The sequence below is a fragment of the Mya arenaria genome, chromosome 11 (assembly GCF_026914265.1).
Source record: "Mya arenaria isolate MELC-2E11 chromosome 11, ASM2691426v1".
In the NCBI taxonomy this organism is placed as follows: domain Eukaryota; kingdom Metazoa; phylum Mollusca; class Bivalvia; order Myida; family Myidae; genus Mya; species Mya arenaria.
The window spans coordinates 19633300-19705388 of record NC_069132.1 but is presented as its reverse complement, the minus strand read 5'-3'; the positions used below and the strand labels follow the sequence as shown (position 1 = coordinate 19705388).

Sequence of the window (72089 nt, the reverse complement as noted above, 5' to 3'; positions counted from 1 at the left end):
ACGATTAAATGCCATTTAGTAGTATGTCACGATTAAAGGCCATTTTAGTGGTATGTCAAGATTAAAGGCCATTTAGTAGTATGTCATGATTAAAGGCCATTTAGTGGTATGTCAAGATTAAAGGTCAATTGGTAATATTTCACTATTAAAGGCCATTTAGTGGTATGTCAAGATTAAAAGCCAATTGGTAATATTTCATTATTAAAGGCCATTTAGTAGTATGTCTCGATTAAAGGCCATTTAGTAGTATGTCACGATTAAAGGCCATTTAGTAGTATGTCACGATTAAAGGCCATTTAGTAGTATGTCACGATTAAAGGCCATTTAGTAGTATGTCATGATTAAAGGTCATTTAGTGGTATGTCAAGATTAAAGGCCAATTGGTAATTTTTCACCTTTAAAGGCCATTTAGTAGTATGTCATGATTAAATGCCATTTAGTGGTAGTCAAGATTAAAGGCCAATTGGTAATATTTCACTATTAAAGGCCATTTAGTAGTATGTCACGATTAAAGGCCATTTAGTAGTATGTCATGATTAAAGGCCATTTAGTGGTATGTCAAGGTTAAAGGCCAATTGGTAATATTTCACTATTAAATGCCATTTAGTAGTATGTCACTATTAAAGGGCATTTAGTAGTATTCCACTATTAAAGGCCATTAAGTAGTATGTCACGATTAAAGGCCATTTAATAGTTTGTCACGATTAAAGGCCATTTAGTAGTTTGTCATGATTAAAGGCCATTTAGTAGTATGTCACGATTAAAGGCCATTTAGTAGTATGTCACGATTAAAGGCCATTTAGTAGTATGTCACGATTAAAAGCCATTTAGTAGTATATCAAGATTAAAGGCCAATTGGTAATATTTCACTATTAAAGGCCATTAAGTAGTATGTCACGATTAAAGGCCATTTAGTAGTATGTCATGATTAAATGCCATTTAGTGGTATGTCAAGATTAAAGGCCAATTGGTAATATGTTATGATTTCGCGTTACCCCCTAAGAGTTGTATCCTTAGCAGTATCATGTACTGCAACACATATACAAATCAATATTGTTCACCTCATCAAATATGCAGTTCCATCTCAACCGGTGTAACTATCAAATTCAAGCATTCCTTTTTAGCAAATGCAAAGTGTGAATTCCATCACGAAACGCTAAATTATATACAAATCTTACATGAGTGCATTGCGAAATAGTTTGATTAAACATAATACAACCGAACGCTGTATCCTGCTTGGCTGTTAGGTATGTGTTATTTACACACTGCCATATCACGTAAACTCGATTGTAGTATACTATACGTAAACTACTTCGTGTAGATTCATTGCCCAAATAGCCGCATAGAGTGGCCTGAGTTATAAAACAAAATGTACTTGACTTGGCTTGGCTTGACTTGGCTCACATGAAGGACTTGGTATGCAATGTACTAAGACTTTCGCACATGAAGAAACATGTGAATAAATAGCACAGTCTGCTTTTATGAGATGATTAGCGCGTGCTTTTTAAACTTAGAAACAAAATACACTGCTTCAGAATAAATACAACACGAACATCCTGAATGTCATGAAAGGAAACATGTGCCAATTTAGTACATAAAAAAACACATTCTAGACGACAAAAAGTGGTCGACTCGCCGTGGCAAAACAAAAGATTGGGGAACAGTTAAAAACCTCTACCCGTTTGTCCCCTGAGTGACAGGACTGCCATACCACTAGATGTCGGACACTAGATGTCGGACCTCAGGACTGCCATACCACTACATGTCGGACCTCAGGACTGCCATACCACTAGATGTCGGAACTCAGGACTGCCATACCACTAGATGTCGGAACTCATGACTGCCATACCGTCGGAACTCATGACTGCCCTACCACTGGATGTCGGACCTCAGGACTGCCATACCACTAGATGTCGGAACTCATGACTGCCATACCGTCGGAACTCATGACTGCCCTACCACTGGATGTCGGACCTCAGGACTGCCATACCACTAGTTGTCGGACCTCAGGACTGCCATACCACTAGATGTCGGACCTCAGGACTGCCATACCACTAGATGTCGGACCTCAGGACTGCCATATCACTAGATGTCGGACCTCAGGACTGCCATACCACTAGATGTCGGACCTCAGGACTGCCATACCACTAGATGTCGGAACTCATGACTGCCATACCACTAGATGTCGGAACTCATGACTGCCATACCGTCGGAACTCATGACTGCCCTACCACTGGATGTCGGACCTCAGGACTGCCCTACCACTGGATGTCGGACCTCAGGACTGCCATACCACTAGATGTCGGACCTCAGGACTGCCATACCACTAGATGTCGGACCTCAGGACTGCCATACCACTAGATGTCGGACCTCATCTCCATGAGCACATTAACAGCATTGTATTCCCATGCTTTAAAAAACATGAAATAGAAAAAAAACAGCATAAAACCATGATTGTGAACATGAATATAATGTCGCCGAAGAGAGTGACTTTCTGAGGTAAGCCATCCATATCTAAGATGTAATGAAGTGTTAGAGCATTTTAAATATTTACATGGAGATTATTATTTCTATGTTAAGTTTAAACTGATTAACCATTATATTATTTTTGCATGGGTTACATTTTTGAATATCACCAAAATGACGCTACTAGTCTGATATGATATATCAAAGGGAGGTAATAAAACACAATTTACCATGCTTGTATAGCAATTTTAATAAATTGTTTCTTATATAATCTGATGTCTATACATAAAAAGCTCTCGGTGAAAACTATTCAAACTTTTTAATAACACTGTGTTAAATAAAATAAAACTTTAACATTGATTTCTATTAATGACGGATGGATTACACTAGATCTCACTCGGCATATGTGAAATGGGTCACCAGCTTCCACGAATTTGTGACATGATTCGAGACGATACACGTGGAATAACTGAAAGTATTCTATCAAAGCGAACAATGTAATGAAAACGTTTAGAATAAATAATATCTGATGAGATAAGATCGAAGAGATTATATAAATTATATAGCAAATATGTGTATATAATAACTGTTAAAATGGCGGGAAAGTTTGTTTTAATGATAATTTAGATTGTTAGAAGTATTGAACACCCATTTTATCACTGACGCCTTGTTTAGAAAGAATGAAAGAGTGCATCGTTTTATCAATTGTATGAGGTATGAAATGACCAATGACAATAAAGTATAAATTTACAAACGTACCGAATTGACTTTAGATTTAAAATGACATTAGGTTGACAACAACTAATATTTCATTTTCCAATAAGGCCATACCAATTCGTTTTAATGTTTAGCGGCAACCCTAATTACGAACACATATCTAGCTATCCTGAAAAACGAGTCCCTGTAAAAAACGAAAACTAAATGAGTGACATCCTATGTAGCATGTATACACTGGCGTGAGTCTCCTTAGTCCATTCCGGACCATTTTCAGTTGTAGGATAGATCTTCACCACAAAAAGAGTAAAACATAGAACATAGAACATAATTTTATTTGACGTATACCCACCAGGCACAAACTCATTGAATATAAATACATTTATATAACCAGGCCCCGATTTCTCTAAACTTCTTAAGTCCCTTATAACAGGATTAAGCTAAGCTCACTATTCTTGGTTTACAATAAATTGCGTAATATTAACTTCTTTAAGAGTTTTTATACTTTGTATAGAAATTATCATTACGAAAATCACATTAAACCTTTTTTTATTTATCAAGATTCAATTTAAGTATGTGTTTTAGCTAATTGGAATAAGCTACTTAAGCCTTTTAAGCTAAATAAGTTTCGAGAAATTGGGGCCTGAATTCAACATGTCACATAAGATAGATACAAACATGCAATGTCGTAGATATGAAGAATTTGTCATAAGTGAAAAAATATATGCAAAATTAAAATATGAGGATGAGCTGATACAAACTAATCACTATATGTAATGGCAGTTATATGTTTAAGAGATTCTTTTATACATTTGGATAATTTAAATACAGTATTTTTGTTTTTCCTGACTTTAGCAGTTATATAAACTTATGCCTGTTTGGTGTGACAGTAAAAATTTTCTTAAGGTAAATTTCTTTCCATCTGATATCATTATAACAAGGACATATCAATATAAAATCATTGGAATAACAAAAAAAAATCACGTTTACTTCTTGGAATGTTGTTATTTGCATATATACCGGTGTAGATTCTTAATGAATTTGCAGACACTCGTAATCTAGTAATATAACATCGAACTAGACCGACATCCCCTGTATATATAACGATACATTAGAATTGTACAGTCTTGGTTCAAAGTTGCTAATACGGATATTGTTATAAACAAGGAAATATCAAATATATCTGTTAAAGACATTCAAAATGGTAAACGCAATTGGGTTACTGATGTTAAATATATTCTAAGCAAGCAAGGGTATGCATATGTTTTTGATAATCCAGTGTTGTGTAACGTCAACACAATTGTCAATTTATTCAGAGAAAGATTTATTGATACATTTAAGAAAACGTGGGGTAATGAAGCTAGAAGAAGTGTTCTAAACCTGTATCATGATATCAAAAGTACATTAGACTTTCAATAATACGGACCGCTGACTAACGATACAAAATGAGTATAAATATATGGGAATCTCACAGAATGCATCAGTTTCTGACATAAATTGCCAAGAACACTCGTACAAAGTATGAAGCATGCAATTTGGTACTGTAATTGGAATTATAGTAAAAAGAAATTAAAAATATTCGGCAAGATCGTTGATCATATGAAATGTGTTGTTTTTTTCGATCAGGAAGACCAAAACCTATCCGCCCACGGACGCTAAACATAGAAACGATTTGGTATGGCCTAACAGTGGTTACCGTTCATGAACGGTGTCCAGAATTAATGTTAGTAGTGATATGTGAAACATTGTAAACGTCCACTACCAACAGCTTGAGCTACACAGTGAAAACAATCACCATATACGTGTACAGAAAGAACATGAAAAAGAGAGATAAGTGCAATAATGTCACCCCCCCCCCCCCCCCCCAGCCCCCTCTAGCAACGGTTTAAGCGGTTTTCTTTTTTCAAGAACAATTTTTAAATTTAGTATCGTTTGATCCTGAACAACAAGAAAATAAATAAAAGTCGATTTCACTGGGAAATCTGATTTGTAAAGAGCCAATCAACTGTCAATACTAAACATACAAAAATAATTGGGGAAAATTAAAACGTCTCTCTCTTGTTTTCTGCTCTTTTTGTGAAATTATTGCTAATTGCACTTCAGCATATCTAAATACAGTCTTATTATTGTTATTTATTTATTTATTTGTTAAACTGAAACTGTCTTGTGTGTATTTTGTTACATGCATATGTATTTTAAACTCAGCACTTTTTAATTATCTGGTTTTATTTTTAGGTGACCTTGACTCATTAAAGATAAAAAAAATCCTCTATGATAATTTTAGAATGTATTTATCATGATTTAGATTTTTTAGAATTTTCCTTGTTTTGTATTGATTCCATGTATATAAGCTTTATTAATAAACCAGATTCTTATAGAATTTGAGAGAAAGATCTTGAGGATTTTGTGGTATGTTCTGGAACATTCTTATTTGGCATATAAGGCCACACACCACTGATCATTGGTCTTAGTAAAAATAAAATTGGATTAAAGTGTCACGAGTGCTAGGATATTTCTATCATCTTTGGATTAATTAAATTATGCTGTGTGGATTGCGTTTTGTGTTGGATTTAAAATTGTGTTCATATAGTGTGCTCAATATCTCTGTGAAAGATCAGTGAAGAATTCCTTTGGACATTGGACTTTATTCTTTATTATATGTAGTTAAATTTTAGCCGTACTTATTTGAAATAACTTTTGTAAAACTGTTAGTAAATTCATGTTGTTGTTGTTGTTAAAAGCTTGTTCCTGGTTTCACTTTGTCTGTTGCATCTCATGGTCGTAACAATTTTGCTTGTTTGTACATATATCCTGTGCCATCTAACTCGATCAAAGTAGGTTTTGGGCTGCGGTTTTCCATTGCATTATTAATACTATTCAAAATACTGTTCTCACATTACTACTACCGAGATGGACCAGCGATGCGCCCAGTGCCCCAGCAGACAATTCCTGCACGGAAACCACGAGGATCGGGTTCTACCATCGCCTGTCCGCCCAGAGACTAGTTTAATCGTATGTCACATTAACAATGGACGGCCGTTTCATTTACATTTGTTTGCGTGTGGGGAACTTATTGCTGCTTCAGTGGCCTCCTAGAGTTTCCAGATGGTTGCAAAGGTCTGAAAATGATACTGCTTTGTAGCCATTAAACACTGAATAACTTAATGATGAAATTTAAAAGAACTTGACCTGTAGCAAATGCCATTTATATTTACATACAGAATTTTAAGAAATGTTTGAATGGAATGCAACACACATCACATATTTTCTATATCGAATAATGGTTTTCATTGTCTAAAGCAACCGTGACGCTCCGCTTTGTTTATTAAATAAATCAGTGGTTACAACAGGCCTAGCAGTACGAAATTCAACTATTAGCTCGTTTTAAGACACAAGAATCAATGCCCAGCTTCTACTCAACGAGACAACCAATGAGACACACTATTAGAAACCAAACTAGGCTCATAACAAAAGACATAATGAGACACAAAAAGAGACACCAACGAGACACCTAACGAGGCCCAAACGAGACACACAAATAGACAGGCAACGAGACCTCCAAAGAGAAACACAACGAGGCCCCAAAAAGACGTTTAAGGAGGCACATCGACACTTAACGAGACACAGACTGAAACACACAACGAAACACCCAAAGAGACATACATGTACAACGAGACAAAGACCGAGACACGCTACATTACAACAAGAAAGACATAGAGTCACTCAAAGAAACACCCAAAGAGACATACAACTGATCACGGAAAGAGAAATACGACAAGAAACCCAAAGACACACAACAAAACACACAGCGAGACATACGACGAGACACAGACCTAGACACATAACGTTTCACCAAAAAAGATTATGGTAACACAGAGACACACAACAAAACACCCAAAGACACATTTATTTAGACACCCAGACAGAGATACATAACGTGACACAGACCGAGACACACAATGTGACACCAAGAGCGACACACAACAAAACACAAATAGAGACAAACAACAAAACACCAACAGAGACAAACAACGAGACCCCAACAGAAACACTCAACGAGCCACCCGAAAAGACAAACAACGAGGCCCCCCAAAGAGACACACAACAGGATCCCTCAAAAATACACAAAACGAAACACCCAAAGACACATGCAATGAGACTCCCATAAAGACACACAACGAGACACCAAAAGAGACACACAATGAAACACAAAATGAGACACACAACGAAACGCCAACAGAGACAAACAGAGACAAACAACGAGACCCTCACAGAAACACACAACGAGACACACAGAGAGACACAGATTTAGACACTCAAAGAGACACACGACGTAACACCCGAAAGACACGCATATTTAGACACCCAAAGAGATACACAACGTGACACAGACCGAGACACACAACGTTACACCAAGGGAGACACTCAAAGGGACACCCAAAGAGACACACCCCGAGCCAACCACCGAAACACGAAACGAGACACCCAATGAGACATACAATAAGACACAGACCATGACACCCACTGAAACACCAACCAATAACACAACGAGACACCCATAGAGACATACAATAAGACACAGACAGAGACACCCACAGACACACTAACCAATAACACAACGAGATACCCATTGAGACATACAATAAGACACAGACAGAGACACTGAACAGGACTCCCAAAGAGGCACATACCGAGACTCACAACGAGACACCCATCGAAACACCCACCGGAACACCCATCAATAACACAACGAGATACCCATAGAGACACACAATAAGACACAGATCGGGACACCCACCGGAACACCCACCAATAACACAACGAGACACCCATAGAGACACACAATAAGACACAGATCGGGACACCCACCGGAACACCCACCAATAACACAACGAGACACCCAATGAGACAAACAATAAGACACAGACAGAGACACAGACCGTGACACCCACCGAAACACCAACCAATAACACAACGAGACACCCAATGAGACATACAATAAGACACAGACAGAGACAGAGACCGTGACACCCACTGAAACACCCACCAATAACACAACGAGACACCCATAGAGACACACAATAAGACACCCACCGAAACGCCCACCACTAACACATCGAGACACCCACTGAAACACCCACCAATAACACAACGAGACACCCATAGAGACACACAATAAGACACCCACCGAAACACCCACCACTAACACATCAAGACACCCACTGAAACACCAACCAATAACACAACGAGACACCCATAGAGACATACAATAAGACACAGACAGAGACACCCACCGAAACACCCACCAAGAACACAACAAGACACCCATAGAGACATACAATAAGACACAGACAGAGACACCCACCGAAACACCCACCAAGAACAAACGAGACAACTATAGAGACATACAATAAGACGCAGACAGAGACACCCACCGAAAGAGACACTGAACGGGACTCCCAAAGAGGCACAAACCGAGACTCACAACGAAACACAAAAAGAGACCCACAGCGAAACACAAAAAGAGACACACAACGAAACACAAAAAGAAACACACAACGAAACACAAAAAGAGACACACAACGAAACACAAAAAGAAACACACAACGAAACACAAAAAGATACACACAACGAGACACCAACAGAGTCAAACAACGAGACCCCGACAGAGACACCCAAAGAGCACCCCCCCCCCCCGAGACACACATCGAAACACCCAAAGAGCCCCCCCCCCCCCCCCGGAGACACACATCAAAAGACCGATACTCTAAACGCCAATGCGTGTTTTATTTTTATATTGTCATCATAGATATTATTTTACTGATGATTTACCAGAAACACACTTCAATGTGATATAACATGAGTTTCTTCAAACTACAATACAGTGTTACATGTTAGCTAGGCGTTTCCAGAATTTGCAAAAACTAGAGTGAACCCATTGTTCCTGTGCCACAGCAAAGCTTTACAGCTGATGTTGTTTGTGCAGAATAGAGATCACATTACAGTTACAATGCATGCCTATTAATGCAACACTAATTAAACAAACTGAATAATCGAGTTAGAAATACGAGAAATTACAACTTGTTACCAATAGATTATGATCAAAGTTCAGCCGTTCGAAAAATCTGAAAGTTCTTTCTCGGGTTGGAAAATTGCATCAAATTCGACTGAATAATGAGTTTTTTTGTTCGTGCATTAAAATCGCATTATGTATTATATCTGCTTAAACCAATGAAAACGATTATCGAACAAATGAGGACATTTTGTATCTATTTAACACCAAAAGCCATTACTGAGTGACACACTAATGACAAATATGGCATCCTGATTTCAGATTTAAAGAGCTGAACCAGGTCTCAAATGTTGCGACGAACATTTAATATCTCTGTGTTTAATAGCTTTTTACACGGAACTATGCAATGAAAGTATTCAATATCAGTTTTGAAATGGATATTTGTACCAAAACAGATAAAAGGAAAGAAGATAAGTTTTATGATAACTGATTCGACTACCAAACGTCATGTCGTAGATCAATTCATTGCATTATTTGTCATAACGTTTAAAGTAATTAAGATATATTGCAACATTGCTTAACATTGCATAAACTTAAGCAGCCACTAACTTTGATAGCATGTAGTAGTGCTTCTAAAACTTAACTTTGAATGAATTACTTTTTATTTTAATTTATTTGTAATATATTTCATTCGTAAATACTGTATTCATATATATACGATTAAATGTATAAACCCACTGCTGGGGTGCAAATCACGGTGCTTTGTTTTTCTTCAAAGTCTTTCTAAACATTCGATGATGCCATGTTTTAGTGTGTTCTTATCTCGCTATTGACTTCACGTAGGCCCTTCGCCGTACATCAGTCATAGAGCTGACGGGCAACGGTGCTTCATTCGCCGCGCTATCAACATTGATAGGACTATCAAAACCGTCAATGAGAGGGTCAAACGAAAACATGACACATACATCATCGCCAGAGACTTTTCACCTCTTTCTTATAAATCAATACGCTGTGAGAACCGTAGAAAGGTGTGTGTGAAGTTCCAGTAGATAACGGAGAACCTGTTATCAAATTAAAGTTCACTTTAAGAACACAGAGCTCGACAAAGATACACTATCGTTTAAACTAGCCGCGCATCACTTGATTATTATTGCTGTATTAGTGAAAAATAGAATGAAAATTGAACCAGAAGCATGGGGAGGTTCGTTGGGTGGTCGAAGACAAAAGGCATTCTTGCTTTTATTAATTCTAATCTTAGCAGATTGAAAGTTATGTAGCATTATGAGAGATGCTTCATTGCGTTATCTGTCAAAAAGACGGTTTTCAGAATTCAAATTATGTTTTCTTTTCTCGAAAATAATTTCACGAAATTATCTTTACGCTAATATTACTTTTAGTTAACCGATTCGTTTCAATACAGCATCTATTCTGTGCTTTCACTAATTGATTTAGTATTTTTATCTTTGAAATTAAGATGAATAGAGGCAGCTTTGATTGGCACGAGCTTCAATATCTGGATTTGCAAAACTGATCCATGGAGGAAACGTGCAACATGTTCCTGTTGTGGCTTTGTTTGAAAGAGAATTGTTCGGTGTAGGTGGTTCTTGTGCAATGTTGATGTTTTTTGAAGAAAAAATAACAGTAGTATGTCGTAAGATAGTTTGTAACATGTGGGTAAGGATTTCAATTATATACAGCTTAATTATATTAGCACAGTCAGTCGTATGTCGCCACATTCCACAACCTGTTGAAGATTCCCTTCGATTATCAGGTTACTCGACAAAGTAGTTCTTTGAATTCCTCCGCGGCCAACGAATACAGCTACAAAGACATTGCTCGACCTTTTCGCCGGTCAGGTGTTGACGGTTCTGTCAATACCGACATTAACTTACCGATTAGTTCTGTTTTTGATTTCATGCTCGTGTGGGCATGTATACATTTGAACCGTCTGAGGACAATATAGTAGGTATACACTCCTACGCACAGGGTACAGAAGGTAGAAAATTCAGCTCTCTATATGCTTATCATTTAATGCTCACCATGAACCAATTTCTGACCACTGTGCGCAAGAGTGTATATGGGTATTCGACAATTGTTGTAGCTTAACGATGCTTCCGTACAAGACTCCACTCTTAAATCCAAGGCTGTATTTCAAAACAAACAAAAGACAACTAAATCTCTTTAAGATCAATAAGAAATAACGGCTGCCATACAGGTTTGAATCTTGCTTTTTTAGTGTGCAATGCAACTCAAGTGGTACTATTTTAACTCACGGTAGACAACTGTTATGTAGTCGTTTAGATTCTGATAAATGCATGTAAACGAAATAAGTTATTAAAGCCTAAATGTGAATTGAAATATAAATTATATTTTTGTCAGGGTTTTTGTAATATTAAGAGAAAGTGGATGTTCGAATCCAACGCTTTTTAAATTTTACAAAAATGTTAAGATTTTCGTTAATATAATTAACAAAATACCATTATAAATGCTGTCGTGACAAGCAATTGTTTTGTATGTAAACACTAATATACATGTCAGAAAAAATGTTCATGACACTATCAAATTGGTATCATTGTTGTCTGTAAAAAGTACGGTATAAAAGTGTGCTGCAGGGGACCAATCAAACGTTCTGGAATTTGATTTTTTTTTATATTGCTCTGTATACTAGAAATATTGATCCCTTACATGTAGAAATTTGAAATTAATATCTAGAAATGTATTAATAAACGACCTTCAGTTGCATTACATACTGAATGTCACGGCCTTGTCGTTTAAACTAACAAGGACTTTGACTTAACGCATAAGAAATCATTCATTTTATAACATATTCATAACAACAACATGAAATGGCTGGTGAAGTTATTTTTTATCAACATTTAAATCATTCTGTAAAATTACACTTTATCAAACAATTTATCATACAGATACTATAATATCGTATTTCTCTCAAAACAATAAGATTATAATAGTATTAAGACAGTGAAGAATTACAAAATCAGGCATGTCAATACCAGTTTGTGTTTGAGTGCGTCTCCATTTTCCTCGAATGCCTTCTTGGTAACGGATTGTTTTACCAGAGAGCTCTTTCGGCCTTCGCCTCCCCTGCCAAGACTTATTAAATATCAAAACTAATAAAACACAATCGGTTATGAATGGGCGTCGCGAGAATAGAGTTGTAAATAAAAGAATAAATGTGGTATTCAACCAATTTTGCCTCGTCTCTTGCAAAATTGGCCCCTGGGCGTGTATAAAATTGCCGAGCCGACGACACTCTGCCTGCGCATGTCAGTAAAGAGGGTTTGAAACCACGGCAGAATATATCGGATATGACAGAGAGGAGGCTAAAATGAAACGTAGTCACTTCCAGGCATATTATTAACGCTGAGGAAAACCAGAACTGGTTGTTTTAGTAAGGAATGCAATAAATATTTGGGGGTTTATGTCCCATAAATGCACTATTACATGTAATTTCCAGTATTTTGGCTGTTAAACTAGATAGACTCAAAGTCTATCATTCTCACGTTTCTTTAAAGTAAAATTCACCATTGCTTTCTTTATTTTGTTTGGAGTTTCTTTCAGACATTTAATGACTCAAAGTGGCCTGTTGGTGACTCAGATTACATCTACATGTAAGTTGCTGGGTACAAGGACGTTCGGCACAGGAACTGAACAGACTTGCAGATTTGTGGTCCTCCTATAGAGATGTCTGTTTGAAAAATGGATAAATAATCTTTTTGACAGTTTGAATAATCTCATCCGAAGTTGATCTTAATTTTCATTCTATGTGACTTAGATAAACACATTTTATATATCAAATACTCATCAAGAGAGATAACCATACCAGTATGTGTTTTCCTTCCATCGTGGTCTTCCATTTATCACATAACTATAACTGTTTCAGATAGAATGTTTATACAATAGGAAATAAAAAGTAACAAACAGAAACTTGAAAAATAACATGTAGGTCTGTTCCTTTTTTGTACTACAAGGAACACCTTTCCTGTGAAATAAGGTAAAACAATTTATAAGCGGTGTCTGCCCATGGACGTATACTTATCACTATGGTTTGATGATAATTGGGTTTTTAAAAAAACGGCGGGTTGAACAACCCCGCACCCTACGCCACGCACCCAACACCCCGAAAACACCCCCACTGTCTCCACCCCGCACCCAACACCCCGCACCCTACATCCCGTTCCCAACACCCCGCTACCAAAGCCCCGTACTAAACAACACCGCGCACCCAAAATCCGAAACCCGCACCTCGCACCTTGATGTTGTTTGACCATTCGCAGTTTGAAACACTTTGGTTCAGGGGCTTGTGAACATATATAAAGAGTTGAGCGTTTGCTTTTCGTTTCTACTTTTAAAGAGGACCAAACAAATACCACTCCTGTGAAGTTCGGTTGAATTCGGTCAATTCGGTCATTGGAGACATAAAACAAATTCAAACATAAAATATTTACTGCTAAACCAAGTCGTGCTGTAATCCAATATAAATGTAGATAAAAGTAAAAACAAAGCACTTATGCTATAAAATGCAAACACACCAAGTTCATGTCTTTACACCAAAAGTATGCGAATACCAACACACAATGAAAGATTATGTAACAACATCAAAAAGCATTTCATTACAATATTTAGTTGAACATAACCGTAATTCATAAGCTGCGTTAAGCAGCTAGTAATCATAAACGTATATGAAAACTGCATAAACTTCACACTCACATACATAAATACAGCCTGGGATGGGTGAGTGTTCTCTTGAAGAACTCGCTGCATCGCTGCATCGAAAATAAATATTAACAATAAATATTTACACCTCAACTTCCATTCTTTAAATGAACGTCATTTCGGCAATTGCGTTCATCAATCGATGAACGCAACATCTTCGGATATGTTCGGATCACAATTCATTGCATAACAATATACACGAAAAATATTTATCTTGTTATTGTTTGTATTGTGTCAGAAGGTCCCGTAAAATATAAATTAACATTTTAGAAAGTGTTAGTTTTTTGAATTTTAAATGTATAGTTGCCATAACTGAATTGTACGTTTAAAAGTGATTTCAAGTGGTTGATCTTTTCCCGCGATATTATGACGTCATTTGAAAGAAATGCTCTGGGTCGTTCTATTTACAGAATGGGTAGGAATGGGTTACTGAATTTTTATTTTTAATGAAATTAAGTTTTTTTAACAATTCTTGAATGAAATAATGAACTATTGGTGTAAACATAAGTAATGAATTGTGGGCTTGATGTCATTATCGGGGATATGAATGTAATTGGGCTGATCAAAGTACTCGTCGAGTCCTTCGGACTCCACACACTTTGACCAGCCCAATTGCGTTCATACCCCGATAATGACACCAAGCCCGCAATTCATTCCTTAAATAACCGTTTCAATTATTACAACATTTACACACCATCACGCTTCTTTTGATGATCCTGTATCCTTTCAATTGCATTTATATTCCGATGATCATAACATCGAAGGCCTCTCTGATTCAAACACGCCGCATGTTATTGATCAAATGACGTTTTATCGCGGTAAATTGTATGTGACGTCGATCTATCATGTGTAAATTGCACGCGCGTAAGCCGGTAACGAACCTTGGGATATTCAAGCAGGTCTAAATTCACCGCAAATGCCCACCCGGTGTAAAGAAAAAACATCATTTAATCCTAAAATTAAATTGCTGTAACATCTACCTGTTGGGGAACAATGATGGTCAACGCTTGTGAAAGTATGGCCCGCAATACTATATAACAATTCATAATGATCACCTCACCAATTATGAAGTCAATGCATGAAAAAAACGGCGTACAAACGGACAGTCTGGTTGTCCCATATGGCCAAACTTTGTTGACGTATATCTTCCAAATGTCAGAACAAAGAGCACGTCGGTATTCTCCGTTAACACCCCTCAAGACAGCAGATGACATTACAGTGTTTCCCCTAGAAGGCCAGCATTGGTGTCGGAATTCAACGGCTGGTAGCTATCCTTAATTCGATCTCCCTTCCTGAAATGCATCCATAATGAATTGTTCTTATAACACTGCGGACTGTCCAAGTTCTTACTTTTCACATATAGTAACAGCTTTAACTTCGTATAAATAATTATACTTATGAGTGTCACTGTGCTTTTGCTTATCATTCATTTTTTGTATTTTTTTCTAAATAAGAAGGTACAAAAACGACTATTAGAAGAAAAAAGAAATCACACGACAGCATATTCTAATTAGTCCGATTGGCCAGCCTGCCAGCCAAGCACTATCGTACAAAGGGACTGATCACCAACTAGAATATAAATTATGTTACTGTTTTGAAGTTGACTTTATGCTTGCTGCTTTTTCATGTTATTTAAGTTCAACACCACAAGCACAATCGGTCTGATGTACTAGAGCATGGCAGCACAAACACAAAGGGTCTGGTGTACTAGTTGCAGCACAAGCACAAACGGTCTGATGTACTAGTGACAACACAAACACAAAGGGTCTGGTGTACTAGTTGCAGCACTAGCACAAACGGTCTGATGTACTAGTGACAACACAAACACAAAGGGTCTGGTGTACTAGTTGCAGCACAAGCACAAACGGTCTGATGTACTAGTGACAACACAAACACAAAGGGTCTGGTGTACTAGTTGCAGCACAAGCACAAACGGTCTGATGTACTAGTGACAACACAAACACAAAGGGTCTGGTGTACTAGTTGCAGCACTAGCACAAACGGTCTGATGTACTAGTGACAACACAAACACAAAGGGTCTGGTGTACTAGTTGCAGCACAAGCACAAACGGTCTGATGTACTAGTGACAACACAAACACAAAGGGTCTGGTGTACTAGTTGCAGCACAAGCACAAACGGTCTGATGTACTAGTGACAACACAAACACAAAGGGTCTGGTGTACTAGTTGCAGCACAAGCACAAACGGTCTGATGTACTAGTGACAACACAAACACAAAGGGTCTGGTGTACTAGTTGCAGCACAAGCACAAACGGTCTGATGTACTAGTGACAACACAATCACAAAGGGTCTGGTGTACTAGTTGCAGCACAAGCACAAACGGTCTGATGTACTAGTGACAACACAAACACAAAGGGTCTGGTGTACTAGTTGCAGCACAAGCACAAACGGTCTGATGTACTAGTGACAACACAAACACAAAGGGTCTGGTATACTAGTTGCAGCACAAGCACAAACGGTCTGATGTACTAGTGACAACACAAACACAAAGGGTCTGGTATACTAGTTGCAGCACAAGCACAAACGGTCTGATGTACTAGTGACAACACAAACACAAAGGGTCTGGTGTACTAGTTGCAGCACTAGCACAAACGGTCTGATGTACTAGTGACAACACAAACACAAAGGGTCTGGTGTACTAGTTGCAGCACAAGCACAAACGGTCTGATGTACTAGTGACAACACAAACACAAAGGGTCTGGTGTACTAGTTGCAGCACAAGCACAAACGGTCTGATGTACTAGTGACAACACAAACACAAAGGGTCTGGTGTACTAGTTGCAGCACAAGCACAAACGGTCTGATGTACTAGTGACAACACAAACACAAAGGGTCTGGTATACTAGTTGCAGCACAAGCACAAACGGTCTGATGTACTAGTGACAACACAAACACAAAGGGTCTGGTGTACTAGTTGCAGCACTAGCACAAACGGTCTGATGTACTAGAGCATGACAGCACAAAATGTCCGGTGTACTAGAGCATGGCAGCACAAGAATAAACGGTCTGATGTTCTAGAACATGACAGCACAAGCACAAACGGTCTGATGTACTGGTGGCAGGACACGCACAAAATGTCCGGTGTACTACAGCATGGCAGCACTAGCACAAACGGTCTGATGTACTAATGGCAGCACAAGGAAAGGCTGGACTAGACCATGCTTGTCCTTTTATTAAACAATAAATAGTACGAACAATTCTAAACTCAACTCCAAATTGAATAATTTAAGGAAAAGGCCTTAATCAAAGGGCTATTACGAAAACGGTTATTTTTTGTCTGAAAAGAACGACAATATTTCCATATTCCCCTGGAGAGTACAGCTTAACCGGGAGATACATCTAGACGCGATTCACAAGATGAATATACCTTCAGACAATATTCGAAACGGTATTTGTGAAAAAATTATCGTTTTTAAGAAAACGTTACTATAAAACAGTGGCATCACGGAATACACTTCTAAAAATAAGAGGAGAAAAGTGTTAGCACATATCGTCAGCAAAATTGAATCCTGAAGAGGAAGACGCGATATCGACAAACAAGAAATATTCCTAAAAAAATCGGCGAGGATAGAATGATGTTTGCAGTTTGTTAACTAGACACGATAAAATCACAACATGACTTAGTTATACAATTTGAACTAAAAGTACAAGCCTGGTCGTTGAATATTCAAACGAAGACTTTGTCTAAAGTAAGGCCCAAGAGACATTTAACAAAAGAGACAAAACGCCACAAAACCACATGCAGACTTCACATGCATCATTCAGTCATTTCTTAACACCGTTAGAATTCATTTTACTCAATTACAGAATATTAATATGTTTTAAAATTATGTGTGTTTTCAATCGATTTAAAAAAGTGCACTTTCTCATAGATTATGATAATGAGAATACTTGGTTAATAATCCGAAGAAAAATGACTCTAGTGCAAAAACTGTACTTTTGTATAATTGATTATGTTTAAGTTATTACTCAAGTATATATACATGTTTTGCTCTAGAAATATTTATCTGTATAACATTAAGCAATCATGTTTATAAACACAATATATAACATCAATAATAGTAAAACATTTATCCTTTTGAATGGCATGGGGTTGTGTGGCAAATAGTTGCATTTTCGTGATATTGCGGTCAGAAAAAAATGATTGACCGAAAATGTATTGTTTAAACATTGAAGAAGCAGTTATGTATATTGTATAACAGTGATGATCATCTAAATTGTCAGACCGGCACTAATACTTTTATCATCAAAAAGACATTGGTAATTAATTAAATAAGGGTCATAAAACAAAGCTAGTTCAGTTATGGAACACATGCGCGATACTAGAAAACAGAATAATACAAGGTGTAACCAAACACTGGGAGAGACACGCATTTGCTTCGATCTGGAATATTATCATACTGTTATTTTAAGTGTAATTCTATATTGATAATATATTTATTCAATACTTATGTAGTTCTAGTATTTTGGATTTTATCGCGATGAGGCTGATAAATGACATACCATAGAAGTGCGTTGGTCATGTTTCGTGCTAATGGTCACCGGGTCCGATTGTGGAGTACGATGCATGTATCGAAAGATTCGTCCGCTTAAGGAATTCCATTTGTCTGAGGAGAACGGAGCGGGTTACTAAAAACTATTAAAAGAATTCAGTTTAGACGCGGGTACAAAAAATACTTCTATTTATACATTTATGTTAGAAAATTCTTGACAACAATTTAAAAACCATAAAGGCTTTAAAATGAACATTGGCACGCATGTTGTCAGAGAGATTAATGCCGATTGGTACCTTCTGGTAGTGACCCCAAACATTGTTTGTTTTAATGCATTTTTTGTTTTCAAGTAGATGCTGGCTCCTATGAAGGTTTTATCTCCCTGTGTTATTTTGCCTAATGTGTGTCTCTCTGTGTTATTGTGCCAAATATGCGTCTCCTTGTGTTATTTTGCCTAATGTGCGTCTTCCTGTGTTATTGTGCCTAATATGTGTCTCCCTGTGTTATTGTGCCTAATGTGTGTGTCTCTGTGTTATTTTTTCTAAAGTATGTCTCTCTGTGTGATTGTGCCTAATGTGCCTAATGTGTATCTTCCTGTGTTATTTTGCCTAATATGTGTCTCTCTGTGCTATTGTGCCTTATGTGGGACTCCCTGTGTCATTGTACCTAATGTGCGTCTCCCTATGTTATTGTGCCTAATGTGCGTCTTCCTGTGTTATTATGCCTAATGAGTGTCTCCCTGTGTTATTGTGCCTAATGTGTGTGTCTCTGTGTTATTGTGCCTGATGTGTGTCTTCCTGTGTTATTGTGCCTAATGAGTGTCTCCCTGTGTTATTGTGCCTAATGTGTGTGTCTCTGTGTTATTGTGCCTGATGTGTGTCTCTGTGTTATTGTGCCTGATGTGTGTCTTCTTGTGTTATTGTGCCTAATGAGTGTCTCCCTGTGTTATTGTGCCTAATGTGTGTGTCTCTGTGTTATTGTGCCTTATGTGCGTCTCCCTGTGTTATTGTGCCTAATGTGTGTATCTCCGTGTTATTGTGCCTAATGTGCGTCTCCCTGTGTTATTGTGCCTAATGTGTGTCTCTCTGTGCTATTGTGCCTAATGGGTGTGTCTCTGTGTTATTGTGCCTGATGTGTGTCTATCCGTGTTATTGTGCCTAATGTGTGTCTCTCTGTGTCATTGTGCCTAATGTGTGTATCCCTGTGTTATTGTGCATAATGTGCGTCTCTCTGTGTTATTCTGCCTAATGTGTATCTCTCTTAGTCATTGTGCCTAATGTGTGTCTCCCTATGTTATTGTGCCTAATGTGTGTTTCTCTTTGTTATTTTGCCTAATGTGTGTCTCTCTGTGTTATTGTGCCTAATGTGCGTCTCCCTGTGTTATTTTGTTAATTGTGTGTCTCTCTGTGTTATTGTACCTGATGTAAGTCTCCCTATGTTATTGTGCCTAATGTGCGTCTCCCTGTGCGATTGTGCCTAATGTGTGTATCTCTGTGTTCTTGTGCTTAATGTGTGTTTCTGTGTGTGATTGTACCTAATGTGCGTCTCCCTGTGTTATTGTGCCTAATGTGCGTCTCCCTGTGTTTTTGTGCCTAATGTGTGTTTCTCCGTGTTATTGTGCCTAATGTTGTTTTTTCTGAGTGATTGTACTTAATGTGCGTCTCCCTGTGTTATTGTGCCTAATGTTTGTTTTTTTCCGTGTTATTGTGCCTAATGTGCGTCTCTCTGTTTGATTGTGCCTTATGTGCGTCTCCCTGTGTTATTGTGCCTAATGTGTGTTTCTCAGTGTTATTGTTCCTAATGTGCGTCTCCCTGTGTTATTTTGCCTTATGTGTGTCTTCCTGTGTTACTGTGTCTAATGTGCGTCTCCAAGTGTTATTGTGCCTAATGTGCGTCTCCAAGTGTGATTGTGCCTAATGTGTGTCTCCATGTGTTATTGTACCTAATGTGCGGCTCCCTATGTTAATGTGCCTAATGTGCGTCTCCCTGTGTTATTGTGCCGTATGTGTGTCTCCCTGTGCTATTGTGCCTAATGTGCGTCTCTCTGTGTTATTGTGCCAAATGTGTGTATCTCTTTGTGATTGAGCCTAATGTGCGTCTCTCCGTGTTATTGTGCCTAATGTGTGTCTCTCCGTGCTATTGTGCCTAATGTGTGTATCTCTGTGTTATTGTGCCTGATGTGTGTCTGTCCGTGTAATTGTGCCTAATGTGTGTCTCTCTGTGTTATTGTGCCTGATGTGTGTCTCTCCGTGTAATTGTGCCTTATGTGCGTCTGTCCGAGCTAGTGTGCCTAATGTGCGTTTCCCAGTGTTATTGTGCCTAATGTGCGTCTCCATGTGTTATTGTACCTAATGTGCGTCTCCCTATGTTAGTGTGCCTAATGTGCGTCTCCCTGTGTTATTGTGCCGTATGTGTGTCTCCCTGTGCTATTGTGCCTAATGTGCGTCTTTCTGTGCTATTGTGCCTAATGTGTGTATCTCTTTGTGATTGGGCCTAATGTGCGTCTCTCCGTGTTATTGTGCCTAATGTGTGTCTCTCCGTGCTATTGTGCCTAAGTTGTGTCTCTCTGTGTTATTGTGTCTGATGTGTGTCTCTCCGCGTAATTGTGCCTAATGTGTGTATCTCTTTGTGATTGAGCCTAATGTGCGTCTCTCCGTGTTATTGTGCCTAATGTGTGTCTCTCCGTGCTATTGTGCCTAATGTGTGTCTCTCTGTGTTATTGTGTCTGATGTGTGTCTCTCCGTGTAATTGTGCCTAATGTGTGTATCTCTTTGTGATTGAGCCTAATGTGCGTCTCTCTGTGTTATTGTGCCTAATGTGTGTCTCTCTGTGCTATTGTGCCTAATGTGTGTCTCTCTGTGTTATTGTTCCTAATGTGTGTCTCTCCGTGTATTTGTGCCTAATGTGTGTCTGTCCGAGCTATTGTGCCTAATGTGTGTCTCTCCGTGTTATTGTGCCTAATGTGTGTCTCTCTGTGTTATTGTGCCTGATGTGTGTCTCTCGGTGTTATTGTGCCTGATGTGTGTCTCTCTGTGTAATTGTGCCTAATGTGCGTCTCTCTGTGTAATTGTGCCTAATGTGTGTCTCTTTGTTTTATTGTGCCTGATGTGCGTCTCTCCGTGTAATTGTGCCTGTTGTGTGTCTGTCCGAGCTATTGTGCCTAATGTGCGTTTCCCAGTGTTATTGTGCCTAATGTGCGTCTCCAAGTGTGATTGTGCCTAATGTGTGTCTCCATGTGTTATTGTACCTAATGTGCGTCTCCCTGTGTTATTGTGTCGTATGTGTTTCTCCCTGTGCTATTGTGCCTAATGTGCGTCTCCCTGTGTTATTGTGCCTAATGTGTGTATCTCTTTGTGATTGAGCCTAATGTGCGTCTCTCCGTGTTATTGTGCCTAATGTGTGTCTCTCCTTGTTATTGAGCCTAATGTGCGTCTATCTGTGTTATTACGCAAATGTGCGTCTCTCCGTGCTAGTGCGCCGTATGTGTGTCTCTCTGTGTTATTGTGCCGTATGTGTGTCTCTCCGTGTTGTTTAGCCTAATGTGCGTTTCCCAGTGTTTTTGTGCCAAATGTGCTTCTCTCCGTGCGATTGTGCCTTATGTGTGTCTCTCCGTGTTATTGTACCTAATGTGCGTCTCTCTGTGCTATTGTGCCCAATGTGCGTTTCCCAGTGTTATTGTGCCTAATGTGCGTCTCTCTGTGCTATTGTGCTTAATGTGCGTCTCCTTGTGTTATTGTGCCTGTTGTGTGTATCTCTATGTTATTGTGCCTAATGTGCGTCTCTCAGTGTTATTGTGCCTAATTTGCGTCTCTCTGTGCTATTGTGCCTAATGTGCATCTTTCTGTGCTAGTGTGCCTAATGTGTGTCTCTCTGAGCTATTGTGCCTAATGTGCGTCTCTCTGTGTTATTGTGTCTAATGTGCGTCTCTCAGTGTTATTGTGTCTAATGTGCGTCTCTCTGTGTTATTGTGCCTAATGTGCGTCTCTCTGTGTTATTGTGTCTAATGTGCGTCTCTCAGTGTTATTGTGCCTAATGTGCGTCTCTCTGTGTTATTGTGCCTAATGTGCGTCTCTCTGTGTTATTGTGTCTAATGTGCGTCTCTCTGTGTTATTGTGTCTAATGTGCGTCTCTCAGTGTTATTGTGTCTAATGTGCGTCTCTCTGTGTTATTGTGTCTAATGTGCGTCTCTCTGTGTTATTGTGTCTAATGTGCGTCTCTCTGTGTTATTGTGTCTAATGTGCGTCTCTCTGTGTTATTGTGCCTAATGTGCGTCTCCCTGTGTTATTGTGCCTTATGTGCGTCTTCCCTGTGTTATTTTTTTAATCTGTGTCTCTTTTTTGTTATTTTGCCTTATGTGTGTCTCCCACATTGAAAAAACGCGCATTAGTTGTTCTCATATTATAAAATATTCAGTATATATAAATAAAACGATTTAGACCATTCGATGTTTGGTTCCGTGGATTTACCGCGCCTTTTTACTCGAAAATGTAATTGAAATATTTATGAATTTTCACCAAGAACCGGATTTTTTGTAGTGATTAGTTTTTTTAAATTATTTTTTGAAAACTGCAATATTATCGATTATTACTTTCCTGCGCAGTCTTTTAGTATGTTGGAAAGAAAGGTAACCGATACGTGGTGGTTTATACTGTATATCAACCGGTTTAGCATTGGTGTAAAAAAATCAAAAAATATCGCGGCTTCCGGTAAACATGTTCTGTAATTTTCAGCCTGCGATGGCAATCCTGAGGTGAAATGTTGTTCCCTCCCTGAAAAGAAACCTTTACTTCGAAGAAATGTTTCAAAAGGCAACAGTTCTTAACAACAAAGGCCTATCATTTTAATGTTACATGTGTGTCATGATGATATAAGCACAAGTTGCCGCTTGTTAAAGTTTTTTCTATTTGTATAGTCTTCTTACTAGAATTTGACCCGATGATGTAGGAGACAGCTTAATTCCACGGGAATATGTTTGGTCTGAAATGATGTTTCAAAGTCATTTTTTCACAAAACAAAATACGGACAAAAATAATACTTGCGAACAAATATCCTGTCATAGATAACTTTGTAAAGGAACCGTCTCTTGTTGTGACACACCAATAAATGAATAAGCCTACTTACAACAGTATCTGGGATTAAAAAACAACCCCCATAATAGTATCTAAGTATGAACATATTGAAGTACTGTACATGCACATGCCATTGCATTTACAGTAACATTTAAAACAAAATTAAAACATTTTTTTATATGGACTGCTGAATGTGTAAAAACGTGCTAACGATTCAAAAAAAAAATTTAAATAAAAAATCAATCGTAATTCATGTCTACAGTTGCAAATAATGTTAATGTGATTCAGGTAGGAACGCTGTCACAACCCATTTCCTTAAAGCAGAGTTATTATGTATAATGAATGATCACCATACTTAGAATATGTTATAATTATCTTGGAAATTAGGTATATCCATGTCTGTGCTAACCGAAATGGATGAATAAATAATACAAGGAATGGTAAATAGTACACATTGGAGTATGTTTCCATAGTGCAATAGAGATGAAGTTCAAGATCATGTGATAAAGTTGGTTAAAGGGATATTGAATAATCTTTCCTCTTTATAGTGAGTATAAGAAATAATATTTTTCGCTCTTCGCTCGTTCCGTGTTTTATGGAAAATGTTAAAATTGTATTTTTATTTTATTTTTTTCTTTGGAAAAATCCGAGATACAAAATATTAATTTGGTGTGGCCTAAGTCAAATCTCAATCTCAGTATAAAGTCATTTTACCACATAGCATCAAAAGTTTTAAAACTCGTATATGTTTCCACACTTTTAAGAAGCGCATTCTCTCATAAACTTTGTTGATTCAGAAAAACTTTGGGTCAAGCTTTCAAAGAAAAAAGGATCTACAGCATAAAACATAATTGAGTACAATTAAATGCTTTTTGGAAATAACTGAGGAAAATGTTTCGCTCTAGAATAAGTTTTCTTTGAAATATTGTCAAAAGGTTTTTATCAACACATTCTATGAGGAAATGTTCTTTTAAAATACAAAAACAAGAATTTGCATTATACTATGCTTTTATGCGTTAAAGTGAGTTGAGACTGAAATTGAGATTTGACCTGAGTAATTTTGTGATATTGGGGCCTGATGATTTAATTTCTTCTTAAGCTCGATGCAGAAAATGATACTCATGATCTAAAATACAAATTTCTGAAACTCGGAATCGTCTGAATGGTAAATAAATCACACAGCTCATTATAATACATTAAGAGCATGAAAATCACGAAAGCAGGGTTGGAATCGTGTTATAATGGGCCCGGTATTCGCAGGCTGCGGTAGACCAGGGGCAATGTAGGGAGGTAAAATTCTTCAAAAACCTGAAAGTGAGACTCACTGACAGCCCTGATGGTTCTTACATATGTCAGAAAAGTAAATCAGTGCATCCAAAATATAAGTTCATTAGTGAAATAGGAATCAAGCCTGTACCGAGACATGAAGTGATTGTCGGTGCATCTCGCGGGTGCGAGTGGAGAGGTCTAGATAACATATCAAAACAGCGAGAACACCGCTACCGAGGAAGATGCAACCCAACACCGGCCGCGGAGATAGCGCACGCTTCCTGGAACCGTGTGAGGTAGCGGTAATCACAAGCCATCACGTGCTCCTGGTCGCCTGGAGACATGGGAGGCTCGCGCCCACCTTGGATTTCATCCCTAATTGCTGGGTAGGGAGCAATACCACTAGATCTCTGATCATGCAGCATGTACAATGATGGAGGAAAACACAAAACCGTAACTCACTTGTAAACACTTCTCTAATTTTGGAAACTTTAGCCGAATAATAGAGAAATTCTGGACGTGACTTCGTACGGTGGTCTTTGCTTGTCTTCAAACAATTATGTTTAGGATTATTGCATGATAACCATTTGGTTTGTTTTTAAAGTAAAGGCCAACAAAATAAGCAATTTGTGTCGTACGCAGTGAAGGTTACTGGTTTGGACTTATCAGAACTACCTATTCATATTTGGAAACGTGCAATCAATCAAATCAATATAAAACAGGTTCAACATACCCGCATATTTTTTTTGGTATTCAAATATCGCGTTATTTTCCTGTTGTAGGTTGACCACACCAGGGTACATACATTTTTCCGATACGTTTTCTTCTTTTCGAATTTTAAACATAAATTGCTTATTTATAGAAATAAATATGAGAACAAAAAAACAACAACTATTATTTCCAAAACTACAACAAAGTACACAAGATTGAAAACGGCGAAAAATAAAACGTATCATTTTAAACCTATTTTGGAAAATCTGATGGGCGAATCTTCGAGATGTTTCCCAGTGTCTCAGAGAGTGCTCAGATCAAATTTACCGAAGTGCGACTGAAGCAGGCTTCCTAATTATAATAGGCACACATTGAGAACGTTTAGCCCCATTTACTTCTCGGATAAAAAAAAATAGATTTCAATTTATTCTGATCTCAACAATTCGAGTATGATTATTGATTGCATGTAGACCATTTCCTGTAAATATGATATTCATTGCTCACTAAAATACGGAGTAAAAAGTGTCCCTGGTATATTCTCACACCGGTCCGAAATATTAAAATAGTTTTAAGTATAAAATATTATTTTTCTTTTTAATTGGACGGTAATTTTTCTTCAGCTTTTGTTTGTGAAACCTCTGAAAAAACAACAACATATATTTAACAGAAATCACAATTTTAGAGGCCTTCGAAACCTTTCCATCGTGGGTTTAAGGCCATAAAAGTATACTACTATTCAACGACAGTGAGAGCTTCAGTCTTGGATTGGCGAATTTTCCTTTCGGTAACAGTAACATGTTAGAATATTGAAATGTTCATTTCTTACAAATTCAATTCAATTTAATATCTTTATTTCCTCCTTAAAGGAGATATGCAATATATATATATATACACACAACTTAATATGAATCACGTATTGTAAAGCATACCTTAACAATAATAGTGTGACTATGTACACATTCTATGTATCTCAAAGTACATGATTAAACAAATAAATAAATAAAAGAATACTCGATCAAATATGACAAGATTCACAAAAATTTACCAGCGCGCATAAGACGTGTCGATGCAACAGCCTCAACATAGCTGTCTAAGAATTTTGTTAGGCCTAAAAAGCTCTTTGATTCCGCTAACATATCCAAAAATAGGGTCAGTAGGTAGGCATTTTTTCTATTTTTCTATTAAGGAACCGGGATTCAGTACCAAACCGAAGATTTATCACATTTGTCAAATTTTAATATATTCACTTATAAATGACGGCAAAACAGTGAAGGGTCTGGAGGGAAAATACGGTCGGTCGGATTAGTGAAAACAAACAAAACATTTTTACGCCTTGATACCAAAAATGGGCATGAAATAGTGGCAAATAAATTATAAAGATAAATCAAGTAAAAAGAAACAATGGCATACAAAAATAATAAACTATGCATAAAGTGCATTTCTGTCTAATGTAACTTGTTAAAAATGTTTAAGTAGATCTAGATCAAAACAATTATTTAAACATTAAATTTATTATTAAAACATTCTTAAATGATATTTTTTTTTTAAATATTTTTCCTCAAAATTCTCGACGCTCATTACTTAAAATCCTTTTCTTTAGTTGCCTTAAATTCGAAGGGTTTTGTATTTCATTCCATCGATCTAATATCTGGATGACTAATTTTGAAACTCATACAACATTTATTGTGGCAAGAAATCCCTCCATTTCAGGGTATTCTTTAGCGCCTGGGTGCCAAATAAAACCAACATCACATGATGAGCGAAATAGGAAAAGTAACTTTACTCTAAATTGATCAATGAGAGTTGGCAAAAGTCGGGGTTTCAAGCAATGAACTCGATAAATGATACGAAAAACGATCTGATGAAACTTCCGAAAAAGAAATCAAAATGTCAATTTAACAAGCACTGGCCATTGTTAATTACCATTACCAAACAAAGATCCCCATGTCTAAATAGCAGAAAGCGGTCCATGGACTTGCAGACTGATCAGGAAAATGCAGAAAGGCAGAGACGATCATCAATAACGCAGAGGCTTGTTTTCCCATCGCAGCCAATCGCATCGGACGAGACAGAAGCGGTGGAGCGCGATCAGCTAACAGCGAACGAGCGAGAGAGTATCGTTCAATACCAACAAAGATATTCACTTAAAGGGGTGGAGCCTAGTATAATGTTATGAAAACTTATCCACGAAAACAATCGAAGTGTCTATTATTTAGAAAACTTAAACGCTGGTTTTATTTGTATTTTCTCTCTAAAGACCGGTTCAGGATTCACCTCGAAGAAAATAGATCTTATACGGATTGGGATCGGGTGACAGTAGTTGGAGGTTTTGGCTAAACACGCCGCTAGACCGGGTTGACAGGACACTGGAATCTTACACCGATCAACATGGACCCGTACCACTATGCGGGTAAGTGAGACGTCGTATCAAAACTAACTACCTGTAACTTATGTATCATATACTAACATTCTAGTTTTACAGTATGTCCGTTTTTCCGGACTTGATATGTACACTGTGTTGATTTAACTATTGATACTTCCACTGGGACTATGTGTTTCTAAGATTTGTTTTTGACTTGGATTTGTTGCCCCTTGCTTGTCAAGATGATGTCAGACATTGCCGGCCTGATTGCGTTCCAACATCCCGGTAATAACTCTCTTTCCCCGCTATTTAGAGATGTACTCAAATGTAAAACTCAAATTTGTAATTTGCCATCGGACTTATTCCAATAATGATCGGATTTTATGATTGGATTGACATAAAATTTGAATTCAAATTATATAAATAAAACATTTATTTCGTAACCTACCACACACCGTAACAATTTATATCTGAGATAAAAATCAGTCCTCGGCGACACAATATTATCATTAAAATAAATCATTTCAAATAAATTCGAAATTGCGATATGTGCGTACATTACAATCATTTACCAGGTGCGCAACGTTACTTTCCGACCGAAACAAATCATTTACAGTAATTCCAGTTATCACCGGATTTCATTAAATATTATAAGGGCTTATCAGTAAAACAATGTTTCGATTGTAGTTGTATTCTCATTATTATTTCTTATATGTATTTAATCGTGTATGGTTTATTTAGTTTTGAAATGATACACATTGTGTTTTGCCACAAACGAATACAAGTATTGTTTCTAAAATGCAAATTATTTTGTTTTCTTATACTTTTTTTGAGTCAGAGCTCCGTGTTCTCAACCAATTTTAGTTTAAAAATCAAACAAAAACGAGTTTTAAAAAAGCATTTGTTTTTGTATTACTTGTTTCAAAGACTATGTTATAGTATCACGACTAAACATATTATCACAAGAATTATCGCAATTTTTACCAGCATAATTATTTTTGCAAACATGTTTTTCTTATGAACAGTGACCCATTTTTTACTTGAATATTTGAAATAATAATAACTAAGATATGATAAGTAATTTTCCAATTTTAATGTTTTGTTTTTCAAAGTAATTTTACAATCTAAAACTTTAACAGTGTATTTCAAGTTCGGTCAAAGATCTTTTACATTGACTAATTTTAATAAAGAAATATTAATCCACCTCTTTATACCGTGTCTGCATGTAGTAATATTGAGTTTTCAAATGCTTTGATTAATAAATGTTTTGAAAAAAATGCGGCGTACAGAAACTAATATTTGGCTTAAATCATGAGTGTTCTCATATTATGGATGTATTTCGGTCCGTTAATAAACAGCCATTACTGGCCGGTCATAAATCTGTAACTAGACCCCTAACAAGCCGGAAAGGCGATTTTGGCCCGCGACATTATACAAATATGGAATTCATAGCGTCCAAGAACAATATGGAAACACAAAGCTCGTTTGCTTCATCATAATAGCTCATTTCTCCTGAAGGAACTGTTGGTCGCAGAAACTAAATCAGCAACATGTCCAGGCAAAGTCAAAAATAAGAATTTCTCGAGATGCATTCGCAGCTGTAACTTTTTATATATGAGAGTACACAAGAAGTTCTTACAAAACTGATCTTTTTATGTATATAATTATTTATAAAAAATCCCCATGTCTTTTTTATTTACTATCACTGGCCGATACAGTTATTTTTGTCGCGGCACAACGTGAAAGAACTGATATTTGACACATTATTGAGCTGGAAATAGACCACATCCCTATTTTGTTGCAATTTAAAACAATTAATTTAATATTTTTTCTGTAGTTTGTATTTTCACTCGCAGCAATAACAATAATAACCTTCAAACGGAACATATATTGGAAGTCTGTAATGTGGCTTTTGAAATATATGTTAATACATGGCCCATAATGAGAACTACTATAAGTAGTTATTTCGTTTTTATACACATATTCATATATTATTGTTTGTAAAACAATATCGTTACGATAAAGAACGGTGACATCTCCCAAATATTCATTACATAACATAACAACTGCAGGACATCGTCTCATGGTATGAGCGCATTGAAATTCAAATGCATTTTGGGTATTAGTTCACGTTTGGAGTATTTGTTGTTGTTGTTGTTTTCATTGAGAATGCTTTGATAGAACATAAGGCAAAAGTATATACAAAACTATAAGGTCATCTCCGCAAATTTATATTGTTATATTTATATTCACAATGTATCAATTATAAACAAAATAAATAAAACTATCCTAGGAAACCTCTTTTAATCTTCCTCCAAAAGGAATGGTTAACTAAATATTTGGGGATAAATGCTACTGGGAGGAGCTGAAGCCGGACCAGGCGGCAGGAGCCGAGTTAGCGTTCCGTACCCGGCAATTACAGATGTTGATGTCAGGACAATTTTATCGCAGATATGTTCAGGGGGGTGACGTTAATCCCAATATGAAGTGACGTCCGGCCGGTATCTTTATTGTATCAAACTTGCAAATATGCAATTACATGAGGGGAATCGAGAACATCGCGCCATAAACATGGAGGGCATCAAATTGTCTGGAAATATTTGTTTTAATCTTAAGACGGTGTGTGCCTTTAATAGAGGCCAGCGGTTGCTACCGTTGACATTCTACACATGCCCATAATGTTGTCCTTTTTCGAGCGGTTGGTTACACATAGGAATAGATTAATTTAAAAAAAATAACAATATAGTTTTATTTGTAATGAAGAACTGGCGCCGTTTTATTGGTTCCTTATTTTTGCATTAAAGCTTTACACATTTCAACGGCGAAATTCTGTGTAAACCTTTGTTATGATTTTTAAGATGAATAATAACTTAAAAACTACAGGAGCAAGCAGCACGCTGCACGTATTTACACATGGAAATAATCATGAAGTACATGTAGCAAGATTTTAATATCCCAATGGGTTTCAAAACACATAACAAGCGAGGTTGAATATTCACATTCAAGAAGTTCGTCAATTTGCATAAGAATTTGCATACGCGGTGCTATCAATCTCTTTTTCTGGATATCAAAGGTGAAATGTTACAATCAATTTATTGTAGCCTATAATTTTAGAAACTAAACACCAAAACCTATTAATGTTTCGCAGGGTTGGAATTGCAAAACTGAAATATGTTGTAATGGTTGTTGTTGTCCATTATGTTGCTTCCAATGATTCAACGCCATCACGAGCTCTCGTATTTCGACTATGTTAACAAATATTTTTTTGTTTTAAAAAAATGTTTTTACAGCAATGCTCACATGCAATATAATAAACACATGACCAAAAGTAGTCTTGCTGTCTTATCAAGAGTTCAACAGTTTTATACACAAAACCGTCTTCAACATCATGCTGACAGAATGACACTGAATATTATCATTTTTTTAATTGAACACAATTAATTTAATTCCATGTAATAAAATACACTGATCAACACATATATAGAAATAATCATAATTAATCATTCATAATAATATGATAATTATACTATTTTGGAACAATTTGTCTAAATAATTATTTTAATGGTGTTTTAACTGCCTAGCTTTGGTTCAATACGTACATGTTTATTATTAAATATGCTGCAAACAAATTGAACATACATGTACGTAGATAAGCTAGAGTGTGAACGGACATTTATCGACATTCTTATATTTCTGAGGACGAAAAATGTAGTGAATTAAGAAGACCAAATACATTACCTTCACTTTTTTGTTCCTGAGCTCCTTCACTCATGTACATGTACTAACAAAACCGCTTTCCGTGATTACTAAAGTATTCATTACACAACACAGAGTGTAATCTCACTGTATCGTGTCAAAGAAAGCCATTGTTTTGAACGCAATGTAATCGGGATACAAATGTCGATTTTTTTTACTCACATGTGAGTCATAGATTGTATCATTATATTTGAACTTGTTAAGCTGAATATATCCAAATATCTCTGATGTTATCGTTCGCGTGCGCTTAAAGATATTTTTAAAGAATAAAAGATTACAACACCTCAGGGCGAAACAATTCTTTCAAAGTGTCGTTGACATAAATGGTCAATGCCACATAGCGACCTTGATCAATTATGAATAAGGTTCAACTGATCGACAACCTTTTAAGAAACCATTTAAGAATTATTAAAGTTTTTGTTACATGAGTAGTTTTGCTGTGTGCTGCTGGTGCTGTGTTCTGTTGGTGGTCTCAATGGCGTAGAGCCTCTTACTTTAATTTATAGTCTCTAAGTGAACTTTTATGATCATCTGTGAGCACATAATTGTCTCTATATTACGTTCTTGTTTGTATTTTTCTGTATAATTGACCGACATCAATTGAACATATAATTGCAACCGTGGGTTTTATTTCTGGCTGCTACAATGTGGTATGTTTTCAAGCATCAAGATCTTCTGGGTTTTCTTTCATGGCGTAGAATAAATATGGTTGTAATGTTCAGGTGTACGTTACGTACAGGTGGCGCACTGGGAGATTGCCAGTTGCTGAACCGACGGAAATCAAAACTTGTTGAGAATATACAGCATGAAATAAATTAATTTCAATAAAAACGATTTCATTTACCTTACTTTCATGCGGGGTTTACATCCTACGTATTATTTTAGCATAGTACACCTGAGTGTTGATAGTATATATTGGCTGAATTGTTCCTCCGCCGTGTACCTTTAGTCTTGATTATGCATGGGTATGACCTCTGGACTAGACTTGAAACTATTTCCTGAATTTTATTTTGCCATCACTGCATTTCATTTCAATTCACGGTATTTAGGATTATATTGAAAAATATATTCAATAATTATTAATTTAATTTCAAACAGATGAAATAGAGGTAGGCATATAATATTATGCAACAAACCAAATTGCAATCGAAACTACGAGATGGGTGCAATACACATCTATGATTTATTTTAGGCATCTAGTGTTTGAACCGTCCTTTTCCAAATCGATGTCAATTTATGTTCAAATTCAGCTGTAGCAACTTTTCAAGCAGAATCAGTTTTAGATACATGTGGCATTTTAAACTGTAGAAAGGTGGTAACTCAAGGAGAGACAGAGAGAGAGAGAAAGTATTTGTTTGATATAGGTCAATATGACGTGATGAAAATAAGTAATTAAGGCTACACTATACAGTGCAAAAATATACAAACTCAAACAAATGAAACATTACAACAAATTGCAAAATTGATCATAATTCGAATTCCTATGTTGAGGCACGCTTTCTTGCCAATGATGTCGGAAAGAAATATTTAAAAAAAAACTTTATCAGCAAGAACAATTATATATTAAGAAAAAAAGGAACCAATCAAGATGAAATATATTTCGATAATATTTTAATAATGGAGGAGAGAGAGTGCCGTATCTTTTGTTGTCACAATTCATGGTTCGACCCCACTTTATGATTTAGTTGTCAAAAACAATATACGTTTATATTAATAATGAAAAGTATATCCGTATTTCTTTATTATGAATATTATAATATAAAGTGTTGCATGTATACAATGTTGAAATGAAACTTAGGATTGTCTTGGTGGTACAGTCCCTGAATAGTACGTTTCATTACTAGAAATGAAACTGTTGCGGTTTTAATCGATTAGTTTTCTTATTCATTTGGAATTACAGGAACGTGGCCATTTTCCAAAAGCAGAGCTTATGTTATAAGTACAAAAAAATAATAATAATCACAACAATACATATAGATGGCTATTTTTGCCGTTGTTCAATGATTCAAAAACCGGTCGATGTGTTTGATTCAGCATTTATTTATTGTGTTACTGTCGGCTTAAAATTCTAATGTAACACAAACTAAACTTGTTCTTACATATTATTTGTTATGAACAAAATATATATTTTCTTCCGAAAGAAACGCTATACCTACGCTTGACACGGCGTTATACCATACATTGTTTCCGAAACTTCGTGTGTTAACACTAACGTAGTAAACAGCACCACTTGGACGCGTTTTGTTTCTGTGTGTGTTATTGTCCATTACATATTGCTGTCTGCTAGACGGTGTTTTATAAATAATATTTCATTGCGCGTAAATTTAAGATAAAATTTAAGATTGACTTATGAAATCAAAATATTTTAATGGAACATGGCAAGAAAGCACAAACATACACATGTAAGTCACGGTACGGCATTATATCAGCCTTTTATGTTAATGTAAATTACAACGACTTTGAAAAAAAATATCCTTTTGCTAAGTCAGTCTCGTTGGCACGATGTTGCGCGAGAGTGTGATATTGTGTTGTAGGGAAAGCAGGGCCGCCGAAAAAAAACACTTGTCTGGCTTGGTGAACACCAACCAAACATGCCCCTATAGGCCGGGAGTCGTACGAGGATAAAACTCGCACGCGTCTCGACCCGGAGTCGAACAAGGAGAAGCGACACTGCGCCAACCGGACAACCGAATTGTTAATAAGATGGACTTTCTCACATTGCGTCCAGTACAACATGGTATTATTGTGATGTACAATGTAAGTCCTGCCGAATACTATGGTAAAGTGCCATGATGTAACGTGCCATGATTCTGTCAAAATGCATTTAAAACGTTTATGATGATTGCGTACAAATGTTCATGGGTTTTTTTTTTAAATCTCTTAGACATATTTCGCAATTACAGTTTATATGAAAAGTTTTCATGATAGTATTTTTTTTACAAAAAAGTAGTTGACAAAAAAAAGAATATTATATAATATTGATCAGAAGTATGGTGACTCTACACACAAAAAATCGACTGATTCAGACAAAATACCAAAATGTGTTTTTAAGATTTAACGACAAAAGAATAGTTACAAATTCAAATTTAAATTAAACAGATAATTTTATAAAAACGGGGTTGAAGAGCAGAATATATTAGATCAAATATCCTCTTTGAGAGATGGGATTCGTCCAATTGTTACACTATCCGAGTGGGGTGGTGTAGTCTTGCACAAGAAATATATTATAAATGTTTGCATCGCGTGATTGGGAAAACAAGCCCTCCGTTTGTTTATAGGGAGACATCTTGAAGGCTTGATATCGTATACTCTTACATTAACAATTCGGTGTAGTTAGTCATTTGACTTATTTAAACGATACTGTAACATTACACTATATTCGCTCAATAAAAACTACATAATTATTTACGCTAAAGTGGTTTTCTCTGTATCCGTGTTGGGAGATGTGGTGGCATCACGTGTTCTGTATTGATTGCCAGTGTCGTCTGCACTGATGCAAAGACAATGCGCCGTCCTTTGATTAACACTCATCAATTGATCTGCACAACACGGAGAAACAGGAAATCTTTATCAATAATTAGAATTTAATTGGATTTTGTTTCAAATAATTATTTAGATTCAATAGAGCGTTTCATTGGCTTGTGTTACAGTTTACGATATGTTAATATAAATTATATTAAAAGATATATGCCGGTTTTAGTATGTTTATGGTTGAGGGTGTTGTCATAAAATTGTCGTAATGTTTAACTAACCAGACTCGATCAATTGACGTCATCTCAACTCTAAACTGGGTATTAACTTTACCGTGGAAGTTTTAATTGTATTCTATGATATATAAAATTACAAACCTCTATAAGCAGCATTAAATAATGAAATGATCTGGAACATAAAACATGTTTTAATGAAATGTCTTTGTTTAGTTGACGTTTTAATGAAGGCAAGATTTGATTTGTTCTATTTAAAAAAATATCATTTCTCATATAAATTATCAATGTCATGTATATTCTAAGGAAACATTAAAATTGATGAGCATACTATTAGTATAATGATACAGGGAATATAGCAAATAATTAAATAGTAAGCAGTTCAATACTTTCAGGAATGATTTCATCTAATTGAAATGTATATTCATGGATACATCCAACTCAAGTCGACTTATCGTTGAAAGAAAACGAGAGGTTCTAAGTGACAAAGAGAGCGATAAACAAACAAAACAATCTTAAAATTTTGTAACGTTATTGACAAATTAAATGATGTTTTTGATTTAAATGGAGATTGGCAGACGGAACGGATTGCGGGCCAGGTCAGCTGGTGCCGATGAAAACCCGGGCTTCAAGGCCGCCGCTCGCCAGCAACATAGTCTCAAACATGAATTATATTAGCAGGTTATGTTCATCTTGATAATCATTAAAGGAATCATAATCTATTGCGAGCGGAATCATGTGTCTGTGTAAACAAGCAACACACGTATACGAGTATTACAGGCCCTTTAAACATGGGTATAAAGTTTCCGAGATCTTATTTGATCTCTTCAGGCGAACTCTGTTCAAATAAATACGCGAGTGCCTTGGATTGCCTTTCAGACCAGGCTAATCATAGCGTTAATTTATTTCCTAACTCAGCGCATATATAACGTCTTATGCCTAAGAGAAATAATAAACATTTATCCACTCTGAATATCACTTTCACATAATATAGTTAATTTAGCTACTAAATGAGGCTTCGTGTTTGTTCTATAAACCAGATCCGTCTATCTCAGCCCCACTAAACCTCTTACGCTACCTATAAAATTTTACAGTATACAATTGTATCAGATGCTTATGGAATCTGCTAGTTTTTATCTCACATAAATTTAGAGACGGTACGTTAATTCATCCCCATCATAAGTCATATTTTCTAGATCATATCTAAGCCCACCCAAGTTGCCTCGTTCTCGGGGACCACTGAAGGGGTAAACTTTGTTGTAATTAACAACTTCTGTTTAATTTGCTTTTTCCACGATAAAGTTTAATAGCCGTTTCTAAAGACATCTTGACATCGATTCAGATTATTATTGTAAGCTATCGAGGTTTGATATCACCAGTGTTTCTGTCGGATTCTTTGATCATCTATATTTTGTTGACTTTAATTAATTTTCAATTTTCCCACATGCATCCCCAGCAAATGCTGATGAAGCGAGATCTACAGCACAGCCAATTGCTCACAACGCCTTAAAATGCTTTCTGCTCACCAGATATTACTACATGGGGCGTTGTGGATTTACGGAATCCAACTCGGTTTATGCGCTCTCTGTCTTCCTCTTTAGCTTTACAACCATTATATGAGTTTTCTCATTTTAGCATTATATTAGTCTGAGCAGGGGGTAATGAGCTGCCGAGCCGCTTATTTGCGTGATTTATGAGTAGGAGACAGCGGTCTTGACGCTTGTAGGATTTGGTCGCCATCCCTGGTGCTCGGCCGGAAATGCTGACCCCATCATTTACTGCAGGACGTCAAAAAGGCCACCCTAAAGAACAAATAGCCGCCAGCAATATGTTAATTCTGACGGCAAAAGGTAGCGTGATGAATGAGAGGAAATGACGTATTTGTCATATGGAAATGTCAAAATGGTTTGTGGCGTTGTTCTTCATCTACAGGAAAGGGGAAAAAGTTCCTCCTCTCCGTTTAATATCCTCTGCAGTGTGACATAATGATAGAACAGAATGAGTTACTCTGAAGTACCGTAAAAGACCTCTGTACATCATGGTCTCGGGTTGTCGAACTGTCCACAGCCGGCGGGGATGTCTGACAAAAGCATTGAACCGGGCTCAATTTGAAAATGATTTCCTAAAGGAACCATGAACGCCAGTCTTCCGATGCAGTCTCCTATAGACGGGTCTGTCAGGCAATCATTAGATGGAACTCGATCCTATCATGTATTAATCATGGCTCGGGATTGTGATTACGTTTATTAATTAAAGAAGCCTATAATCGCCCGTGATAGCGAGATATTCTACATGGATGTCGTCTAAGATATCACTTGATTGCGTTTCTGAAGTGAAATTCCCTCTGAAATTAATTTTTAATCATCTTTGAAATGCCGATATACGGGTCTTCGGTTGACCCTGTCATTTCGGCTCCACCAGGAATATGTACGTGGAGACACTGGTTGGTGAATGTCTCCTTGAGGGCGCTCAGAAATGCAACTGCCAAATCAATATCAATATTTTGGGATATTCAAATACATAGACAGATTCATCTGTAAACGATTGTTAACATCCGCAATAATATTATTGTATCGCGTGACTTTATGAAAATTTAAAAAAAGTTTTAAGCTAAACGTATTTAAAACGGCATGCCCCTGTAAAACAATTGTATCGAATACAACGCATTTAATATACATAACATAGTTAATAAGAAGGAGTTTTTATGATGTCTTGTTGTTTTTTTCATATTAAGGCTGTGTTTCGTTAATAATAGTATAGATTACAGGAAAAGCCCAGTAGCAAGGCAAAGTCAGGGTTCATGGAACCGAATGAGTTACACGAATATAAAATTATATAATATAATATTTCAGCGGAAAATGATATTGCATTGAAAAATGATATTAAAAAACGGAAATTAAAACAAAAATGTAATACAAGAGGAAAAATAACAAACGCATTCAACGAAAGCATATTTTTTTTATAAAATAATCTAAGAAAAAATGAAAATAACACATCTTGTTTTATCTTAAACGAAGTTGTTACACAATAATACATCCTTAATGGTTTAAGATGATGGAAACATTCATTTCGATATTTTGTTACAAACGGAAATCGATTTTGGACCTTATTAATTCCTGTTGACATTATTACGTTCCAACCGACTGTATAGAATTTCTAATTGCCCTGAATTTTGTAATTTAGTAGTTACAAATAAATAATTGCGCATTGTTTAGTTAATTCCGCTGTCGAGAATTGAACAGTACAGTCTTTAGTGAGATATTTTAAGTAACAAAGATTCAAGACAGTGCGCACAAAAACGTGTGTTCATGAACAGAATTACACCGATGATTAAATGGACTTACATTTTATGTTTTTATGGGGGGGTTTTATGTTGGAAACGATTCTTAAAATGTCAAATGACCATTAGTGTGAGTGATGTCCAGTTCATGCATAGTGGACATCTAACATGCGAGAGAGAGAGAGAGAGAGAGAGAGAGAGAGACAGAGAGACAGAGAGAGACAGAGAGACAGACAGACAGACAGAGACTCAAGTTTGTGATGTACTGGTATATGAGTCAAATGGTCATCTACTGTATATCTGGTTATATATTCATTTCTAAATATCCATTGCCATTCGTTTTTTTTTTTAAATTGAATGCATCAATATTAAGAAAATATACTGTATGAAGGCGTCTGTCAAAATGAAATGCTTAGTTAGGACAATACTTAGACTTAGACAAAACCGCATTTTGTTTAGATGTGATCACTTTAATACTATATTATTGTATTTCACAGAGTTCAAGGGGTAACACAAATGATGGACAACATGGTAGTGGTTTGATTCTACATGCGCGAGACCGCTGTACATTTATAAGCATAGTGATGAACACAACATTGAATACGTACATGTTGTAGTGTCATGCCAACACACAAATGATAACTATAGAGACACAACATGTTGTGAACACCATATATGATCTTGTTTAGTGACACAAGGATCAAAACAAAACTGACCCCCCTCACACACACACACACGCACACGCACACGCACACACGCACGAACACACGCACACGCACACACACAGACACACACACACGCACACGCACGCACACACGCGCACACGCACACACGCACACACGCACACACACACACACACACACACACTACACACACCACGCAACCACGCACACGTACACAATACACACATAATACATACACTGCCTACATATCAATGCCAATAAAAACTCATTTGTGTCATTGCATGAGAACTGTAGGGCATACCGTTAGAGGTATCCAGTGGAGATTCAACTGATTCTTGAACCCTCCGACGCTGTACCGGCAAATGATTTGTGATCTATTAAAGGTCTGCGGATTTTTTTTTATGAACATTGTGTCTGTTTCAACAGACGACGATCATTTTAAAAGGATCTTCCATTGATATAAAAATGGCATTCTTTAGTCTCGTTGGTGAATTTCAGGATTCAATCCCAATTTACTTCAAATTGTATATGGCTTGTGGAAGACTATAAATAAAACTGTTCTGTCAGTTGTTAATCACGGATGCGCCAAGCGAAACAGTATCTCCTATCTATTTTATTTTCAAACGAAGACGTTTCCTACTGTTTATTGTCACTGTTCAATTACGTGAAAACAAATACTGAATGAGATTTCTTTTTATGAAACTCAAGACAATAATAAAACGGTTTGTAGAAATGACACTATCAAATCACAATCAGTGCTATTGTTTCTTTATTTGAAATTGTAGTTAAAGTAGAGATAAATATATACCGCGCGTTCGAGTTTTCTATTCAAACGTATGACTCCGTAGCGATATTTCCACAGACAAGCCGCACGCCCTGTAAGTCCTTACAATGCCCAAAACCGGCGTGAAAACTGGCAATCTTAAGTGTGAGATTTGAACATACTTACTCGTTTGTAATCGTTCAATCTTTATGAAACTAGTTCTCTTTATCGCTCACATGGTAACGGGGAATGTCGGTGTTTGAATATTCAAAACCTGAAATAAATATTTGTCGTAGTTTGACTACCAATAATCCCTCCGAACGCTCGAGTCAAATCAGACTTCATGAACGGCGAATGCCATTCACCTGAAGTCGCATTTTCCCACTATACCCGTAGGTGCTTTATTCGGTTTGTTGACCTTAAATGAATCTAATAATCCGCGGTAATTGCAGTATCGGGTGTCCAAATCTGCTTTGAACAGTGATTATTTAACCGGCTCGATCAGTGTTGGCGACCACACAGCAATGGTCCGGCCAGGTCCACCACGGATGGACAATAAACTACGTCGTTCACGTATGTCATTAGAAGGGGCCGAAGGGGTATCGTGTGTCGATCGCCACTCTATCTTCATGCGTCAAAAAACGACAAAAGAAAGCATTTACGTTGACCGTAATACATTTTTTAATTTCGTATTTCACACAAAGAAAATACAAACAATGACAGTGAAACTGACACCAGCTCTCTGACAAGAATTTGAAAAATTAGCCGCGAAAATTATTCACGGTTCATCACGTGTTATCATGATACTGGAAGCTTTATAGGATTCATAAGTGGTTAAAAACTTACTCAAATTTTAAAAAATTTAAATAAAATCTGGAAGTTCTTGTTACACACACCAACGCCAAACAAGTTACGACAGAGTGGTTTGTAAAAGCATTTGAAGCAGAAGGCGTAGAGAATGATCAGGAATATTAAAGGAGAGGCATCAGATAATGATTACCATATTTCTAAAGGAAGGCCTCTGAAAATGGATCGGTTACGATCACCTTTACATGAACATTCAGTTATGAAAAATGAAATCACGTCTCTTTTTTGACTTTTCAAGTAAGTTGGAGAAAGATTAAGATTTTATATTAATTGGTGTAAAGTGGTTGTTATTATATTTTGATGAATGGTTCGTGCGCAGCCTGGAAATCTAACACCCAACTATCAAAATAGTTTTTATCATCAAAACTGCTTATCAGTGTTATATCTCACCGCGTTGTGGTACGTATATATGCTGTACACCAGCTGTTATAGTTTTCTCATAATAATCTCGCATGAACATAGTTTGAAGGAAGGCGTGATACAGACTTGATGGATGGAGGTTGACGGCTAGAAGAGACACATGTTTTACGCCGCTCCTGCCACCTGCGTCGGGCTTATCTGAGTCACAGCCCTTAATCCAGGTCAAACATTTGCTACTCTGGCTTCAGTCACGGAAGCGTGTTTCTGTATATAGGTCTTTGCACACAGAATTCAAATGATATACCATGTCATCAACCACAAATTCTTTCTCATGAACCCCTTTCTGCAGTTGACTCCGGGAACCTCACTTCCAGTTGATTCAATTCAAGCCCACAATTAACCATTGTCTGTTTCAAAATTTCATCTCAAATGCTCGATTTCGTGACTTCAGGTAGTATAATTAAATATGTGTATATAGCTGTAACTAGATCCTAATTCGGTTTTGTTCGTCCTAATATCAAAGGTACGCTTGATTTGTTTATAGTAGCTGGGTATTAAGTGGAAGATATTAGCCTGCCATCTGTTGGTGTAATGTTGCAGTGTTGTGAAACACTAGACTATTCTGTATACAGATATGGACATCTGAGTAAACATGGGTTTCTGGTCCTGGCCGCCGAAATACCATGGGTATCGCTTACATAATGCACGTGTAGAGCTTCCAAGTCTGGATAATGAGATTCGCCAATATTACTGATATTGTCGGAGACACGATGTGTTGTTTTTAATTGATCTTTTATTTCTGCAAACACACTTTTGCTAACATTATCAACACAATATGATTTGGTTCATCAAAGACGTGAAATACAAGAATCAAAAAAGCGTTTTGTGTACGTCGTTTGCATTTCCGACTTCTTAAGACTAACATGGAAAGGTTCTCTATCTCTTGGTCATGTGACATGTCGGGCATGACCATGCTTTATTATGCTTACAGGGGAGAAACAACTAGAAACAATCAGATAGGAATATGTATCATTACAAAAAAAAAATGATGTTTTAACATATTCATGCAAACCCTACGGTCAAGAGTACGTGCTTGTTAAATACTTGAATCCTTCCGCTTCTTTGATATTCTTCCTATATCTGTCTTAATTATCCAAATAGCTCCGACTGTTAGAATATTATTAAAAGTGAAATGAAACAAAATGTCAGTCTTAATTGTAATAATACAATATAATATTTAAACGTTCTTAAGAGACATTTCAAATGAATTCTACTAAAGTCTCATGTGTCAAGGAATGTAATTACGGCTGATTTCATCCCGTTAACAAGCCGCAAGCACGTCTTCCCAGCTAGGAAGGCACTCGGGGACATTAAATCAAAAACTTCCGATTCATTAATTTGCCGAAGAGTTTCAGAATTTTTTAAATGTCCACTGCGCTTTTATCGTTGTCATTGTATTTCGATCGAACAAAAAAGATTGTACTAATAGTTAAGAATTTCCATAAAGGATATTCCCAACAGAATCCATAAATTTTGGGTCATAATGATAAATGTATCTGAAATTCTATCCTGACAGATTGCTTGTACAAACGCTGCGCCTATTATATTTAATGTAATTCGCTTTCATTTAGTAACTCGGAGAAAAGATATCCTGCCTCGAAATGACTTGTTAAGCTACAATGTACATGCAATTAATTTTCCGATAATCCAATTTGCAGAGTGTTTCTGGGAGTTATGATTCCAGTTGACGACACTGGATCTCTGATTACCGCGGCCCGACCAGGCTGGTGTGCGCGCCTCGCACGATTCCGGAAGTTTACAATGGATTTTCCGCACAAAATTGTTCTCAATTTTATCGTGATTCCGCTCGCGTGACTGCCTTTTGTTTAGTTAAACGACAACGCAATGTTAACAATTGAGATTTTCATTGCCTCTAAAGATTTTTTTATACAGTCAAACAGTTTTTTTTACACAAAAAGTATTGTTAAAGATCAAAGAGGCATAATTCAGTGTGTCAATTTTAGCGTGTGAACATTCAAACGTAATCAAACTTCTAATTGCTTAATTGTTGAACACAGTCTGATTAAGTTTTATGAATGTCAGTACATCTATTAATGTGTTGACCCCTAGTAATTGCCCTTATATGAATACTAGCATGCACTCTGGGCAACTTTAGTCACCGCTGCCTCGTTTGAACCTACTAACAGCACTCGCAGACATTGGCGTGTTAACCAACTCCGTAATATTCATGCCGAAAACGCTCAAAATCGTGGTCTTAATTTTCTCCTTGTAACCAAAACGCTGGCATTGATGAGTGATTTGCTTTCAGTCAAAATATGAGTACCGAATATTGGATGAATTACTGGTAATTGAGAATTCATATACCGAGGAACGTCAGTGATATATGGATCCGTATCGCATTGTCGAACATTCGTTCAGGGGCCATCGGAGTGACCCGTTGTATGCCAATCTCATGGAAATAGCCAGTAGAACGTCTTTTTCAAATCCATCATATTTGATTACAATTTCCCTCTCACATGATATTTATTACAAAAATGATAGAGATCTAAATTAGGTAGGGTTTTGGCGAACACTGCGCCATCTCTGCTGATGGCTTCTCTGCTAAGACAAATGATGTCGTTATTGGGGTCTCGTGCCGTCCATACATCCATACATCTTTCTCTGACCAAGCCCTGGATGATATTGCAACCATAACCCTGTCAGTTATTGCTTTCTTGGGTTCCAAATATCGTTCGTTGATACGTCAACAGATTACTGAAATGTATCCTGATGCGGTCAAAGTTTTATTATAGGACAGTTTGTTATTTGTAAATGTACTGGAATGGTGGGCATTTAATTGGCTGAGATGTCGTATTCTTCCCAATATATAGTACCAGTAATTATGTATGCAGCTTTCATTTAGTGTGTAATGAAAGTTGATATCCGTTTGAATGGCAAACAGTTCTACGGATAATCTTTGCAGATAAAGCTTTAAGTAGACTATACGAGTAACCTAGAGCAATAAATCGGAGGCTGCCCGAAGCCCTGAGGACCGCCGTGTATGGATCTGTCGGGCATTTGCGTGCTAGCAGAGCCGTGTGCACCCATCAAAGAGATTCCCTATACAGTTTATGTCCGATATAGTTTCCACATCCACAATAAAACCCGTTTCCTGCTCCATTAATACGTCACGAAGCACTCTCAGTTCGGGATTATATGGCTCTGAAATGTGATCTAATGTATTGTTTTCTACGATCTTACTTGATTATTTCTTTTTCTTGGTAGTCCTGTACATTTAAACACTAGTTTTGGAGGCAATACATCGCTGTCCATTGCTCAGAAGATTACAATCGTTTGATATTATGACCAGTTACTCGCCCAGTAACTCGCCCAGTTGTTCGTTTATTCGCTAAACGAATTTCAACGAAGGGCTAAAAACCTCTTGTTAAATTACCCACTAACCGTTAACTGACAAGTCGTTAAATGTTCAGCTTGTTTCAACAATACTCCAACAATAGGAGCCCATTTGATTTTCGTTAATTCATCTAGTTCTTTCGTTAATTCACGACTGTTTTTATGATTTCGTCATCGTAAAACCTTTTTAACAAAACTTAAATCAAAGATTTTCCTAATTTTAACGAAAAGTATTATCGTAAAGTATTTAACGAATGCTAGAACAACCGGGTCAATGTTGACGATTATTACATGAAATATTGATTGTCCGGTTAGCGTAGTGGTTAGCGCACGCGCTTTTCACCAACGAATCCCAGGCTGTCCGGTTAGCGCACGCGCTTTTCACCAAAGAATCCCAGGCTGTCCGGTTAGCGCAATGGTTAGCGCACTCGCTTCTCACCAAGTGGTTCCGGGTTGGTGCATGTGAGTTTGATTTGTGGTCACCAAGCCGGGCAAGTGTTGGTTTTTCTCCAGGTACTCAAATTTTCCCCCAAAACACAAAACCACACTCTCGCGTTATATCGTGCCAACGAGAGTGATTAATATAATATTGTAGTTGTTTGTTTAACAATCGTTCAGTAAGCTAAAGCAAAAGCCTTTTTCGAGGTTAGACATGTTTGAACTACACCATCTATAGTAATTTAATATTCAGTACCTTTTTGGGTTCATTAACAAAAATGTCATGTTTTAGTGCATCAAGAAATCAATGTCGAAATGAATATATTCTGGAAAACAAATTAGAAATGTCCGAAGCAATCACTTTTAAGGCATAAATGACAGCTTGTTTTGTTTTTTTAAATTCATGTATATCACATTGTACATGTTATAAAATTACGTGGACTGGCTATTTTATGCGAATCTTTTTAAGTTTCGATGTGTTTGCCATTCATTGGTCATTTGTGCCCAAGGATAAACGTGTACCTTCTACAAACCTTATGGCGTCACGGGCATTCTTTGAATTCAAAACATTTCGTTAGAGGACAGTTGAAATAATGGAATGTTTTTGATTAATTCGATAACTGGCGGTTAGACTATTTATTTTGGAGGTATCCATTTCAATCAGGTGACCTCATTTGATCTTTGCCAGTCAGTAATGTTAAACGAGTGCCATACAATCTCATTATATCCACAATGATTGTTCCCCTCCCGTTCTTTTTCTATTTGATCTTCTTTTAAAAGTGGCGGAATTTTATATTTCTTTGTCCAAGCTTTTTTGGAAGTTAAGGATCGTTTTTCTTTAATAACAACTTTTCGTTGATTTTTCTTTAAACAAAATTAAAATTAGACCCAATAAGGTGTTTTAATATATAGGACTAAATTTAGTGTAAACAGTTCCGAATGCTTTAATAATAGCGAATGAGGGATCAAATTTCTATGTTTTAAATGGCTGTCAAGCCGTGACTGGGGTGTTTATAATGACGCCCAACAAAGGTTGGCCATTACTGCCTCAATGGGCCCTAATGGTGTTTGGGGGAAGCCGAGGAAGGCCGGGGCTACCAGGGCGCTGATCACACGGCGTTCACAGTTTACTTTCTGTCTCTAAAAAGTCATATATGTGGTCAACTGCACTAAAACTATCATTGTGTGTGTTTAAAATTATTCTCAAGGTTGTCAACTAAAGCGGTTTCTTCAGATTGTGGATTAAAACATTCATTTACAAAATAAATGCAAAAAGATCATCAGCTATCCGTGAACATCATGTTGCTAAAAGTATTTATGCTCACCAGGCGCCTTTCCCGTGCTTTTCCGGTGCCGGCCATTGCATGACTGGCGGTCACAATGTGCCTGAGTTTAGTGCACAGCCGTTAATGAGGTTCTCCCCATGCCGACGTGTTTATGGCGCCCATTTAGCGGTCAGCGTTTATGTCCGAATCCATAAACATCAGTGGGACAAAATCCACAAATCGCCTTTCCTGTGCTGCGGGAATTAATGCCTCTGCGTGCTATGTCTGGGTTTGTGATTTGATTCTAATGTATAAAAGGGGAGCAACTCCTGTGATCTTTATACATCAACCGGCTTCAAAACGTACCACGGTTTCTCGCACTTGGTACTTTTTTCTTTCTTGGTGGGCCATTTTATCATGAAAACGCCCCTTCAGCTACTGTATTAGTTGTTAAAGACATTGATTCAAGCGCACTTGGCGATGCATCTGTGTAATTATTTCTTGATTCCAAAATCTCTACATATTCATCTTATATTGGTTGTCGGAATGATTAAAACATCACATGGCCAGGCTATTGGAACCGGTGCAGTTCATAAATCGAACATGAAACAGTTTTGTGGCAACACGTGAACGTTTACATCTGTACATGTGCATGCAAATGGCTGTTTTACTATCTATAAACTGTTTGGAGTTAATTAGTATCCCAATCAGTAAATGAATCTATAACACTCGGGTGTTCATGGGTTTTCCCGAGCTTGCCACAAACCTCTGGTCTGGAGCATAAATCAAATAGTTCCTAGACCTACAGCGTTGATTTCAAATAAAAAATTAAAAAGACATTTTGCACGGTTGGGTAGATGGCGATAAAACTGACAGGAAACTTAAGTATCTTCGTATTAAAATAAGATGGGAGAGATGCGGGTCTGGCGAGTTGTAGTGGGTTCACTCAAACACTGTAGCCGCCTTTCATAAATGATAGACAGAAAAATATGATGTATCCATGATAAGCTAAGGGCCTGTAATTTTCAATAATACTGTAGTATATTATAATTCCTATTGGAAAGCGCAGTTAGGTGGGTAACAGTTTGACGTTTACATCTTTACCACACATCACGCTGGATGTGTGTGGGAAACTACCATACATTTCGATAAATGTTTTTAAATGTTACTTTCTGTCAGTTGGACCGGCTGAAAAAATATTTTGATTACAAAACCATAGAAGCAATCGTAGTAATGATACGCGAAGATGAGAAACGCCGTGTATATTTGTAAAGTCGCGTAATAGGAAGGCCGGGCGTTCAGTGCGTATATCTGGAAAAAGTGATAAAAAGTCGGGAACTAATCACTGCAGATCGCACCGGTCCTGATAGGATGACGAACATGAATAACTGCCATGTGACATGAATTTATAGATACGTATTTGTGCTTCTGTTCATGAACCTACTGGATCGGCTGTGAGCGGAGCAAAAGTTGCGGGAGATTTACGTGATAGTGTGTGCTTTTGTCCTTAATGATTATTTAAATACAGAGCTCGCTACCTTGTAAACTTGAAAGAAATCTCAGACGTTACTAATTAGACACGTAACGTAATTAAAGACAATTAACGCCAACAAAGAAGAATAAAAAACATTCATTAGCTTTCAGTTTGAAGACAACATTGAAATCGATTTATATGAACAACGACAACAATAGATGAAAGTTAATCACGATTCTAAATACATATATATTATTAATATCACGAACAGACATCCAACGTTCAATTCTTTTGTCGACTACTGTCAAATATTAGGTTTCTAGAAAACGGTAGGAATGAGTGATCTAGATGTTATCTTAATCATCAAAAGGAAGCATATCTCCTTCAAATGAAAACACATCTTTCATACTTCACAAAGTTTCAGTCAAACATTACGTACAGCCAAGTAGCTGCGCAACTCTAGATGTGAAGCGGTCGGCGATTGGTTCGGTGCCTCTGCAGACATTGTCGAAAGTGAAACAAAATATTGTGGAAACATTTAACACTTTGTATGTGAACTATAACTTAATATAGTGAGGGCTAGTGAGGGAAATATGGCTTATTTGTAAATATTTTTAAATAGTTATATCGAATAAAGATGATATTTGGACAAGAGCGACTGGGTATACACAACTGGATGAATATGGATATGTTACAAGGTAGGCGCGGTTTACAACTTGCCTTTCTTTGGTTTAACACCTGTTATTTTGGATAAATATTATTTCTTGTGTTTTTTTTTTCAAATATTCTTATAAAATAATTCTTCATAGACTATTTTAGGGACATTGTGCAATTAAATTTCGAGCTATTTTTGTTGCCTTATTTTGCGTGAAACAAGCTTTTGTCGTTGGAGTATAATTATTATTATTATAATTGCTGGCTATTTTGCAGTAGCATATGGAAAGGCCAAGTATGAATATCCTCCGTAGGATAAAGTCTTCTAGAAATAGTTGATTCTTCGGAGAATTGTCATCGATTTGACTCGCGGCTCTGTTGTATTCGGTTGCCAACTTCAATCCTATTCGGTTACATGACGGCGTCAACAAACTCCCCGAAGAATTACATTTTATTTCGTACCGCTTTAGATACAAGAAGAAAACTTGCAATTTAATGTGCATATATTCAATGTATTAATGTACAATATTTTTTATTTAAAACAAAACATGGTAACAAAATATACAAGGACGCCATTAAAAATGTATATTGTGAATATTTCTTTCCGTAAAGCTAGGTAAATAATGTTGTTTAAAGCAAGTGTGATGTTGAATGCCCGTAGACCTGTTTACATCCCCAGCAAGCTCCTACCTAGTTTTCACTGACTGTCCTTTAAATAATTAGTATTGTTTATTATTATTATTATTATTATTATTATTATTATTATTATTATTATTATTATTATTATTATTATTATAAAGCGTAGTTATTATTATTATTATTATTATTATTATTATTATTATTATTATTATTATTATTATTATTATTATTATTATTATTATAATCTGTAGTTATTATTATTATTATTATTATTATTATTATTATTATTATTACTATTATTATTATTATTATTATTATTATTATTATTATTATTATTATTATTATTATTATTCAGATGATGCTGCATCGATTTTAAAGACAAAATGATTTATTAAATGAAATACAAACTAAAAACACACAAATATACACATATAAATATCATCAGAAACGATGACTGGGGCTCAATTTTATCTCCACCTCTCCTTTTTCCTGTTCGTATTCATCAGTCACAAAATCGACTGTTGTTGAACATGTGGAAAAGCTAAGAACCCTGCTAGTCATTACACCATTCTCTCCACGTAATACAGGACAAGCCTGACTGACAACATACTCATATAATGTTCCAGTAAATTATTATTCAAAGATAATCATAGCCCAATAAGTGGTCCAGGCATGGACGATTGATGACCAAATAATGGCGCAGGTAATAAGCTTGTTTTTCTTTGGGATTCCGATCTATCACCAACCAGCCAGACGTCGTAAATGGCTGAGGGTGGTCACGTGGTCTGTGATGTCATATCACGTTACCTAGAGACCGTCAGCATTGCTGACGGTGACAGATGACGCCGACATAGGCCGCTGTTGCCGCCGGAACTCGATACCCGGCAATGGACACACCGACATGCTTCTTTGAACGTCTGTCAACATAAAGCAAAACAGATGATATGTAGCGCGTGTAAAAGTGAAATTAAAATGTAAAACGCAATCATCAATCTATGTTTTTTATAAACATCAAATGGCAGTACGGGCATGTTAGTTTTGACAAAGAACGTAAAGAACGGTTAAAATAAATAAATTCTAGGAGCGAAATGCTGTGTTCAAAATATAGTATCACTTGTCTTTGGTTCAGCGACTCAGGCATATGGTGTATCTATGAACAAACAGGGGACTCAGGCATATGGTGTGGCTATGAACATACAGGGGACTCAGGCATATGCTGTGTCTATGAACATACAGGGGTAAAGCGATACCTTACAATATGCTATTTCAGTTAAAAATTAATACAAAGCACTAAGATATTTTGACAATTAATCGATTTCAAAACATATTATTTTCAACGACCTTGCCGCATGTGCTGCTTGTATGAAGTACAGATGTGCAAGATTACACTGCTTTAATCACTTCTCCCAGCATATTAACCAAATACTAAACATCCGAATAACAATTATTACAAGTTGAAAATCGCCAAAAAGTCATCAGAGAGACGCCAGCCGTTTATCAAAGGCTATAAAAGATGCACATTTTCGTATAACCATTATGAAAATGTAATAAGAGAGAAATGTGAACAGATTATTTTCCCCATACTCCTTAGTCTAGCCGTATCAGTAATGGATATTTAATGTTACTTTCTTAAAATATTGGGCAGATCAACATTTACAGATGAAGATGTTGAAACATAAAAAATAAAGTTAATTATCAGTAACGAGTATTATAAATTGATATGAGAAATTATACGTGCATTTCATCTAGATATGGTACGGCGGTACAGAAAAAACACGCAACGCACAATCAACCTATTCATTATGAAAAGGACTAGTACCAAAAGCATGTAACTTGATAAATGATGTCACCAGTATACCTCTACATTAGAACACATGGAACATAACACAACATGTACTGTGAACTTGAACATGTTCTGTTCATCACTGATACAATATCATACACATACCATGGAGATAGCATTTATATATATTATATGCGAGAGTGCAAACATATATCGAACATATTACATTACAAAACAAATAAACGATAATAATATTAATCATTTTATTTAGAGCAATGATTAAAGGCATGTTTGCAATTCGCGGCTAATTTTCTTAAAAGTACAGAATTTTCAGAGCTAATAGATTCTATAGTTTAAACGATATTTTGTTATACATAATATATATTTTGTCATTTATGCTCATTTCCTTTAACATAAACATTTCTTACTCTCTCAACACGAAAACTGATTAAATAAATAAATTAACAATACATGTATATTTGATAAATAAAATGAAATGTTCTAAGCATATTTTGTATCCGAAGAAACGCAGCTAAGGTTCCATTTATTATAAAACTCATTAGTATAAAAGTGATGATGATCTGAAAACATTACATCGTTAATGTTTGAACACTTTACATAATAATGTTTTATGATGGCATACTAGAACGCGCTGTTCCCGCCATTAACGAGCGTTCATTTTGTACAACTGCACATTAACAGTGCGTTCTGCAGCCAAATTCACATTAGCTCCGTCGGTACATATTACATCACACCACTGTATTTACTAGTACAAACATTACAATCTTTCCGCCTCTTGGATGAATGTATATTTTATATGATTTATAGAAGATAACCACAAATGAGTATTCTTTACAGGTTATCAGTAAACAGTTATTGCAAGAAAACCAACTGATACAGTTAATAACATGACGTATTTGGATTTCAATAAAACAGAACAAACAGTTTACTTATATCTATATTTAAATGAACGAAAAACATTATGCATTATATGGACAAGATTTCAAACAAAATCAGTGTTTATACTTTAATTATTTTAAGAGGGAAACGTACTAAAAAGTCAGTTCTTCATCCAACACCACTAACGCGATTTTCACAGTCTGTTGAGCCAAGTAATCAAAAGTTAATATGCATTTGTTATTAAAATCGGTTTTATACATATATGCCAAATTGATTTTCTTACTTATCTAATGGTTTATGGCTTTCTAAATATTTTTTTCTTTCATTCTTGCACTATTTGTGTTTGTTTTGTGTTTATCACGTTGAGCTATATATGCCTCAGTTAAATACATATTCCGTTTTGTTCTTATATCAATTATTTGCTTCAATCTAGTTGAATAATCCGCCTAAAAAGGGTATTTTTCTCCAAACAGAACGAGATATTTCATACAAAAATACATATCTATCAATAACCATAAAGTCATAAATGGACATGTAGATGTAGAAAAAATAATCTAGGTTTAAAATGATACTTAAATTGTGATTATCAAATGAGTGGTTCAGAAAATGAGAAAAAAATGAGTATGGGAAACTTCGTCAAACATTTTCTAATACTGTTGAAATAAAAACTCTTGAAGATCGATTACAATGTAGGAATCATGATTTTGAGTAAAATTCAGCCCTTAATTTAACATTAAAGATGTTGTAAAAAGGAAAAAAATGATGTTTTCACAGTTAATACAATTATAAATTGTCCATTTTGTTAAAAAAATCACCAAGAGTTGTAGTGTCCGTGACGCATCATCTACATATCCATATCCGTACATCACAAACAAATTCATAATGAACACGTCTTTCTTGGTTTGAAGGACCTCTTGAAATATTCATCTTGCTAAATTAATGAGATATTTCTGATTCTTACGAAGTCACAATGCGGATGTAATACCTCGATATGTTACCCGTGACGCTGTGGCGTTTGTGACACAGATTTGTAAATGACAGTTTCACTTACTTTCATACACTTTCACTTTCATGTTCAAGGTCTGGATTGAGCAGATAACAAACAGTCTTATTACAAACTTATTACAAATATTGTTTTATAATATATATCTTTCATGGATATTACAATGTCAGAAATAGGAAAATTATTAGATTTTTTTCTAATAAAAAAATGAATCAAAAATGCAATTCAATGAAAAAATATTTCTGTTTATAATTTTTAAATTAGTATTATGGAAAACAAAAAAAAATTGCGGGTCGTACATGTGGCCATATTTAATAAATCTTAAGTGCAGACTAGAATAATTTTAGATTATGCAATCGAGAGGTGAAAGCGAAAAGGTTCTATCTGCTTCGTCACTTAGAATCTTTTCGCATTCACCCCTTCGAGTGTAAAATAAATACCATTGGGGGAAATAAAGACTTCTTGTATTATAAAAGCAAAAGAAAGTGTCAAACCAGAACAAATAAATAATCAACATGCACATTTTAGCGAAAATACTATTTGCTATGTGAGAGTTTGGAGATCTTTTTTAGTATTTTATCGTAAATTTAAATCAAATGAATAAACACATCAAAAACAGGAAACGCCCAACTTTATAGGTTTTTAGTCGCAGCATCTTAAATCTGTAGGAAAGGCACAGATGGCACCAAATCGTTTACTTAACTGTGTTTTCAACTTTACTAAAGTTATAAATTCTTGCCACATTATGACTAATACTTTTTGGAACGGGTCACATGACCATGCCACATAGGAGGAACGCGACAATGACTCCATGTGACCTACATGTATACAGGGCATTACTTCTCATCAAATCAGTAAATAATTAAGTAACAGAGAAGGTTTAAACCGATTAGAATCGCACTTTACCCAACACTAGTGAGAGTAACATTATATATACATATAGTTAATGTTTATTTCGAGAAACAACGTATTCGAGTATTAAAATAGTATAGAATATTTCAATTACCCATTCTACACCTCAACCAGCACCAGTCGACTGTGAACAAACAAAATAGTAATTATTTTATTCTGTTTTTATTTTTATTTTTTAGCCTTATTATATTCGTGACCGAATCCTCCTCCTGTTATTATGATAACTAATAAGATATTTAACTGATCTTATATGATATTTGGTCAACATGTCGGATCCGACTTGCCTAAAAAAGATTCCACCATTTACAGAGATTTCAGTTTTCATAATGTCCTAGATGCATTTAATATATACAATATTTTCGCTTGTGTTTAAATACTACTGTAACATTGACATTTTTGCATGCATAATGTTAGATGAATATGTTTTATATCATATGTTCAAACAATCGTCATTACTATGTCAATAATATTCTGTCTGACCTGAATACATTTGCGTACCTATATTTATTATTCTCATGTTACCGTTTATGCACGAAATAACTTTTTCTTCTAATTTATCTAATCATGTTAATATCTATTATATTGTGTTCAAATCTCCCTTTCGGAGGATATAATTATTGCAATAAATGAAATGAATCACTGAACGGTAACAAAATTATTATTATTGTTTTGTTTTTTTCTTCTTCCTCTTCTTCTTCTTCTTCTTCTTCTTCTTCTTCTTCTTCTTCTTCTTCTTCTTCTTCTAAAATTGCATTATTCTGATAATATTCTAAATCCATGGCACAACTTAGCAATTGATTAGCATTCTGGTTTTGTAAAATAAAAAAAATAAAAAATGCGTTCCCTACGAAACACTCTTTGACAAGTAGCAACCCTTCAGCTTTTTTGTTACTATGATATGCATTGTGGTTGACAATAAGTGTTTTATGTACCCTTTTTATGAATTCTAAAACTTAAATTTCCCAAGCATTTTACAACTGCGGATATCTTACTATCCTTTGTAAGCCAACTTTTGTATTTATTTATTTATTTCAATCTCATAAATGCATTGTACATTCATGACTAAAAGTACATTCAGCAAACAGTACATACAAGTGCATTGCCACTCTAGTAAGAGTTATAAGAGACTATCAATTTTATTATACAACTCGGACACATAACAATACATCTTTATATAGATATGAGCAAAATACCATTGCTAATCCCTTTTTAAAAACAATGAGAACAAAATTCTGAAAGTGTAAATTAGTACTAGTGCTAAATAAGAAATAGGGGTAAGATACGAAATCCACATATGATCAGATCATTTTTGGTCGGATTAGCAAAGCCATTTTACATATGATTTTAAAAGTTACATATGCTATTTTTTTAAGGAGAGATTTGTATGTACTGTAACGCGAAAAAAATGAAATATCTATACAAATAACAGTCGCTACGGTGTTTTAGACATACGAATATAAAGTGCTGGTTTTAAATTTCTGATTTAGACTCTTCAAAAATAGTATAGTTTTGTCTCTGGCTTATGACAGTCTGTACCATCAGTCCGTCCCGCAGTCTGTCAGTAACATGCATACTGTTGGTTTTAATTTGCTGATTTAGACATCATACTAAAAAAGTATAGTTTTTACTCTGGCTGATGACAATCTGTACCATCAGTCCGCCTCGCAGTCTGTACCCTCAGTCCGTCCCGCAATCTGTCTCCGCAGTCCGTCCCGCCATCTGTCACCTCAGTCCCTCCCGCAATCTCTCCCCTCAGTCCGTCCCGCTATATGTCCCCTCAGTCCGTCCCGCACTCTGTACCTTTAGTCTGTCCCCTCTGTCCGTCCCGCAGTCTGTCCTCTCAGTCTGCCCCGCATTCTGTCCCCTCAGCCCATCTCGCAGTCTGTCCCCTTAGTCCGCCCCACAGTCTGTCCCCTTTGTCCGTCTCGCAGTCTTTCCCCTCAGTCTGCCCCGCATTCTGTCCCCTCAGTCTGCCCTGCATTCTGTCCACTCAGTCCGTCTCGCAGTTTGTCCCCTCTGTCTGTCCCCTCTGTCCCCTCAGTCCGTCCCACAGTCTGTCCCCTCAGTCCGTCCCGCAGTATGTCCCCTCAGTCTGCCCCGCAGTCTGTCCCCTCAGTCCGTCCCGTAGTCTGTTCCCTCAGTCTGTTCACTCAGTCTGCCGCGTAGTCTGTCCCCTCAGTCCGTCCCGCAGTCTGTGTTCTCAGTGCGTCCCGCAGTCTGTCCCCTCAGTCCGTCCCGTAGTCTGTCCCCTCAGCCCGTCCCGTAGTCTGTCCCCTCTGTCCGTCTCGCAGTCTGTCCCCTAAGTCCTTCCCGCAGTCTGACCTCTCAGTCCGCCCCGCAGTCTGTCCCCTCAGTCCGTCCCGCAGTCTGTCCCCTCAGTCCGTCCCTCATTCTGCCCTGCAGTCCGTCCCACAGCCTGTCTCCTCAGTCCGTCCTGCAGTTTGTCCTTCCGGTATATTTGGTTGTTGCTGACGTTTGCTTTGCATGATGTTATTGTTGTTGTTTTACAAAGACGGATCATCTTGTCAGCGAGCGTACAACACAATCTTAAGACCAGGAATTTCATTAAAATATTTAGAGTCACAAAACAAATAGCACTTTTTACTTGCAAAATGAAATTCAATGCGACTCAACTGACAAATGATAATGGTCGAAATAGATATTAAAACAACTCAGAAATAATAATTAAAATACGTTCAATGGTAGGATGGTCCCATAGTGTATGCATACATGCATTGATTTGATGTTCATTTTATTTGTATCAATCATTTAAAGTAAACACCTCAAATAGAATATTTTGCCGCCTTAGGCACGTGTCAAAAATGGCGGCAATTTTCACGCGAAGCGCGCTATTTAAACATTGACGCTGACCCGCGGTCATTTCATTTTATTCTGAGCGTATTTAATAGAGGGCAGCAATTCAAGCAGTTAAAGATGTTCATTATGTGGTCAGTGAAATGACATTATGATTCTAACATTTTAATTCAACCATTTTCTGTCAATTAGCTTGATCATTTAGATGATACTGATACCGTCCTGTAACTTGATATCCATTATGTTTGATCTAATTATTGCCAGCATAATATCACAATATTCGATGTAAAGCATTCATACCAAATTAAATGTTGTATCAATTATGAATACATACGACAATAGTCATAATTATTATTATTATTATTATTATTATTATTATTATTATTATTATTATTATTATTGTTATTATTATTATAACTACAACTACTATTATTGTATTATAATAATAACAATAATAATAATAATAATAATAATAATAATAATAATAATAATAATAATAATAATATAATTATTATTATTATTATTATTATTATTATTATTATTATTATTATTATTATTATACTGTGTTTATTATATTTATTATTGTTATCTTCATTATTATTATTATTATTATTATGATTATTATTATTATTATTATTATTATTTGTTTGTCTTTTTTTCGTATCAACGGTCTCTTATAGCGCCCTGACCATCATCCCTATAATAATGACCAGTGAAACCAAAATTAACTGGTCATTGTTTACCCCAATACAGTCTACAAACATTATACTACCTTCAATTACTTACGATCTAATTACAAATTATGTTTCATTATGAATCTATTATTTTTACAAACTATGTTCTCGCGGTTATCGCGTGAATCTGGTCTGCTGGCAGGTGTCATGGCCGCCCCCTGTAGGGCGTGCTTGATTAGAACGCTCCGGGGTCACCGGACTTCCCACGTTAGGCGCACTTGATTCGAATCCTGGAACAAGTGCGAATACTTCAACACAAAATCAACAGATTAACTGGCGTTTTTACACATGAGGACCGTGTTAAGGATTAATGGAAGAAAAGTAAATGGCGACCAAATATTTTCTTTGTAAACATGTCAATCGGTGTACCTCGAATGAACTTCCGTTCTGCACGATGGTTTGTTTACATTTTGGAACAGTCGCGGTGAAAATCAGGACAACTCCTCTCAAAAATGGGCTGCTTTTAGGCAAAAACTCAATTAAATAAACGAAATTATGAACTTTTTAATTTCTTAGTGTTACTACACATTTGGATTCCATTTATTTATGCTCGGAATTGCGTGCATTATGGAGAAAAGGGTGTTTGATCCTCATACAGAGAACGGCTGTGATTCTTACAAGCCCTGGCCACTTACAAATGGCAAATATTTGATCATCTGTTTCTTTACCTAGCTGAAACCGGAGATTCCTTCCGTTAAAGGAAATTAAACAAATGACTATTTGCTTTGACAATTAACACATTGAGGCTTTAAAGTATAACATTAATTCAGGAACATGTTTATGAACCGCGTTTGCAGTATTAAACAGTGTTTGCATTGTAATATTAGCTCAATACTTAGCTTGTCGCTGTGTTTGATTTTTTCAGTATAGTGATCAGCACAGTTCAATACTCTTTAAAGGCTATTTTTAACCGTATCAAACAAACCTTTATTTAACATGGCTCTTCATTGCCATTTCATCTATTGTGAACAAGACACATAAAACAGTCTGAAAATATTCGGTGAATGGATTTTTTGCAAAGTGTACATGTAAATGTTAATAACAAACGATTTCACTAGACAATTTTCCTTATTTCTTAAGATGTAATTTAGTCCGGCAAGGCTACACCAAACTTGATTACCCTTTAATGAACCTAAACATTAGACAAAATAGGTGACCTCAGAGCCAAAATATTAAAATCAGTCTATGTTTAGTAATTGGATACATGCCTTCGATCCGTTCAGTAAATACGAGGCTCCTCCTTCCAATAGATCGGGTTACTGTGATTGACGGGGTTGCTATAGCGACTAATTTCTTTGGCGCTCAATGAATAACGATAATAGCACGAGGTCGCCAGATTCAGCCAATGAAAGAAGTGTAATCACCCATTTACGAGGTATTTCTCTTGTTGGAACAAAATACAGGATATTCAGTTCATACGATTCACACTATCTCAGAGTATTGTGTTACTTTATTTACAGTGCAATTTCGGCATCCAAACGCAGCAACACTGGGGCCGTTCGGAGAGATACCGCCACTGATGCACGATCAGCCGCCCCCGACGACCGTCGGCAGCCCGAATTCCGGGATGTTGCCGTCGTTCGGGTTTACACAGGAGCAGGTTGCGTGTGTTTGTGAAGTTCTTCAACAGGGTGGGAATATAGACCGCCTGGCCAGGTTCTTATGGTCACTTCCGGCTTGTGAACATCTTCATAAAAATGAAAGTGTGTTAAAAGCGAAAGCAGTGGTTGCGTTTCATCGTGGAAATTTTAAAGAACTATACAAAATCTTGGAAAGTAATAATTTTTCACCGCATAATCATCCGAAAATGCAGGCATTGTGGTTGAAAGCACATTACATTGAAGCTGAAAAGCTTCGCGGTCGGCCTCTCGGGGCTGTCGGCAAGTACAGGGTCCGACGAAAGTTTCCCCTTCCTCGGACTATCTGGGATGGCGAGGAGACGAGTTATTGTTTCAAAGAAAAGTCACGGACTGTTTTAAGGGAGTGGTATGCCCACAACCCTTACCCTTCACCTAGGGAGAAGCGGGAACTGTCGGAAGGTACCGGCCTCACGACCACGCAGGTCAGCAACTGGTTTAAGAATCGCCGACAGAGAGACAGAGCCGCCGAGCAGAAGGATAGGTCAGTATTCAGTTTTCTTACTCTGGCAATTCGCCGCCATCTTGATTCTATGACTGTACACTCATTCTGTTAGAATCATGTTTCCCACAAACTATAGAATCTTGGTGCAGTTTGAAATCGCCTTTCAATCTGATAAGCCCCGTATAAAACCATCGCTTACAAAAATAACGTCATGTGGTACTGGTTAAGATTATCAATGTACAAAGAAACATAAAGGAATTCCTTCAGAATAAAACTACACAAGAGATGTAGGATCTACACCCGAGCCAGGAAGTTTTCTCTTCAGAATGTAAACAAAAGCGGTATTCATTAACATTCAACCTGTGTGGAAATAATGTTTCTACTTTACACGATGAAATACGATCAGATAAGATCAAATTGCATATAACATAACTGATATTTAAGTGTTAATCTAATTAATTATGGCTCATCATGTGTGTGAATGCCAACTTGATCTACAGCCAGGGAAAATGGCGGCCATGTGTTTACATGCCACTGGTAGCATGAAGTATACATGTACACTGTCAGGAATATCAACATCCCACTCATTGTTTCGAACTTGAATGATATATTTGCGCTATAGACAGTGTTTATTTGTATTTGATTTCTTTAAGGACAAATGAGGCTGTTCATAAATAAGGTTATTTATTTCATATCAGATTAAATATTTATATGATTATTAGGTTCCATATACATGTATAGCCGGCAGGTGGATGTGATTAATGAAATATCAATTGATCTAAAATGAATTAAGTTGACAGATAAAAACAATAATAGTATACAAATATATGAAAAACAAAAGAAACGAAAAGGCAATGATATATGTTTAAATGTTTTATAATTCACTCTGAATTAAACAAACTACATGTACAACACGATTAGAGGATGGGCACACAATCAATGTGAACAGGTGAACTGTCAGACATGTACATTGACTTTCAGATACAGCCAGACACCTTAACTGTTTCTTCCTAAAGAAACATTTTCTAACTTGTTAATTCTAACAAATGGCTGTCTAACTTGTGATGAAAGTACCATCTTTCAAGACATCCTAATGATGACCCATGCTGGTAAAATTAAGATGAGAAGTTATTCCCCGATTTGGTCTAATTGACAAATTACAGGATTTTTCTTGTAATTAATATAATTAATACTAAGACAATTTCCCACTTAGCTGAAGGGCCATTGTTTAAGATGCCTGATCAGTGTAATTGTCCCCTAGAGTGCCCCTCCAATTGACACACCATCAGACTTGCTGTTCCAGAGAGGTTCTTGCAAAGGTCACGTGACCTCTCAAGGAGGACACGTGGACCGTCATGACTTTCTCGAATCTAAATAGTGAACAACACGAAATAATCAAATATGTTACGAATAGTATAATGAATACAGTACTAATTAGTTTCTGGGAGAAAGAACAAATATCAACCGTTGTAATCATTGCCTCATTCCTTTTAAAAATAAAATCATGTAGAATTTATTATTTTAAAACAGTCCGTCGATCATTTCTTCACTTGGAGTGTCGTGATCGAGTATTCGGGGTGTCTTGAACAGGGTCCTTCAGATGGACAAATCTTTACAAAATGCTTCAAACCAACTTGTATGGCTTTTGGGTATAATTTTCTCGTTTCGCGACCTGACTGTGTGCGTTCGACTGTCATTAAAATAAACACAGGCATACAAATGATGAACTCGATGTTAATGAATTTGTGAAATTGGGCAGAGGGTGAAGAGAAGAGGTTGATTGATTCAAGTACAAATACCACCATTGTAAACCCGCATCTCGGCCCATAAATATTCGGTCAATGGGGCTTCTTCGTGATGAACGAAAAAAGGTTTTGATTTTTTATGTACATCCACATGGTTTGAAAAACATATACGCATAATATATATATATATATAATAGTATTCTGGACTACAAAATGCATTTGTCATGTCTTATTTCAAATTATTTACAAAAATAAGTTTGAAAAGATATGTCATGTCTGATTGTCAAAATTGAGCAAAACGACTAGTGGAATTTTCATTGAATGAATAAAACACAGAAAGGCATATTGTGCTCAAAACATTCCGCGACTGAAACAGGTGTGTCATTGCAGTGTGATTATCATTTGGCCGGCTTTGTCTAAAACAAACGGGCATTGTTTATGTAAAATCACCAGGAATGAATCACACACCCCGCCAAGTGAATAATTCATGCAGAAACATGCATTGGAATCTGCAAGTTATCAAACTGCTTTTGCTGAAGAATTATCTCGTAAATTCGATTATTAATATATTATTTTACATTAAAAATACATTAGATGCTGTTGTGTTTTATCCTGAGAAAAAAAACCATCTAGATTCCGATTTTATTTTTACAAACTAAACTATTTAGTATTTGTTTTCGCCTAAAAACGTTACAATTCAGTAGATTTAAGGAATGAATTGCGGGCGTGATGTCATTATCGGGGTATGAACGCAATTGGGCTGGTCTAAGTGTGTGGAGTCCGAAGGACTCCACGAGTACTTTGACCAGCCCAATTGCGTTCATATCCCCGATAATGACATCAAGCCCGCAATTCATTACTTATATTTACACCAATAGTTAATTATTTCATTCAAGAATTGTTAAAAAAAACTTAATTTCATTTAAAAACAAACTTTTCAGTAAACCCATTCCTACCCATTTTGTAAATAGAACGATCCGATTCTAACCGGAAGCATTTTTTTTCAAATGACGTCACAATATCGCGGGAAAAGATCAACCACTTGAAATCACTTTCAAACGTAAAATTCAAACAGTTATGGCAACTACACATTTAAAATTTAAAAACACTAACACTTTCTAAAATGTTGATTTATATTTTACGGGACCTTCTGACACAATACAAACAATAACAAGATAAATATTTTTCATGTATATTGTTATGCAATGAATTGCGATCCGAACATATCCGAAGATGTTGCGTTCATCGATTGATGAACGCAATTGCCGAAATGACGTTCATTTAAGGAATGGAAGTTGAGGTGTAAATATTTGCCTATAATAACTTTCTCAGTTTATTGAACACAATGAAAAACAAACAAATAATATTTTCTTAAAAATATGAATGAAAAAATACGTATAAAAGAAAAGTGTGAAAATAATAGGTTGAAAGTTGTAAAAAGTGGAATATTACTGACTTGTGACGAGTATGCACTATATACAATTATCTTAGGAAGGTTTATGAAAATTAGATTTCTTTCTTTTAGTGAACATGTTCATGGCTCATTTAACTTTATAAGTTCTAAATATGTTATGTCGGGGTATTATAAGACTATATAATTGCAATAAGTTTGCATAATATTTACTACTGTTATTATAAAAGAAATTGGAGAAAAGGGTGGTTTTGATGTAGGATAATCTGAATAAACCTTTGTTAAATATGAGTTATATTCCCATCTACATTGGCACAACACATTATGATTTTTTGTTTGTTTTTTTTGTTCTTGTTGTTTTATTTATTATGAGCATACACCCTTCATTGTTGAAGAAACTAATGTGAATTAAATGAACATAAAATTATCACAAATGAGTTATTTAGATGATGTCTGTTGATTGCTCTTAAGAAAAATAAAAAATAAATATGTAAATACAAATGTAATTTAAACTGTTAAGAATGGGATACAAGCTTTGGATTTTGTTTTGTATTGGATTTCTCATTTCCGAAACAACCAAAATGACTGATTGATTCTGATGATGATGATGATGATGATGATGATGATGATGATGATTCTGATGATGATTATTATTATTATTATTATTATTATTATTATTATTATTATTATTATTGTTATTATTATTATTATTATTATTATTATTATTATTATTATTATTATTATAAGCATAATTATTATTAGTAGTATAAGATTTTAATTTTCCATAATCAAACTCTTAATTAAGATATGACTTCAATTATAAAACGATGATATTATTCACCGACAAACAATTTAGTATCATACATATTCAATACTATGAATTGTTTATTTTCTTTGCATCAAGCTTTTATCACGCGACCGGTGTGTGTTCTATTGTAGGGAGGGTAACGACAAGGGCGGCCATCTAAACCTGAGTTCCCCCCTCTCCAGCGAGAAGAGTGGGGACAGCAACGATGGCCTCAACGGGGATATTAAAACAGAGGCGGACGCCTTGACCTCCCAGTCCATCTATACAGATCTGCAGAAACCACTTCCGGGATCCAACATATTGTCCGGTCTGGATAACACGCATGCGCAACACCCAGTTGTCTCAATGAACAATGGTTCCTCCCATCACGATATGGGACAAATGTTATCCGAGTATCAGACGTTGTGACATTAGGCTCCGGTGACTTTGGTCACCCTACACATTGCAATTAATTGTTCTTTGCAATCAAAACTAGCATACCAAAGATAAACTGACATACAGTTCAGTTCAGTGTGAAAGTGTAGAGTTTTTGAATAACAGAAAGCATTGTCACCGAGTGCCATAGTTTAGACACATGAAACGTCATTTTATTCTGAACATTTATGACGTCGTCTGTGTATTGTGACAATCATTATTGCGCTGCCATGACCAGCCATTTTCTTGTTGAAATGGCAATACGTAAGATTGACCCGAAGTTCTTGAAGTATTTGTGCTTTATCGCGTAATAATGTATTTTCCCTTGTCCTGAGTGTTCACATTTGCTACAAATTCCGCAGATGTAGACGTGCCATATCCATTAAGCTCTCCTGCAAAACCGATCATTTGAATGAAAGTGACATTCGCTATGCGATGTGTCAAGTACAAAAGTTGGGAAATCAAACTAGCGTCCTTTCAGCCCTTCCTGTGCCACTGTCTGGGCTCTTCATTTCAGATGTATTCTATATTTAGAGTCCACACACATATACTTAGTGCTTACGGACGCGTAGGACCTAAACCCACGTGATCGTCTTCATTTCACACTAGGGCATGCTAGAACGTTAGAAGGTACTTTTATGCAATTCATGACAGAATGTGCTGCGCTTGCGGCACATGTACGATTCAAAGCGGGTAAATGCAATGCCTGTTAAGGCCTCTACTTTGTGTATTTTCTTTCCGTCAGTGGATCTATTGACATGTATGTTTGCACAGACTTTGTAACACTAGGAATCTCGTGATAATTGTATAGTATTATGTTCAATCCTGTTTTGTCCTTCCTGTTATTTGTATTTCAATGGCTTATTGTGTGTACCACGTCAGAAATATTAATCGAGTACACTTACAACATATTTACTGTACTGAAGGCTTTCTGCTTGATTAATAACGCTTTCTTTCATTAAGATTAAGCATTTATTTCTAAGTTGTTAACTACACTTATTCCATACGAATATTTGTAGTAATTCTAAATTTGAAAAATATAGAACTGTTAAATCTATATTTAAGACAAAAGTGGAACTTTTGTTCATTCACGTTCATATTTAGTCCTTGTTAAATTACATTAATTGTTGTGAAATGTTGTTCCTTTCAGTGCTAGGAATCTTGTTGGTAATTGATTTTATTTGCCAAGACGTATGATCACATATTGTAGTCATTGTCCAATTCTGCAAATAATATGAAGTTTTCAATGTATTAATTGTAATATAAAAAGAAATGAAATGAAAGTAATGAGTGCTTTACTAGCAGAAGACCTGACCGTTTTGAGTGTTTACATTTTACTGTTATAACGTACTTTTATACTTGTGAATATGAATTTTCTATGTTGCCATGATTTTCCTATAATATGAGAGATTAGTTTATTATATGTGATGATATTTCTTTATCATCGTTTAATAATTAATAAAAAAATATTGTTAATGTTTATATTGTTGTCATTGAAAAAAACTGAACGATTCGTGTTATCAGTATTATTTGTAGAAAAAGCAAATCTTTTGACAGCTTTTACATGAAAAGAGAATGGGAACAACATGTGAGTCAATTATTTAGCTATTCTCGTCATCTTTCTGGTGAATATGCCTGTTTAAATCATATAGATGCTTGCGTTGTTTAGCCAGCTGGCATAAGTAGGAAACCTTTGCTCAACGGGCATGGCAATCACCACCCTCGTTATTAAAACATCGGAACGCTGGCATCGGCCTCTGGCACGCAGCAAAGCGACCGCCTGTTGGCTGGTTCGGAACACCGGATACATGTCACCAAAAAGATGACGTCACGAAATCGAGTGAATAGTATCAAAACAGTGATATTGGGTATACGATTAAATAAAACTTAAATCATGAGTAATACAAGTAGACTTCAACGCTTATCTAGTTGAAAGACACAAACACATGACATAAAAAACAAGAATTATACAAGACAATGCACTGATTCATTTAAATATCTTGGTCACCATTTTAGCCTGGTTAATGCATATATGATAACGAAGACGAACACTGTAACGTATTGCGTGAGGTGCAATCATGCGTATAATACTGTGTATGTCAAGAACGTCCATGTACGACCTTCTAGTCAAATCAACGTGAAAGCATGCAGATGCATTCTTACACACTTCCTGATATGATTTTCATATGAGGTGAAATGTATTGACGAATATTAGAAGAAAAAAAAAGAAATCATTAGATAAATGAAATATTTCTTATTTCTGCAACAATAGATCATTGTATATTGGAGTTGAACTCACATCTTCAGCATAAACATCTGTGCGATAACCTGTCTGCGTAAACAGCAGGCGGCTGTGCTCCTCGCCTGATAACGTATGGGATATTTTGGCTGGAGTTTGACGGATGTCCATCAAAGCCACGTTATCTGATAACGCCATGTTGCCTCCCGGAGTTTGATATGTAAATGCAGTTTTCGCTTCTCTTTCTCATTCACTCTTTAACAGGTTGGAACGAATGCTTATGAATTACAGTAATTGTACATTTATTCAGTCAAGAAGTTTTTCAAGGCTGAATAACATGCTTACATTTATAAGGAGATGCTGTTGTTTTTATGAATCGCGTGTTTGGTATACGTTAGTTGTCGGTGCATTTTTAAGAACACGAGCAGAAGAATGCTGTGATGTAAATTGAAATAACAACTGATTTATTAAAACGTGTCTCCAGCCTTGTCGGTGTGCACGTGAGTTGTGGGCACGTTCTTCCCCACCTTGCGAGTGGCTGTGTACACGTGTAGATCTGGTTTCTCAGTAACAGCTGTGGGCGTGTATCGGGTTACCTGTGATCTCCAGACTACACGCACTTCCCGGCCAACAAACACATGATACCGCGCCACCTACATGCGTCAAGCGCCAATTGAGCGCGATGGTTTTGGAAAATACATGAGAAATGGATCACATTGTGACACAGGTTGAAATGCGAATACAAACATGTAAACATAATAAATTATTGACCCTCTTAATAGTTCAGATTCATCATTGTTAAAGAAAGGCTGAAATAATCACATTACAATTAACATCGATAAAATGAAAGCGTTGCGGATAACGTCATTTATTAAAGTTGTTTGACGTAGATGGATGCATTAGACGAAACACAAAAGACATACCACATATGAAAATGCATGTTGGACATATAATTGAGATTGCAAGCAATGGTAGAAGGTGTGTAAAATGTCAACCCCACTGAAGGAAAACGCAGTGAATACAGCAGGTGCTCGGTAACATCACATAATGCCTCATGTCCAGTGTCGGCTCATAAACATGTAACTGTACCAGATACATTTAAACGTTAATCGATAAAATATAGCATAAACAACTTTTTTACAAGTTTGTTATCTTGCACGGTCGAAAATATGTCAATTTTAATATTGATAGAGGACTATGTATACATGTTTTAATCACGTGTTCAAGCAAATTATCGGACTAAGTTTTATGTTCATGAACTCACATGGATCAAGTTTTAACTCACAACATACTTATTTAATGACAGCACTTTGCGGGTTTATGTACTCGCAAGACCTGTGTAGGACCATATACACCAGGATGTATGTTGCAGAGCCACGTGCATGGGCTGTTTTTTCACGTCATGGGGCATAATGCAACAACTTATCATGAGTCCACGACAATATTTTCAGATAGTAGCAATGAATGTAATCACCTAGGGGTATGTGGGTGTGTTTGTTCGTGGATATAGTCAAAAATGTTGCACTGCACCACACATCCCTGTGTCCGGCACTGCACCATGCATCCCGGTGTCCGGCACTGCACCATGCATCCCGGTGTCCGGCACTGCACCATACATCCCGGTGTCCGGCACTGCACCATGCATCCCGGTGTCCGGCACTGCACCATGCATCCCGGTGTCCGGCACTGCACCATACATCCCGGTGTCCGGCACTGCACCATGCATTCCGGTGTCCGGCACTGCACCATGCATCCCAGTGTCCGGCACTGCACCATACATCCCGGTGTCCGGCACTGCACCATGCATCCCGGTGTCCGGCACTTCACCATGCATCCCGGTGTCCGGCACTGCACCATACATCCCGGTGTCTGTGTATTCGACAAGATCCCGCACACCGGTTGTCCCATCATTGAGATTAAACAGCAGTAAATTATTTTCTTACTTACTGTTCCAAGGCGATTATTTAATATGTATGCTGGGTGTGTATAATTGTTGTCACGGTTATTTGTTTCGTGTATGCTGGGGTTTCAATCAATGTGGCGTTATTTGTTTCGGTACTATTGTGGCGTTAGTTGTTTCGTTAAGTGTCTGATGGGTTTGTGTCATTATGGCGTTATTCGTTCCGTTAGGTATATGATGGGTTTGAATCATTGTGGCGTTATTCGTTCCGTTAGGTATATGATGGGTTTGAATCATTGTGGCGTTATTCGTTCCGTTAGGTATATGATGGGTTTGAATCATTGTGGCGTTATTCGTTCCGTTAGGTATATGATGGGTTTGAATCATTGTGGCGTTATTTGTCTCGGTATCAATGTGGCGTTATTTGTTTTGTTAAGTGTCTGAAGGGTTTGTTTCAATGTGGCGTTATTTGTTTCGTTAAGTGTATGAAGGGTTTGTATCATTGTGGCGTTTTTTGTTTCGTTAAGTGTCTGAACGGTTTGAATCATTGTGGCGTTATTTGTTACGTTAAGTGTCTGAAGGGTTTGTATCACTGTGACGTTATTTGTTTCGGTATCCTTGTAGCTTGATTTGTTTCGTTAAGTGTCTGATGGGTTTGTAACATAGTGGCGGTATTTGATTCGTTAAGTGTCTGATGGATAAGTATCCTTGTGGCATTATTTGTTTCGTTAAGTGTCCGCTGGGTTTGTTTCATTGTGGCTTTATTTGTTTCGTTAAGTGTATGATGGGTGTGTATCTCTGTGGCGAGTATTTGTTTCGTTAAGTGTATGATGGGTGTGTATCTTTGTGGCGATTATTTGTTTCGTTAAGTGTATGCTGGGTGTGTATCTTTGTGGCGATTATTTGTTTCGTTAAGTGTATGCTGGGTGTGTATGTTTGTGGCGAGTATTTGTTTCGTTAAGTGTATGCTGGGTGTGTATCTTTGTGGCGATTATTTGTTTCGTTAAATGTATGCTGGATGTGTATCATTTTGGCGTTATTTGTTTCGTTAGGTGTCCGCTGGGTTTGCATCATAGTGTCGTTTAACAAGTTCTTGGTCTAGCTAGGCTTGTCCCTGAATTTCATTGTAACATCAAAAACACCCGTTTGCCTCGTGGCTCTATTTTTGGTATCCGCTTTGGTCCGCGATGGTTTAAGCTTGTGTTCGGGCTGCAAACCAACACTAACCCTTATTGTAATCTTAAGATCAAGTAAGGAAGATCTTCAAAGAGAAACTTACATTGATTAAACAAAACCAAGGATTGTGCGTGACTGTCTTTTCACTGCCATGATTACTGCGTCTATTTAGTTTACCAAGATCACTTGTCAGTAGATTCAAGATTGTCCCCGCAGAGTCATTGGATATGGATTGCAGATGTTGCATATTTCTAGCACAAAAAAAATATTGATTTCGTCTGTGACCTAATTTGAGGTTCAATAAATTACAACCCGTTAAACAGAAACAACACTACACTTACAATAAATCAGGGCACAATGCTGACTGTCAAGTGCACCGCCGACATACATGGCCAGTGTTTGTTTCAGTCGGCCGACAAGCCAGCGGCCACAATCGCTGAAAGGGTTGACAGCGCTGTAAAGTGTAACACGATACCTGTTATTTTCTTGAATTTAATCGACTCTCGACCAAATAAAGTGGTGTAGGCCGTATCAGGAGACAGGGGATCAAATTTCAAAGCGATTTACAGCATATCAATTCAAATTCGATTACACATGATCCTGTATTTATTAAGGTCAACCGTACTTATTTGATCAATACATTTAACTGCACATTTCGGTAAATTAGTAACCCAAGATAGAACATTTTGATAATTGAAATATTAAGTTGTGTTGAAAATGGAAATCGAATTGCTAATGTAAGCAACTTATTTAATAGGCAATATTTACTTTGGATTGGTTAATGATGTGTTAACAAGACATGTTTTGATTTGAATGGCGAATGTTCATTTGATCTCACGTTCGGGCAATTTATTTTGTATTATTATATTCCGCCAAAAAAAATCAGTAGATGGCGTATTGATGTTGCGATGTCCGTCCGTCAGTCGGTCCGTCCGAAGCCATTTCTATGTATCTACTGGACATAGATTTAAGAAAAATATGTCAAGTGTGTATAACCTTAGTGCACGTATGCACGTGCAAGGCTTATCTGGACCGTCTCAGGAGTTATTGCCCTTTAATAATTAGGAAAAAAATCAGTCAAGAGCCATTTCTATTTAACTACTGGAAAATGTATAGCTTAACCTTGTTGATGCATGCACAATATTCGTAAGTATATTGTCAATAACACAAGAGTAGTTGCCCTTTAAGAGCTAGGATAACCTTAACCCTAATCCTACCCTAGAGGAGCTCTTATTTGGCCGTTGTGTGGAACCATAGTACGTTGGTGCATGTGCATGTTCCAGAATGGATCGGTACTTTCACAGTTATTGCCCTTTAATAAATGAAGTTATTTACTTAAAGCGATCATTTTTGAGGAATATTTCTTTATGAAGAAAATATCAAACAATACTCAAAACTGTGAGCTCACAATGGCAAAAAATCATACTTAACTTTCTACCCAATCTATATGCATAATTATTGTTTTTCAATAAATTACTCTTTGTTTCGGCAATGAAATTCTGAAAAGCCACCGGCGGGCGATATCCTTTTTACTAGATGATCCAGTGTACTGGCGCAGCCGGCGAGAATGGCACCTTTCAACACAGTTAACGCCTCCTCGTACTGGCTGTAGCAGCATTTCATAATCATGAAGAAGTGACAAATACTTATCTTCAGTGGGTATGAAAAGAGAATGGAGCTTGTTTTCTCTAGAGCATAATGTACATTTCTCTGCTTGTGAGCAAGTGAAAAGCAGTCCATAGTCTGCCTTGGTGATCTCTCCCTTCATACTTGTACAACATGCCATGCACGAAAGCATTCTAAACACAAATCTCGTTAATCATTCTTGTTCAATATTTTAAGACAAATGTGAAACCTAACACCAATCGCTATGGTAATGAGCGGCCATTTTGTCGTAAAATATTGAAACGATGGAGGAAAAATACTCTGTCTGAACATTTACGGAAATTGCAAAGTATGGCGTGTGTGCGGTGGAAAGTATTGAGTTACATTTGTAGATTTAATAATTGCCAGTTCCCCATATTAAGAATTAATATAAAAACGCGACGGCATGGAATAATTAAGTCGCCTAATTTGAAGTAATTCCGTTTATTATATTCTGACATCTGAACATGCTAGGCTGAACCAACAATGCCCCTACTCACTATTAAATGTTTGCATGTTCTGATGTTGCGCAATAACGTGTTTCCGAAAATATTACTAGAGTTTGAAAATAAAGAGGCACCCCCTTATTACAAGCATGTGTTTTTCCATGATATACGTTATAAACTATATAAACAACCATTTATTCCAGGGATAATATTTCAGTAAATAAAACAATGTAAACTTTATAGTTCATGTATTACAAGTAAATCTAATTTATCGAAATGGAGCAACAGCTAGCGAAGAAATAACTTCGTTTAATTTGAAATACATAAAAGTGAATTGTAATAGTATTGTTTTCACATCAAACTATATAATCAACCATTTTTGACTCCAGGGATAAAATTTCAGCAAATAAAACAATGTAAACTTTTGGAACAAGCCCAGTAGCCAAGAAAAAAAGATCCTGTTTAAATGCAAAACTATCAAAATACCGTGTTTGTTTAATGTCTTGGCACGGGGAAGAGCTCGAGGGGGTGATTGGAACCTGTTTAAGAGCGCTCAACCTGACACGTCACCCAACAGGTTACAAAATGTGTATGAAAAACATATACGGCTCATCGAAGTCGGCATCAACTTGAAGGCAATAAAGTATGAAACAATAACGGCAAATAAACTAATAAATAAATGTCAAGTACTGAACGACCAGAGACAGACATCACGGACTACATTGTAGCGATGAGTTTTCACTAAAAATGACAAGGTTATACCCTAAACACCCTAATAAATAAGGTGTCATATGCCTGTGTTTTGTTTTTCTTGTACAGCCTGTTTTGTCAACGGTGTCCTGCCCTCTGGTCTTGTGTTCTGGGATTCTATGGCACTTCATATTGCGACACGTGTGGGGTAGGAAGTTTGCGAAAAGGATCATTCCAAA

At 36.5% G+C, this 72089-nt stretch overlaps 1 protein-coding gene across 3 annotated transcripts; it reads left to right on the top strand.

Moving 5' to 3' along the window:
* Positions 1-27695: 27695 nt before the first annotated feature.
* Positions 27696-65268, top strand: LOC128208858 (homeobox protein six1-like). Of its 3 annotated transcripts, none has more exons than XM_052912516.1 (3): positions 27696-27900; positions 58756-59416; positions 63473-65268. In XM_052912516.1, exons 1-3 carry the CDS (start codon positions 27879-27881, stop codon positions 63747-63749), a joined length of 960 nt encoding a protein of 319 aa, XP_052768476.1. In that variant the 5' UTR covers positions 27696-27878; the 3' UTR covers positions 63750-65268. The 3 variants fall into 3 exon arrangements, with proteins under 3 accessions (XP_052768476.1, XP_052768475.1, XP_052768474.1); XM_052912515.1 differs by lacking the exon at positions 27696-27900 and adding an exon at positions 27979-28137; XM_052912514.1 differs by lacking the exon at positions 27696-27900 and adding an exon at positions 48223-48554.
* The last annotated feature ends 6821 nt before the right edge of the window (positions 65269-72089 follow it).

Coding starts and splice junctions, on each gene's coding strand:
- LOC128208858 (XM_052912514.1), top strand. CDS start 48,494: ATGATATTTGGACAAGAGCGACTGGGTATACACAACTGGATGAATATG. Junction 48,555..58,755: donor GAATATGGATATGTTACAAG/GTAGGCGCGGTT, acceptor CTTTATTTACAG/TGCAATTTCGGCATCCAAAC. Junction 59,417..63,472: donor GCCGCCGAGCAGAAGGATAG/GTCAGTATTCAG, acceptor GTTCTATTGTAG/GGAGGGTAACGACAAGGGCG.